This window comes from Cryptomeria japonica, chromosome 9 (genome assembly GCF_030272615.1).
Source record: "Cryptomeria japonica chromosome 9, Sugi_1.0, whole genome shotgun sequence".
Lineage (NCBI taxonomy): Eukaryota > Viridiplantae > Streptophyta > Pinopsida > Cupressales > Cupressaceae > Cryptomeria > Cryptomeria japonica.
In genome coordinates, this window is record NC_081413.1 from 219,257,191 (window position 1) to 219,329,279 (window position 72,089).

The following is a 72,089-nucleotide window of genomic DNA, read 5'->3' on the forward strand; positions in this document are numbered from 1 at the left end:
AGAAATTAGAATGTCTCTAGCCTTTTCTGCATACAAGGGTTATAAAGTGTATATCAAATGGATGTAAAATCTTCCTTCCTAAATGGAAATTTGGAAGAATAAGTGTACATGGACCAACCAGAAGGGGTTTTGCTACATGATGATGAAACCTTTGTGTGCTAGTTGAAGAAAACTCTGTATGGTTTAAAGTAAGCTCCTAGAGCATGGTATTCAAGGATAGATTAGTACCTGAAGGAGCAAGGATTCAAAAAGGGGACTGCTGAAAGAAATTTATACATAAAGAAATATGGAAATCACATGATCATTGTGGTTGTGTATGTTGATGTCATTATTTTTGGAGGAAATAAGGACACCCTTTGCAAAGAATTTACTGATCAGATGTAGTCAGAATTTCAGATGTCAATGCTTGGAGAGTTGACATACTTCCTTGGTTTACAGATATCACAGCAAGATAAGGGAATATTTATCTCACAAACCAAGTATGCAAAGGATATGTTGAATAAATTTCAAATGGAGGACTACAAACCAGTAAGTACCCCCATGGTGATTGGAAGCAAATTAAGAAAGAATGATGAATCACCGATGGTGGATCAGACATTGTATAGATCCATGATAGGCAGTCTATTGTATCTTACTGCTTCTAGACTAGATATAGTGTAGGCAGTGTGCATGGTGGCTAGATTTCAAGCTGCACCTAAGCAGTCACATATGAATTTCATAAGAAGAATTTTCAAGTACCTACAAGAAACACTCAATTATGGTTTGTGTTACCCTAAACAAGGGAAATTCATCTTGGAAGCATACACTGATGTTTATTGAGCAGGTTGCATTGATGACCAAAAGAGCACAAGTGGTGGGGCATTATTCCTAGGTGACTGGTTGGTCTCATGGCATAGCAAGAAGTAGGACTCAATCTCCCTATCAACTACTGAAGCATAATATATTGTTGTTACTACATGCTGCTCTCGGGTTCTTTGGATGAAGCAAACCATCAAGGACATATAGGTGGACATCATTGATCCTATTCTCATCTAGTGTGATAATTCAAGTGCCAACAACATATCAAAGAATCTGGTGATGCATTCCAAGACAAAGCATATAGCCATCAAGTATCATTTCCTCCAAGAGAAGGTTGAAGGAAAGGAATTAAAGATGGACTATGTCCCTACAGGAGAACAAGTGGCAGACTTTTTCACCAAACCATTGTCAGTAAGTACTTTTGACTACTTAAGACACAAGTTGGGAGTTGTGTCACCTACCTTATGCACTTAAATTAGTAAGGAGTTATCTGGCTCAGGGGGAGTTCATAGCAACATCTATAACTCTTGAACCACATCTTGGTCATAGGGAAATTTCATGGTTGTATGTTTTAGGACCAGCTGTAATCACTAGTATCATCCTAAGGAGGAGATAGGTATGAATCAAAGGGGGAGTATATAGTACCCTTTGTCATTGTGTCAAAGGGGGAGAAATCTATCAGTATGAAGTCTTGCAATAAGTTGACATCAATGCCAAAGGGGGAGATTGTTGGCATTAAGTTGTCATTGATGTCAAACGGTTTGGCAAGGTCATTGATGAGTAAGAAGTGGTGACCGGTATAAGAAAAGTAAGACATGATTTCACTCCACATGTGAGTAAGTAGATAGAAGGAAGGTTACCGGTACACATGAATTGTGTCATCTGCTAGTAAGACAAACTTACAGGTAAGGCATAAATTGGTATGAAGGTTGGTTGTTTGTTTGTGATGAAGATGCAGAATGTTATTTGAATCACAAAAACACCTGGTGAGCATAACAGAAAGAATGGCATGAAGACATACCAAAAGGCAAGATGAATTATTAGGTGGATGTACTGCAAGTAAAGAGGATGTTTGTTGGTTATATGGATAAGGTGAATTGAACTCGTAGTCAATCTTGGTTAATGAAGAATGTCAAATCGACATAGAAAAACAAGAAGAGGTGGATGTCAACAAACATGATAGCTAGAAGCCAGGTGGTGATATTGCATAGGTTGGTGAAGTGTGCTTCAACGCAACAAGTCAGCAAGCAGGTCAACTTTTATGGAGAACCCACAAGTCACAAAGGATGCCAGAGGATTGCGGCTCGAGGAAACCAAGCTGGCAAGCAACTGAACTAATCTTGCAAGAAGAATTGATATTCATACCCATTTGCTAAAGGAAACAACCAAACCATTAATGGCGTATGATAGAGAAAAGTAGAAAAGCATGGTGCAGACCTCCAGATTTAGAAAACGCACATTGGAATGTAAAGCTTTGGTGGTGCTGATCAATGACTTGAACATCATATCCCTGGAAAAGTAGATTGAATCAAATCAGATATGGATCGAGTTGGTGAAGGCAAAACCTAACACGACATTATTTGAATGTGGTTTTTGGCGAGAACCTTAGATTATAAATATGTGAGCTCAAGATAGAAATCGAGGATGCTTGATGTGAATAAGAAGAGTGAAGAGAGCTTGAGTAAAGAGAAAGATCATCTTCCTTAGAATTTCTTTTAAGAAATTTGTAGAGTGAGTTATTAAGCTAACCGGTAAGAGGGTTTGACCGACAAAGATAGAATACGGGTAAACTATTGCAAATCTAACAATTAAAGCTAACCGGTTAAGTGTATTTGATCAAGAAGGCATCCAAGTGTGACACGGTGTGTTGTGAGGATGAGAGAGAAAGAAGAGTGGCCAAGAATTAGAGAGAGTAATCTCATAACCAGTAGTGTGAGTTCCAATGAAGAAGAGAAGGCTATTAGCCGGTAGAAATCTATTTGATCAAGTGTTGCAGAACTCATTTGCAACTAGATGCTATAACTGTATCAAAATTGTATTTCACTATACATCACCAAGTTGGAGCTTGGTGCAGGGGTTGGTGCTCCCTGAGTTGGTGCCCTAAATCTTTGTAATTCAGGGTTTCACTTGTGAGGCTGGATTGGAGCAATAGTCTCCAGCAGCATTTCTCACTGAGGTTTTTCCCATATTGGGTTTTCCTCGTACATCTGGTGTTGTGGGTTGGATTTGTGTGTTTGCCGCTTTTGAAATCCATATTGGTCTTACCTGTTGATTGTTTAGTGCCTAGGGTGATAACCGGTATTCTAAGGTTATTTTAAAAAAGGAAAAGAATTTAGGAACCATTGATTCACCCCCCTCTCAATGGTATATTATGTTCAACATCATTCTCATGGGGTGATTACTTTTTCCCACTGTGAAAGGCCCGCTAAATATATTCAAATCTCAAAATAGAAGCGCTTCAAGGGTCAGGATTTTGGATTGTACACATGGAAAAGAGCATACTCTCCTACCTTTTAGAGAACTTCTCAAGCATAGAAAACAAGATTGTTCATTTACCATTTAGCAAATTAAGTGTGCCTAGAAAACTTAAAGAAGACCCAAAGTTTGGTTGAGTTTCCTTAGGCAAACTGCAAAACCAATATATTAGTAATCATGTTGTTTTGAGTAATTCATTCTTTGGCCCACATAATCATGGACAAACATTCTGCAGAAAACTAGTTAGGCTACTAGAAAACTCAGAATCAGACCAGGGTTAGCATTAGTAATAGCCAAATTTGAGCATAAAAACCTAAAATAAACTCTATTTAATGAAAGATAAAAACAAAAAATCGGACAAGTTTCCTCATATAGTAGTATGAGTATTCCCAAATACCCATACGAGTTCACAAAGAAACTCGTACAGTACTGAAAAAGGTATTCATACGAGATTTCAAAGACAGTGCAACCAAAGATCCATGAGATTGAAGATTTTAAGATGCAAGAGGCTAAGAAATTAGATTTTTGGCCCCACAGTGGGCGCCAAAATGTCATGAGAGTGAAGTAGGGCACCTGCAGCTACAACAAAAATACTCAATAGATCATTACAAGCATGGTTGGCAAATTGAAATCAAATGAAAGATAAACCATGACAAAGTGACCTATCACCTCCTAATAGATGTGAGTGTGGATTTTCTCTCAGATCTAGATGAGCAATCCCAGTGACTTGACTACACTAAGATGGAGGATTTAAAATGATATGATGTGCAAGCTAAATAAATGCATGATTAAACTAGATTGCTCTAAGAAGCTAATTGTGCTAATGAAATGCATGATTATGGTAAATGATAGATGCAATTAAGCTATATGTGAGATTGATTATGCTATATGATTAAGCAATTATATTAAAGATGATCAAATAAGCTAGATCTAAGATGCAATTTCCTATAATAGCAATGCTTAAATGATATACAAAATGGATATGCCTATAATAAAAATGCCTAATATGATATGAGATCAGATCCTTTGTGCTCCAAAATGGGGAATATTTATAGGATTTCCAAGGCCAGGGGTGAGGTGGCAGGAATCAATGGTCAATATTGTGTCTAAAGATATCAAGGGTCAAGATTGATGAAGTTGGAGAAGAGGCTGGAGGGAGGGACATTTGTCATCTCTGTGGTGACAAGTGTCAAGGAATCTTGCTCACAAGAGGGCAAGTGTCCAAGGGAGGAGACATGTGGCATAAGTGCCATGTGTCTCAAGGGGAGAATCTCCAACCCATAGGAAGTTATGTTAAGGAGGTTAGGATGGGGTTAGCTAAACTCAAGATTATGTGGAATGGGTTAGGTTAGAGGGTGGTTAGGTTAGGTGGTCATAAGCTAGGAGACATGTGGGAAATTTGAATTTAAAAATTCAAATAGTAGGAAAAGGTTAATTAACTTTCAACAACTCATTAATTGATTTATTTTAATTAATTATTGGATTAGAAGAATGAATCAAATGGGAGAGGATTAATTAATTCAGATTAATTAATCAAAGGGGTCAATTGAAATGAACTTATTAAATAAATTCTTAGATTTATTTATAAGAAGGTGAATGGGGAATTTAATCAAGTTGCTAATGAATTCAATTAAATTGGGAATTGGGATTAATTAAATAATTGCTTATTTAATTAATGTAGGGAACAACATCAGGTCTGCAATCTTCAAGAACTGGTGCATTCTAATCACATTCTTCATCTACTCTAACAAAATTTGTACTTTCAACTATCTTCTTGAGTCTTTTGTTAAAACATCTATAGGACTTTCTTCTTGTTGAGTAACCAAGAAGGATTCCTCCATCAACTCTTGAATCAAAATTTATAAAATCATCTTCATCTTTTCTGACATAACATTTTCTTACAAAGATTGTAAAATACTTGACTATAGGAATTCTTTTATACTAAATCTCATAAGAGCTCTTAGAATGATTAACTCTCACCTTCACTCTCTTAATAATATATACTATAGTATTCACAACTTCTTTCTAATAAGAATCTAGTAGATTAGGATTTGTTAATATTGTTCTAGCTATCTCTTGAATAGTCCTATTTTTGCTTTCACCATCCCATTCTATTGTGGTGTCCTAGGAGTATACAAATATCTCCTAATACCATTCCCTTCACAAAAACTTTCAAAATCATTTGATGTAAATTTTCCTCCTATATCAGACCTTAAGCATTTGATCATAGCATATATTTCATTTTCGACCATAGAATTAAAGACCTTAAATTTATCGAAAGCTTCTAATTTCTCTTTTAGAAAATTAACCCATGTCATTCAAGAATATTCATCAACAAGTATCATAAAGTAACTTTCACAATTAATAACCCTTGTCATGGTAGGTATACATAGATCAATATGTATTAGCTCCAAAGGTTTTAAAGTAGAAAACTCCTTGTTCTTGAATCTTGACATTATTTGTTTTCCTATCTAACATTCCTTACATAATGTGTTTGTAGGCTTGGTAATATTTGGTAGATCTCTAACTGCATGTGTATAACTAATCTTCGCCAACTTATCAAAGTTTATGTGTCTCATCCTCTTGTTCCAAATCCAACATTCACTACTCTAAGAAATGAAACAACTGCCATTTATAGCTCCTTTCAATTACTACATATTTCCATTAGTCCATGCTCCTTCTACAATAAGTCTTCAATAGTTACCTTTTCTAATCTCATTACCCTAATCATGAAATGTAAATCTATATGCTTTACTACACATCTTACTAACATTGAGAATACTGTGTCTCAAACCCTTAACATAGAAAACATCGTCTATATTGATCTTCCCATCAATAGATATTGTCCCTTTTCCATAGACCTAAGTAGATTCTAGAACATCAAACCTGACTAATCTACCTTTATTCTTTTCAAAATTGAATCTTTTTTTCTATCAACTATCATGTTGTTTGAGAAACCACTATAAATCACCCATGTATTTGGCTCCTCTTTTGCATGTAGAGTAGAACACATAATTAATGTTTTTTCATTATTCTCATTAGACCACCGGATATTGGTTTCCTCCTCATCATCAACTTTCATAGCCATAAACAATATTTCATGACTACAATTATGGCAGCCCTAATCTTTAGATGAATGGAAGCATTCTTTGGAGTGAAAAAATCTTTTAGACATATCTCCTTTGTCTCTATCATCTACTCTCTTGTTTCTATCATCTTTTCCTCTATCGATATCTTCTCTATAAGGAAATTTAGATGCAAAATGACCTATCCTTCCAAAATTGAAACATTTTGGAGGTAACATACCTTTGTATTTACTAGTGCCCTTATTTAGTCTTGTCACAAAGTTTGTTTTTACTTCATCAATATTATCGTCCAAGTTAGCATCATCATCTTCTTCCTTACTTTCTTTGAATGCATCTTCCTTCTTTATTTTATCCAGTTCAATATTTCTCATCTCAAAGGTAGAGAGGGCTCCATAGAATTGATCCATAGTATAAGTATTGAAATCTCTACTTTTTTCAATCATAGACACTGTAGCAACAAAATATTTAGGAAGAGTCCTATGTACCTTCCTCACAACTTCATCTTCTTTCAATTATCCACCAACACCTCCAATTATAGTAACTACTTCTATTACCTAGTGCACTTAGTTATCAATACTTGCATCTTCTAACACTCTTAAGTTCTCAAATCTTCATTTGTGATTCTACAACTTGACTTGATTTATCCTTTTATCTCCTTCATAAATTTTGTTAAGCTTCTCCCACACATCCTTGGCAGATTTGTATTCTATCACCTTCAAGAGTTCTGTATCAGACCGTCCACTTATAATTACATACCTTTCATTTCTATTGTTTATATGTGCCCCGATCTAATCTAAAGTAGTAAGCAAATTAGAGGCAGTGGTATAACCATCTACAACAAAAATCTAAATTGCATATTTCATAGAGTTCAAATATGATTCCATCCTCAGCTTCCTAGAGGAGTAGTTTGTGCCATAAATAAAAATGGGAATCTTATAATATCCATCTTGTGTCATCTTAGATCAGCCTCAGTTAGTTAAGCTTCTTATAGAAGAACCTTTCTCTAATACCAATTATTGAACACAACTTAAAACTGAGAGTGGGGGTCAATCAATCTAGATCATAAAACACTAAGCATCAAACATTATTTTCCCAAAATACTGTCAACTTATCTTTAATATTATTAGTAGCAATAAAAAGTAGAATAATGAATCACAATGCACAAGAGAACACCATATTTATGTAGAAAACCCAAATAGAGAAAAACCATAGTGAGATTCAACCCACAAAATATGAAATGATTACAAATCTAGTTTTAGGCTCACTACCAAGGAAGCACACTACCACCTAAAAGGACTTCAAGATTAAGATGAACTATCTCAAGAAAAGATACATAAGGATATGCAGACTAAAGCTCACGACTCTAGGGCAATATACATAAGGACTTGTAGAATGAAGCTCATTATTCTAGGGAAAGATACATAAGGAATTGCAGGGTGAATCTCACTGCTCTAGGGAAAGGTACATGAACATCTAAATAAAAAATTTAAAGTCTTATCCAAATATGAAGTTGTTTTTGAACCATTGTTAAAAGAAACCAATTCCAACAACAATCACCATCACACTTTCACTATCTTCACATTACAAAACTCTAAAAATGATATGATCATGAAAGCATACTTGCACATATTTTGAGTCACACACTCCCACCATACCCATACATTAGGAACACATAATTTTTACTAATTTTATCTTCTATATATACCAACTTTTACATCTCAAAACATCAATCAAGTCGACCAGATTAGGGGACAAGCATAATTCCAACTAATTTGGCCACCAAACACAATTATGGTGAATGTAATCCAATCAAGGAGATAGAGAGGACCTAAAACATTATATTATACTTCTTCTATGTTTCTCCAACCAATACATATGCTGGCACACAACATCTAAGGTCAATAACAAGGTAACAAGTACATAAACAATGTACTACATAACCAACTAACTCAAAAACATATCATCCAAATGAATGAACCTAATTTGGACCCTCACACATCAAATGTAGGACCCAAATACAACTTAACACAAAATCCAAAGTTGGCACATATTATTAATATCATAGGAAAAGTTGGAAAACTAAACTCTGTCATTCATACCATAGCAATTACCCAAAAAGGTGAATTAGTTCATCCAGCTGGCTAATCAGTGTGTGTCCACTCCTAAATTTTCAGTTCTGATCAATAGCTCTACATCTGGTTTCTTCTCTATGTCGAGGGGTATTATACAAGGGGGTCCTCTTTCCCCTTTCCTTTTTATTTGGATGAGCGAAGCATTCACCAAAATTATCCAAAGAGAAGTCAGAAAGAGCAACCTATTGGGTTTACGACCATCTTCCCAAGCTACAATTTTCTCCCAATAGCAATTTGTGGATGATTCCTTGTTGATGGGGCAAAGCTCAATTATAGAAGCAAAAACTCTTAAAGTTATATTAGATATATATGAGAAAGGAACTGGGCAAAAACTCAGCCTTTCTAAAAGCTCCATTTTTTTCATGAGTACCCCTGAGCATGGAAAAATGAAGATTGCCAATATTTTGGGTTGTAAGATGGCAGCCCTTCCTGATTCATATTTTGGCTTACCCTTGTGCATGAACCTACCCTGGATTACTTTTGGTCTAGTCTGATTGATATATTCCAAAGCAAGTTAGTTGGATGGAAAGGGGTTTTGTTAAGTCAAGCTAGTGAGCTTCAGTTGATCAAAGCTTCGCTTCAGAATCTTTCAGTCTATGCTATGAGTCTCTTTAAAATCCCTGTGAAATTTGTTGATAGAATGGAAAGAATATAGAAGCATTTTCTTTGGTCGAGCATTGAATCCAAGAATAGACTTCATTTAGTTGCATGGGACCAAGTCTGCTTACCCAGAAATAGGGGAGGTCTAGACATAAGGTATTTGAGAGACTTCAATAGGGCTCTAATGGCTAAACAATTTTGGAGATGTTTAAAGGAGAGTAATGAATGGATTGATATTTTCAATGGAAAATACCAAATTCATGGTTTCCAAAGGATGTTGAAAAATTATACCCTACTGACTTCGGCTTCTGATCTATGGAACAACTTCTTCGGTTCCAACCCCATTCTCAATTAGGGAAGCATCTAGATGGGTTTTGGGGAATGGGAGAAATATCAGGTTTGGGGATGATTTGTGGATGGGAGAGGGGTTGTTGTTTGATTTGTTGTGGGCTCCCCAATTCAAATAACAATGCATTAGATTAATTGATGCCTGGGTTGCAAATTATATCACAGATGGAGTTTGGGTGGACCTCACAAGGTTCGATGCTTCTTTAGCACCTTTGCAACCTTGGCTTAACCTGATCCATATCCCCTCCTCTTAGGTGGAGGACTTGGTCATTTGAAATGGATCTACTTTTGGACAATTCATGGTGGAAGATGCTTTCAGGATCATTACCAGGTGTTTTTCTCCTGCCCCCTTTTTGGAAGGAGTTTGGAATAACCTCTCAATTCCTAAAATTAACATTTTCTTCTAGTTGTTTATGCAGGATAAGATCTCTACCACTAATAATATATGTAAACATGGTCTCCCCATCACTAATAGATGTTTTTAAGTAAAGAAGAAGTTGAAAATGTTGGACATGTGCTCTTACATTGTTCCTTTGCTAGGGATATTTGGGTTTTATTCCTTAATCTGTGGAATACCAATTGGGTCTCTCCTGATTCTATATAGAAGTTTTGGTGCCAATGGAAGTGCCCCTTTGGTAACCATTCACTTGGTATTCTGTGGAACACCTCCCTACCCCATATTGCCTAGAGTATATGGAAGAAAATAAATAATAGGATTTTTAGAGATATGGAGTCCACGACTCAAGTGGTGGCAAATAGAATAAGGAATGTTATTAAGGAAAACTTTCTCAATTATTTCCCTAGTAGGAAAAATGACCCTCCACTTGATTCTAACCAGGAGGAATGGGACACTATCAAAACATGGCAAATTTGTTGGAATTTCTCTGTTCCAGTCTATAAAATAAAACATAATAGAGTGAATGTTTTATGGCATCTACCTCCTCCGGGGTGGATCAAAATCAATATCGATGGGGCAGCCAAGGGAAATCTTGGGACGACAGGTTGTGGGGGAGTGGCGAGGTATCACTTGGGTTTGGTGGTCTCAGTGGTGGCACTCCCATTGGGCACCCAGACTAACCATTATGCGGAGGCCAATGCTATCTACATAGGGCTACACATGGTGAGCAAGGAAGGCTTCAAATGGTTCTGGTTGGAAACTGACTCTCTCAACATTGTGAATTGCATCTGGGCTAGTACGGAGCTAAGCTGGACTATTTTGAACCTGATTAAGAATTGTCTTGAAATGATTGCTGGTCTGGAGGAGTTCAATATTTTGCATGTTTTTTTGGGAAGGAAATAAACTGGTGGATCATGTTGCCAACCTGGTTGTTGAAAATGTGGTGATTAGATGGTGGAGAGGAAGGGAAAGCTTCCCAAAAACTTTTTACGATCTAGCAAGAAATGATATCAATATCTTTGGCCTTACAAATAAATTTAATGATGAGAGATTAGTATGGGATGGGCACTATGTATGGTAAAAAGGGATAACAATAATAACAATATTGAAAGGCTAAATGAATCCAACCACTAAACCCTAGCCTAACAATCAACAAAGATCCACCATAACATATGAAGATTACCTAAGACAATGCAAATCACATGAAATCACAAAGATTATACCAGCACATGTCCAATAGGGTTTTGATCTCCATTCTTCCTATCTCCATTGATCTTGCTTGATATATTTGCTCTCAGATTTTATATGCACAAGAGCTCAACAAAGAACGGAATGTGGTTGCAAGTAGGATCGTAGTGTAGTCAATTGATCAAGTAGTTAGGCCTTGATAATGAAGAAAGCATCTTCTTAAATAGAAGACACAATATGAAATGGAGGGCTAAGATTGAGAGGTGTAAAAAGAGAGGTCGGCTAGGATTAGAGGGTAGGTAAAAGAAATACCAAAATAATGAAAGAGGTAGGTAGTGTAGGAATTAAGAGATGAATGACATGTGTCATGTGTAGAAAAAGCTAATGAATTAATTAAATAAATAAAGATTTATTTAATTAATAGAAGAAGTAGGATAATTAAATAAATAAAATATTTATTTAATTTAGGAAAAGGATAATTTAAATAAATAAATGTATTTATTTAAATGAGAAATAAGGCTAGAAGAGGATAAATGAATTAATTAAATAAATAAAGATTTATTTAATTAATAGAAGAATTAGGCTTAGATAATTAAATAAATAAAATATTTATTTAATTAGACTGGACAATTTTAGGTGTCTACATTTTGCCCCTCTTTGAGACAATGCGGCTTGTCGCGTTGTTTCAAAGAAGATAAGATGAACTGATACAGAGTTGCCCCAGGATGGGAATAATATGCCCCCTCGAGAGATTGGATGAAAATGTCTGAAAAGATTGCAGACAATCTCTCGATAAGAAAGAAAGGCTAGAATGGATAGACCAGATAAAGTGACAGAGTCACGGGATGAAGAAGACTGACTCAGAAAAATGAAGGCGAGGGCTAGGGTAGGCTATAAGATAGACCACGGGTAAAAGACATCCTCATTGTCATCTACACCTTCACGAGATCACAGTGCAGAGCGAGAAAAAGAGCAGTAGCAGTCAGCAGCGATGGCTTTTGTACATAGATTCGACCGCGTTCGTCGATTCCAGAGGCTTGCAGAGGTAGGAGAGCCGGTAAGTACCACCAAACCTCCTCGTACTTTGACGCATTTCAATTTTGTCATTAATGCATGGTAGTTTAGCAATAAATGCACTTAGGAATAGGGCACAAAAAAGTGCAAAAACGTGCAACCGCGTCTGTGTCGGTGCCAGGCGTGTCTGTGTCCGCTAGGCGCGTTTACGTCTGGAACCGCATTTGTGCTTGATGTGGGCACGTTTATGTCCTGTAGGGGCGTTTATGTTCCAAAGTCGCATCTATGAGTAATTTAGTCACGTTTATGTCAAACAGGCGCGTCTGCGTTGTTCAGGCGCGCTTGTGCAGTCAAGAGGCGTGTTTGTGAGTTAGAAACGCGTTTGTGTCAGAAAATGCAAGTTTTTAGTCTTCTAAGTCAAATCGGCAGTTCTGTGATGAACATACGTTGTCGATTGGATAAGCTGCTGAGAGGATACACTCAAGCAAGTCCTCTAGGAAGACTAGGATAGATCAAGGCACTTTGTAATGAATAGGGAGCACCAAGATAGAGTACTTTGTGATGAATAGGGAGTACCCAAAGTATGAGCAACACTATGTGATGAACAGGGAGTGCAAAATGTGAGTAACACTTTGTGATGAACAGGGAATGTCACACACGTAGTACTTTGTGATGAACAGGGAGCACTACTAGGATAGATAGCAACACTTTGTGATGAATAGTGAGTGTCACTAGAATAGATAACCATATGCATTTAGATAGCAAGTAGCATTTTGTGATGAACAGTGAATGCCACGATAACTGACATGATTGATTGTTTGACTGCAGGAGTATTTGCCTATGCTGGAGTCACGGGAGAGATTCCCGTCCACACAGAGGTTGCGACCAGAGTTGTCTTTTCAGGATAGAGCTGCCATTGAGGAGATGGGATTGAGACACGTATTATATGTGCCTGAGTTTTGGGCAAACATGGGTTTGCTGACTGCGCTGGCGAAGAGATGGCACTCTGAGACATGCACATTTCATTTGCCGATGGGGGAGATGATAGTGACCCTCGAGGATGTTTACAGGATATTGCGTATACCGATCGATGGAGAGCTGATCCCATACAATCGTGACGGAGATAGGGAGGCTTTGAGATGGGTGTTCCAGGCTCCCGGGCTAGAGATGAGAGCAGGGCATGTGGCATGGGATACCATGACTGCGATAGGGTGAGCTTTGCCAGCTGTGATTGGAGGAGTTATCAGTGGTTTCCTGTGTCTGGACAGGGCGACACGGGGATTGGCAGTGGGTTGGGGAGGAACACTGGAGATATTGGTGACTGAGCACACCAGGTATGCATGGGGTCCATGTGTCTTGGCACATCTGTATTATGAGCTTCACCAGTTCGTCTATCATGGATCAGTGGGACTGGGTTGTGGAGTGACACTGCTACAGGTGTGGGCATACGAGCATCTGCCTATCACACAGCCGATACATTTCAGAGGCAGGGGTCATGGACGGAGTTTTGTGCATCTTTATGATATGATTACTTCACAGCCTCGGATTGGCAGGTTAGAGCACTGGAGGCGTGTGATAGATGACATTGATGTAGTCATCTGGAGGTCGTACCGGGGGTACGAGGAGTGGGAGGATGACGCAGTGGAACTGCCTTATACCTTCAGGAGCAGATATTTGATTGGGCGGACGCCTTACATACTGGAGAGACAGCGGGTGGATAGGGTTGGCAGACAGTTTGGTAGGATCTAGAGGATGCCACGAGGCTTAGGTATGTATGCCTGCACAGTGAGGGATCAGGCACAGTTCGGGCCATTATTATCATATGATCAGGCAGTTACACAGCTGGCAGAGATGATACCCCTACCCTGGGATATGTGGCCAGAGATTGAGGATGGAGGTATGGATGCAGAGTATACAGCTTACTGGGCAGAGCATCCATTCCCACTGTTGACAGATCCAGGAGAGCTACTGGATGGAGATGGAGGAGGAGATGACGATGATGATGGTGGGGGTGATGGGGGTAGAGGCTGACGGCGGCGGAGGGGAGTAGTTGGGGAGAGGAAGGTGGCACCTCGGAGGGAGGGTGGACAGGAGGGACAGGCTCAGGTGGTGAGGGGTCGCGGTGGAGTGCCCCTACAGGTACCAGCAGCACAGGGTTCTAGGGCACAGGGACAGAGACAGGGACAGGTACAGGGACAGGTGCAGGTGCCTAGGCATGCATAGAGATAGGTACAGGGACCTAGACATGTACCGAGACAGGTACAGGGACAAGTACAGGAGCAGGCACCCACAGAGGGAGAGCCACAGGCAGAGGCAGAGGGTGGGGATCCAGAGGAGGATGAGCTGATTGAGCTCAGGGAGATCTGCCAAGGCCAGGAAGACAAGATCCAAGAGTTGGAGAGGGAGAGGGATCAGGCGATTCAGCACTACACTGAGGCTGAGACGGCGCTGAGGGCAGGGAGGCAAGCGGCGGAGGACACAGGAGCAGGCTACGCATATGTGCTGCGAGCCAGAGAGGAGATTGCCTACTGGAGGGACCTATATTATTGTGTCGTGCCAGTAGATCAGCGGGTGAGGAGCTTTCATAGACCATCGCGGACAGCGACGGCTACGGGAGGGAGCCGGAGGAGACAGGCATCGAGTGGTGGGGTCATGGGTCCTCCACCACCACCAGATAGGCAGGGTGATCCTGGAGTGGGTCCTTCTAGGGCTCAGATTTCGTCGAGGCCAGGCGACTCTGAGGGAGGGAGTTCATCATAGCCATAGAGGGCTCCCTTGTATCAGTATTTGTACCATTTTTTTGTATTGTAGACACCTGCGGGTGATTGTAGCCATATGATTCTTTTGAAATCATTGTATCGTGACACATTTTGATTATATATATGAGAGATGATTCATTTTTTTTGCGGTAGCTATATGCATGTGTACCTATGTGATGAGATGTTCTTAGAATGTATGCTTATGATATGGATGCAAATATGTATATGATGTAATGCAATTTTTTTTTCTTTTATGTTTTATATGCGTATGCATGATGCAAATGTGAATGTATGTAATGCAGATGAATATGATAATGCAAATGTAAATTATGCTAACAGGTGTTGTGTGTAGGATGTGATGCAATTGTGATATCTATATGTATGTATGAGATGCTTATATGTGGTAATGCAGGTGCAACTACATGAAATGCAAATGTTTTTGGTGTGTCATTATACTCAGTCATGTGATAGCGGGCTACACGGACTCGAGAAGGATGATGGAAGTCAATCAAGAAAGGGGGGATGAAAGACAGAAGATATGAAACTGAAAGAGCTTCTTGTGCGTTATCATCATTGAGCTTTATTATGGCAAGTAGGTTATGACAATCGAGGCATATGTTCGACCTAGAAAGTCATTGTACCTGTTTGCATGGAGATAAGACAGTCACAAACAAGGAATGCCCCAGTTCATACTAGACTCACAGTGTCCTCATATCCTTGGACAAGTCATAGCATTACTAAGAGACAATCCACAGACAGCAAATGCAAATAGGTGACGATACCCCATCCTCGCCTTTCTAGTCAAAGACATCCCAGAGATAGAATCTCTAGTCAAAGACATCCCAGAAAAGCTAAAAAACATGTCACTAAGAAGATAAAATCAAAAGAAAACCAAGACTCGACACCAACATCCACGGTAGTCCTCAAGTTTAGTGTCTCTTGTCACTTGTATAAGTCATGTTTGATTGTGGTCACAATGTTCACTTTCACAGAAAGGATAGATAGCACTGAACCATAATGTTGTCTGAGTCTGTTGAAAGATTTCATTTTGTTGAAGCCCATTGTTGCTGTTGTCTCATCTGAAACTGACTGAATCCATGAAACTGATACTTTATTGCGGAGAAGATGAAACTTTATTGCGGATCTGTGATGCAGATGTTGCTTTACTGCGGATTGTGCGCGAATAGACTGAAGAAAGCTGGAAGAAACTGTACTCCTCGAAACATGTGATGTTCTCAGTTCCACACCCATCACTAGACGTAGGATTTGCCTTAGCCACAGATAGGGTCTGATTTATTATGGATGGAAAGGGAGGTGAAAAGGGAGGTTTATTATGAATGGCTAACCAATCTTGGGTAGATCAATAACAAGCCATGATGGGAATGGGTAAGTTTATTATGAATGAATTGGTTGTGAGTGTGTGCAAAGTGAAGTGATGAAAGTGAATCCTGAAGGAGGGAGGAGCAATGTCTCTACGCATGGTGCTGGGAACCCAGTTTTCACCATGGTACTTGCCCAGGGCGCCACCGAAGTGGTTTTCACCGTTGGATGAAATTATTTCTCTTTACTTTTTTCAATTTTTCAATGTTTTTTGTGTCACAAGGCGCCTGTTTGCCAGGTTTTCACCAAGTAAAGACTTTTTTGTTTTTATAATTTTTTTTGTATTTTTGAATTTTTTTGATTTTTTTTTGTATTTTTGAATTAGGATATTCCGAAGAACTATGTGTAAAATCTGTGAAGATGCATGTTGTTGATAGGATCCTCCAAAGGTTCACCTTCTGTAGTAGAGAGCTGATATGCCCCAGATCCATATACCGCTGTGATTATGTAAGGACCAAGCCAGTTTGGTTCAAACTTGCCCTTCTTATCTCTGTCTTGCTGATTCTTGGGGTTTTCTCTGAGGACTAAGTCACCTACCTCAAATGTGCGAGGCTTGACCTTTTGATTGTAGTTGCGACTCATTCGTTGTTGGTAAGCCTTGAGATGATTAAAAGCAATTTGTCTCTGTTCATCCAACAGTTCTAGTTCTTGTAAGCGAGAGACCCTGTAGTCTTCATCAGTGATGATGTTGTGCAAAGAGACCCGTAAAGAGGGTAACTTGACCTCAATAGGCAAGATGGCTTCAGTGCCGTAGACAAGTGAATATGGTGTAGCTCCTGTAGGTGTGCGGAGACTTGTGCGGTAGGCCCAAAGTGCAGGATTGAGTTGAATATGCCAGTTACGGCCAGCGTCGTCGACTGTCTTTTTGAGGATTTTAAGAATTGTTTTATTAGATGCCTCAGCTTGGCCATTACCTTGGGGGTAATATGGTGTGGAGAAACGATGGGAAATATGGAAGCGGTCACAGAGTTCACGAACATCCTGATTTTTGAAGGGACGCCCGTTATCAGTAATAATGGACATAGGAATACCATATCGGCAAATGATATAGTTAAGGATGAAGGTAGCAATTTGTTTCCCAGTGACTTGTGTGAGAGGCACGGCTTCAATCCACTTTGTGAAATACTTTGTGGCTGTGATAATGAATTTATGACCATTGGACGAAGGAGGGTGAATCTTGCCTATGAGATCGAGTCCCCACTGACAAAAGGCCTAAGGAGATGCAAGTGGTTGTAGTTCTTGTGCTGGCGCATGTATGAGGTCTCCATGAATTTGACATTGCTTACATTTCTTGACAAACTGATATGAGTCTTTTTCCATATTGGGCCAGTAATATCCAGTCCTAATGAGTTTCTTGGCCAAGGTAGGACCACTAGCATGCGGACCACATATCCCTTCATGCACTTCACGTAACGCAATCTGAGCTTCGTCACTTTCTAAACATCTAAGAAGAGTGCCATCTAGACCTCGTCGGTATAGGATATCAGCTAAAATGACATATCGAGAGGATTGGCGAATGAAAGTGCGGTGTTGGTTGTTTGATAGATCAGGAGGTAGGGTATTGTCGCGAAGGTATGTGAAGATGGAGCCATATAACTGGGATTCAGGACCAACAACACATATCATTTCAGTAGGAGTGATCTCATATGAAGGAACCAACAGGTTGTCTACCAGAAACTCATAGCAGGTTTCATTTTGAGGCAGGTCAATTAGTGAAGCGATTGTAGCCATGGCATCTGCAGCACGATTCTGCTCTCTTGGTATCTGCTCAAAATCTATCTTTATGAAATGTTGTTTCAAATCATCTACCAGTTGCTTGTAAGGCATTAATTTTTCATCTTTTGTTTGGTAATCATCAGTTGCTTGACAGATGACAAGTTGAGAATCCCCGAAAACACAAAGTTCTTGGATCTTCCATTGAACTCCAATTCGTAATCCATTTGTTAATGCCTCATATTCCGCTATATTGTTGGTGCAAGGAAATGATAAGCGGTATGATTTTGGTATAGAATCGCCTTGCGGAGTTATAAAGATAATACTAGCTCCTGCCCCATGCTGTGTGTATGAGCCATCGAAGTACAGTTGCCATGGCTTTGCACGTGACATTGTTAAAATGAATTCATCTGGAAATTCTGAATTTAAAGGAACATCATCTATCATGGGAGCATCTGCTAATTGATCTGCGATGGCTTGTCCTTTTATTGCTTTTCTGTCCACATACTCGATGTCGAATTCACTCAATATCATTACCCATTTGGCCAGCCGCCCAGTAAGTGTAGCTTTATTGAGAAGATATTTTAATGGATCAATTCTTGCAATCAACTTAGTCTTGTGAGTGAGCATATAATGTCATAATTTCTATGAAGCAAAGACCACAGCGAGACATGCACGCTCGATTGGTGTGTAGTTTAGCTCATATCCCACCAATGTGCGACTGATATAGTATACTGCTTTTTCCTTGCCATCAGCAATTTGTTGCGCTAAGAGTGCCCCCAGTGCTGTTGGAGTAGCTGAAATGTATAGTAACAGTGGTTGATCTGGAACTAGTGGCATCAGAACTGGTGGATTTAGGAGATAGTCTTTGAGCGTCTAGAAAGCCTGTTGACAATTATCATCCCATTTGAATTTGATGTTTTTATGTAGCAAGTGTTGAAAAGGGTTGCACTTATCCGCCAGTTGTGCTATGAATCTTCGTATAAACTGGAGTCTCCCTTGTAAGGATCGAAGTTGACTGATATTTCTGGGTGGCGGCATGTCCAAGATAGCCTTGACTTTTGCTAGATCGGCTTCGATTCCTCTTTTGGACACAATGAATCCTAGGAGCTTCCCGGAGGTTAGTCCAAAGACACATTTCTTAGGGTTTAATCTTACTTTGTACTTTTCCAACCGATCAAAGGCAACTGAAAGTATGTCCAAATGTGTATTTCTGTCTATTGATTTGACCAAGAGATCGTCAACATAATCTTCCACAGTTACATGCATGAGATCATGAAAAATAGTAGTCATTGCTCTTTGATATGTAGCTCCTGTATTTTTCAGCCCAAAGGGCATGACATTCCAACAGAAAGTTCCCCACGGACAAGTGAATGATGTTTTATGTTGATCCTCAGGTGCAATTCTTATCTGATTATAGCCAGAGAATCCATCCATTAATGATAGCATTTCATGACCTGCTGTGAGATCAACAATCAAGTCAATGTTTGGTAATGGGAAGTCATCCTTTGGACAAGCTTTGTTGATGTCTTTGAAATCTGTACATATTCTGATGCTGCGGTCTGGTTTACTAACAGGTACTAAATTGGAGATCCATTCGGGATAATCAATTGGGCGTATGAATCCGACATCCAATAATTTCTCAAGCTCTGCTTTGACTAGTAATGCCACTTGTGGATGCATTTTCCTTAATTTCTGTTTCACTGGTTTTGCCCCCGGTTTGACTGTCAAATGATGCATTACCAAATCCGGATCCAGTCCAGGCATATCAGCGTATGACCATGCAAAGTTGATTTGTCGTTCTTTGAAGAAGCTTATGAATTTTGATCTTTCGGACTCTGTTAATGATTGAGCCAGGAATATGTTATGTGGAACCTCTTCTGTACCAATGTTTGTTTTGATAGTCTCCTCTACCAACATGGATGATATTTCCTCATATGATGCTGGGAGAATGTCGAGTCTTCCATCTTCGGGTGCCTCAGAGAGGTTTTCACCCTCAGATACGTCCTTTCTTTTTACTTTTTTGGGGTCAGATAGCGCCACAGTGTGGTTTTCGCCATAAGACCCTTGATTTGTTCTTATTTTCACATTTTTGCGACTGGAAGGTCCGACACCCTCACCAAAATATGCTATGTTGTTGAGTTCTATGATGTATCCTGCTTTGTGGTCTCCAGGGGGAAGATCATCTCGTATGCCAAGATAGTCAATAATAGCTTCGTCATTCTGAAATGTGTCAAATTGTGCTGGTCCTTCATAATCCCAGTCAATGAGTTGGTGGTGAACAAGGGGAAGGCCTTTAATGTTTTCAGAGTTTGCAGGGCTAAGAGTGAAGATATGGTTATATTCGGGTATATCGAGGCAATCATCGAGGTCATCGATGGCACTCTCCTCGTCAGTTTCGATCATGAACGAGTCCAAATTATCATTACTAGTAGCGCATTCCGGAACAGGTGTTCTCATCCTATGTGATTTCAACCTAGAACCTCGAGACAAGGACTATGTAGACTCCTTATGGGTTGCTTCTTGACCAACTCTGAATTTGTTATAAAACTCCTCCTCTTCTGTGGGTTCACCTGGCTCTCTGAATGTCTCGGTGAGCTCGTAGTCACTGGAGGATTTGTCTGAACCCCATTCCCATTCGTTGGAATCTGTGGAATAGCAATCTTCTTGTTGAATTTTGGCAATTTTGATTCGTGATGCCTCTTCTATCCTTTTAGTGTGGATCTTGGAAGTCAGAAAACCAAGTCCCTTTGAGCGTTCTCTTTTTACAGTCAATTCAGGTTGTAGGGGTTCCATGACACCTTCTTTGCGTAACCCAAGAGGGCTTTTTCCATCATACCCGAATTTTTGTAGAATCTTGAAGCCTTTGCCATATTTCTCACAAGGTATATTGATCTGATCATGTGTGTCATCTTCAATGTCTTTATAGAGCATTTTGTATAAATCTTCCTCTTCCAGTTCGCCCCATCTTTGAAAGGTAGTAGGATCCCATTTGAGCATCATGATGAAGGTTTGCTTGTTAGGATGTGGCCTTCCAAATTCTTTTGGAGAGCTCATGACTTGTCGTAAATACATGGTTTGATTTAAAGTGTATTCTCCCATGCCTTTGTCCTGAAATTTGCCTTTAAGTTCACCTTGTTTTGATGTCGAAGGTTTTAATGACTCAGGGTCAATGTATGCCGAAGAAGGAACAGCTTCACGATTACTGGGAATGATGATCTCCATATGTGATCTCAAGTTATTGCAATATATGAACGGATTTGGATCACCGTTGACTGTTACCTCGACTCCATTATGAGGAAACTTAATGCATTGATGATATGTTGATGGGACTACCCTCATTTCATGAATCCAAGGACATCCTAGCAATATGTTGTATGTGAGATCTAGATCTAGGACTTGACAAACCACATCCTTTGTGACTGGCCGAATTCTTAGAGGTAAGGTGACTATGCCTTTGGACGAGCGCTCTTCATCATCATAGGCCTTGATGGTGATTTGATTTGTAGAATTCACAGCTTTATCGGAATATCCCAATTGTTTAATGGTGCTCAATGTACAAATGTTTAGACCTGCTCCTCCATCTATCAGGACTCGCTTTATTCAACGTTTGTGTATAAAGGCTTCAACGTGTAAAGGTGCATTATGTGGCTGACTTACGGAGGCGTCATCGGCTTCTGTGAACGTAAGGGAATGTGGAATGGAAAGGTATCCCACCATGGCTTGAAACTGGTCCACGTTCAGATCAGTAGGGATGGCAATGTCTCTCAAGATTTTGTCAAGAATAGCCTTATGAGCAGGGGATATGCGTAAGAGCTCAAGGATGGAGATGAGCGCGGGTGTCTTCCCTAACTGTTCTACAAGGTCATACTTAGGTTTGGTTGATGAAGAAGCAGTTTTTTTAGTGGACGCACCTGGCAACGTAATCTTACCTCGACGAGTTGTAACATGACATTCAGAGGTAGGTTCGGAAGAAGATCCAACACCTCTTAGAACAATCTTGGGTCTCTGAGGAGGATTCTTAGGATTTTTGTTCTTGATGGTAATAGTAGAGATATGATTATCCATTGAGATGTGATTGATAGTTGAGTCATAGTTGTAAGGTGCTCTAGTATAGTTGGCCTAATCATCTGTGACTTGGGCTTTTCCTTTGTCATGCTTTGGGAATGGTTCCTTAAACATCTCATGTTCTTGATTAGACGAATGTCCCTCAATCTCAATGTCACCTCTATCAATGAGATCTTGCACGATATTCTTCAGTCGATGGCAATTTCCTGTCTTATGACCCTTGCTCTTATGAAACTCACAATACTCATATCATTCCACCAATTTGGTTTGACCTTTGGTTCATATGGAGGAAAATCTGGAACTGTGATCACTTTGTTTGCCACTAGCTTTTTGAAGACTGATTCAAGTGGTTCTCCCAATGGAGTGTACTTCCTTCGTGATCTGGAAGTTGTTTGAGTATTCACTTGATTGTTTGTAGAACTTGATCCTGAAAAGATGAACTTGGGTCTCACTGTATTGGCATCAACAACACCATCATTGACTGTGTTCTTGTTTTTATTCCAAAATCTTGGCTTGTCTTTTCCTTTAAAGTCATCTTTGTTTTCCTTGAATAGCTTGATGACTCCTTGTTCAATTGGGACCTTTTCTGTTGCTAAGCCCTTTTCAATAACATCCTTGAAGGTGGACAAACAAGCTTTCCTTAGATCATAGCCAATATCCTTGTTAACGTTTTGAGTGAACATTTCTACCATTTGTTTTTGGGGAATTTCACAAGAGCATCTGCTAGCTAGATTTCTCCATCTTTGTAAAAATGACGCAAAAGATTCTCCTTCCTTTTGCTTAGTATTGCATAGAGTAGTGACTGAGATATCTGTTTCTTTGTTGTAGGAGAAATGTTGAATAAATGCCTCTGCTAAGTCACCCCATGACTTAATACCGGGAGGTAATTGAGAAAACCATTCCATAGCTTGATCGCCTAAGCTCTGCGGGAACAACCTCATCAAATATGTTTCTTCTGCCGCTACCTCTATGCAAGCTGTGAAAAATTGTCGTATGTGTGCCTTGGGGTCTCCTTTTCCTCTATACTTGTCAAATTTTGGTGTCACAAAGTGTGCCAGAAATGGAGGCATTGGAATGCTCTTATCAAATGGATAAGGACATATGTCTCTCATAGTGTATGTTGGTTTTGGTGTACTCATGTCCTCCATTTTCTTTTGTAAATCTCTGATTTGTTGCTCCAAATTATTCTTAGGTGGCGATCGATTTCTTGTAGCATACCCCATGTTTGGGACACCAATTTGAGGAGGAGCTTGTTGCATGTATGGATGATATTGATCATAGACATGTTCATATGGAGGAGGTCTATATTGATGCGGCATATATGGAGCACTTGGTATAGCTTCATGTTGAGGAACCCCATATCTATTTTGTGCATATATACCATATTCAATAGGCATTTCATTTTCCATTGTGTTGCCCCCAAATTTGACATGAGGTTTCCTTATGTCCAAATTTTGAGGATGCCTTTGAGTATCCACTTGTTTTGATTGATCCATAGCTGGAGCATGTGATTGAGCATATCTATCTACATAAGGCTTCCATAATGGTCTTCGAAGGTAAGTATCATATGTTTGACCATGTGTATGTGGGACCTCTGGTTTTTGAAGCAAAGCTAATGGTGATTCAGGTACCATATGCGGTCCTCTATTTCCTCCACTATTGGGTCTCCTTTGATCCATATTGGAGTGAGTTTGTTGCGAGCGTCGGTTTTCCATAAGTTGAGACATGTCAAAGTCATGAGGTATTTTAGCTCCACTTTGTGCCATCATGTGTAAGAAGTATTGTCTATCCCTCTTCATTATCTCTTCAACCAATCTATTGAAATGAGGATTCATTATGGATTCTTCTACATCTGCTGATTGTATTGAAAAGTTGTCCACATTGTCATTGTGTGTAGCCTTGTTGTTTGTAGTGTCTACGTTTTCCACATTTGGAATGTGTCTATAAACATCCATGTTAGGCAGTGTAGTGTGCTCAGGATTGAAAAATAAATCATTGTCATACTCATAAGAACTCATGTTGGTGGACTCTTGAGCTTCTTTAGCTTTTCTCCTAGATTTTTGAAGACGGGTTTCAACCATGAACTAGGTGTTTGACCAAGATGTGAGAGACTAGATGAAAAATGGAAAGAGTATGGAAGACCAAGAGTTGTATGGAGCGTAAATGAATCTGAAGTTTACTTGCAATGTCCAAAGTGTAAGACCAAGTATGTAAGTAGTAGAGTAGGTGTGACTTCCAAAGAGAGGATAGTTTCTCTTGATGAGGTAAGTTGACCTTGACTCTAAGTAAAACCAAATGAGACCCAAAGGTAAGAAACCTTGATGAGGGACCACTTAGCAAAGTGTTGTTGTATGTAGTGTGTTGACAAAGTATGATGAGGACAAGCAAGTGACCTTTTGACTCAAGTTTAGACAAGTATGAATGTAAAATGAGATGTGAAGCAATGATGGACTGTATGAGACCCAAGGACAGGTTGAATGCTAGATGAAACCTGAAGAAACAACCTAGGAAGCTCAAGTATTCCGAAACTGATTTCTCTTGTTTGTTGGACTCTGAAATTTTTTTGCAATTTTAAACACAGACGCGACTGTATCCTTCACAGACGCGGTTTCCTGACACAGACGCTACTCTGTTAAACACAGACGCGATTCTGAGATTTTCCTGTTTATGTTTGCTGGACTATAAAGATTTTTGCAATTCTGGACATAGACACGACTGTATACTTCACAGACACGATTCACAGACACAGACGTGTCTCTGTTTGACACAGACGCTGCTAAAAACACAGATGCTATTCTGCCCTTCACAGACGCGGTTAAAACAGACACAGACGCGTTTCTGTAAACTTTGTGCAATTTTTCCAATATGTGAAGTCATTTTTGTTGTGACCAAATCTGACTGTTTGACTACTTTTCATGACAAGAGGACACAATGTTGATGAGGACTTAATGTTTACAAGTGTTTAGACTCCAAAATGACTCCAAGAAAAGTGTGTTGTATGATATAAAATGTTTTGCATACACTTGAAAACACAAAAGACACAATGTTTTGCTATTTGGTCTTGAATGTTTTGAATGTTTAACATAAGTCAAGCACAATTCTTATGGCTGGCCAAGACAATAGTTGTTGATCCCACATGGGGTTTTACCCCCGAGGCTACGCTATTCAGAGCAGATACTTAGATGCTTGACCTCACTGGCTCCACCCTCGGCACTCACTTCTCGGGTCAGCCAAGCATCAGTCCCCATGAAAACTCCCCATGGCAAACTTTGTATCTCTACTAAGAACCGTATGTGTGTGGGCCACTACCAGAGGTCCGACCTCCTGCCCCAACAACTAGAAGGATTTGGGCCTCTAAAACAAAAAAGTGCTAGTAAGGGCATCCGCTCGTGTGGCCATACATGCGGCACTTTCAGCTCTGTAAATACAGAAGGCTCCCAGCCGGTAGGGGTTACGCCCTACAAATGATCAAATAAATTTGATCAAACGGGTTTATGGGGAGACATAGTGTCGGTATGAACTAATCAGCACACGTTATTCATAGTTTTCACCATGAATACATTTGATTATAGTGGTTCGGATGAGGTGGGTTTTCCTCGCTACCACTTGGGTCGTCCTCTTCTCACTAGTAGTCCTAATGACCACACGGGAAGACAGGCCCTCTAAAGATTAAACAAAAAGAGCCTATTGCTCAAGACACAAAAGACAATGATTCAATTTTAGTGCACCAATGGAAGTGTTTGCTAATCTATGAAAACAAGGCACATAACAAAATTTCAAAACCCTAGCCAAGGACCTGCAACAAAATTTGTTAGTAGTTTGGGTTGTTTCAAATGATCACCCCTTCCTGCAAGCACACAAGTTAGGTGAATTTTAAAAAAACCCAAAAGACTTTGTGAAAGAGGGGCCTTCAACAAAAATGTTTTTGCTTCCAAAACATGCTGCACAAACTTGGTTAGCTAGATCTGCAAGGGTTAGTCCAAAAATAAATCAGATCTGAAACCCTAAATATGAAATCCGAAAACCGAATCAATGAAAATTTGAAAATTTCGAAACAGTAAAAACACAGACGCTGCTTTACCAGACACAGACGCGTCTGTATTACACAGACGCGGTTCTGTGATGCACAGACGCGCTCAGAACACACAGACACCCTTCCAGGACACAGACACGGAAAGAAATAACGCAGACGCGCTTATGGAACACAGACGCCCCTATCTGAAACCTGCAAAATAAAACTTGTCGAAAACACAGACACGCTTCTCGATTTCACAGATGCTCCTGAAAATCAGAGACACAATCCGAAAGTTCGCAGACGCGAAAAAAACCTAAAATGTCGTCGAAAAAAATGTCCGATCTGCAACTTCAAAAATGCAAAATCTGCAACAGAAAGGTTAAATGCAAAGGGACAAGAGTCCCACCGGGCATGCCAAAATGTGTATGGTGAAAATGGATAACAATAATAACAATATTGAAAGTCTAAATGAATCCAACCACTAAACCCTAGCCTAACAATCAACAAAGATCCACCATAACATATGAAGATTACCTAAGACAATGCAAATCACATGAAATCACAAAGATTATACCATCACATGTCCAATAGGGTTTTGATCTCCATTCTTCCTATCTCCATTGATCTTGCTTGATATATTTGCTCTCAGATTTTATATGCACAAGAGCTCAACAAAGAACGGAATGTGGTTACAAGTAGGATCGTAGTGTAGTCAATTGATCAAATAGGTAGGCCTTGATAATGAAGAAAGCATCTTCTTAAATAGAAGACACAATATGAAATGGAGGGCTAAGATTGAGAGGTGTAAAAAGAGAGGTCGGCTAGGATTAGAGGGTAGGTAAAAGAAATACCAAAATAATGAAAGAGGTAGGTAGTGTAGGAATTAAGAGATGAATGACATGTGTCATGTGTAGAAAAAGCTAATGAATTAATTAAATAAATAAAGATTTATTTAATTAATAGAAGAAGTAGGATAATTAAATAAATAAAATATTTATTTAATTTAGGAAAAGGATAATTTAAATAAATAAATGTATTTATTTAAATGAGAAATAAGGCTAGAAGAGGATAAATGAATTAATTAAATAAATAAAGATTTATTTAATTAATAGAAGAATTAGGCTTAGATAATTAAATAAATAAAATATTTATTTAATTAGACTGGACAATTTTAGGTATCTACAGGCACCGTTGGGAAGGTTTTTCAAATTACTACCACTTTGAGAAGCTCTAGAAACTTCAGCTCACCTTGTTTCTGGTTTAATTTTTATTTGGTTTGCAGTTGTCTAGATTGCCTGTGTAACAGAATGGGTGGTGACAATATATAGGCATGAACCCATGACCTATGATAAGTGGCAGAAGAATAAGGAGGTCTGGGAGGAAATCTCTGACGGTGGTATGGTTCCTTATCTAGAGAGATTACATGGTAACTCTCCCCTAGTTACTAAAAGCTTTGTCGAATGGTGGAAGAAGGGTGTGTTAGCTATTTATGGGGTGGAATTCTGTGTTGACAAAACCTTGGTTGCCACTGTTACTGTTCTTGCCACTAAGGGCAAGAAATTTTATAGAGAGGTAGTCTACTGAGGAAGTCATCGTTGCTATTTTTGACAAGGAAAAGGAACAACGAAGGGTGACTAAAATGGTGGATGGTGGCCACAACAGGAAATACCTGATTCTCTCTAGGCTGACATGGCGGAACTCATCATGAGGTATATCACTCTTGATGGAAGATTTGCTAGTATTTTCTCATATCATTTTACAATTTTACACCATTTTAGGCATGGTAAAATTATCTCCATCCCATTCTACTTGGTTTCATCCTTGGAAAATAATTTAGCCAAACATGCTGAGAACTAGGATAATCTAGTGCTTCATGAGGGGCTTATCATGTTAATCATGGAGTATTGCAAATATAATGAAGTGAAACCTTCCCCAATGGATAAAACCCACATTTATTCCTCTAACCATGAGGTCCAGTTTGTTTCTAAATGGAGATGGATGAGGAGGATAGTGGCAATGCCCTTGATTGGCGTGATATTAAGGATTCGATGGACCCCAAGTATAGACCGAAGAAAGAAGGGGAGCCTATGGTGACCCCTGGAACCAACAATAGTAGGAAAATCAATCCTCCAATGAGGGCAACAAGCAAGTTTAACTCCAACAGAATGAAAATGCAAGACCTGGAGCCACCCATCAGGAATAAAAACAAAATTGACCAAGTTGAGTGGGTCCAAAGACAATTGCCATGAGATTATGTTAGACATCCCCATCAATGTGGATAACGAGGAACAAGGGACCATGAATAAAGAAAATGAAGGTGGTCAAAAGGGGGAGAAGGTGCTGGAAAACCTGATTTTGGAGGTCACTAGGGGCGAGGAGAGATGTTGGAGGTGGGTTGGTAAGGAAATTGGAACCTTGAAAGATGGGATTAAGGATTTTATTGATACTTTCATGGATTCCCCTGGGCCTAGTAAAACTGAGAAGCTCATGAGATTGACTTAGAATTTGTCTCATGAAGTCGACACTATGAAGATCAACCACGAGAATAGAATTGATAAGCTGGAAGAGTATGTGGTTGACATCAAAGACAACCTGAATATATGGTGGAAATTAGTAGGGAGACGATGAGTAACAGCACTAAGGGTTTGAAAAAAATCAATGACATGATTGCAGACTATATAACCAAACCCATAGCCAGTGATCCTCCCTTGGGAGAAAAACAAAAAAGAATTCTTTGGAGGGTGGCGAGAGTGTTGTTGGAGGGAAGACTATCTTGGGTCCCTGTACTAGGACCAGGAGCCGGATCCAAGACTAGGGTATCTCCAGATTCATCATGGAGGATCTGAAGAAAATCAACAAGATGATTATTCAGAAGAATTCTGAACTGGTGTACTCTCTCAATTGAGTGCTTTTTCTTGTTTTATGGGGATTTTTGTGTCTTTTTTTGCTTTGGGTCTATCTGGGGTTTGTCCCCTGTTTCACTTTTGTTTAATGTTTGTTTGGCTGCTGGCCTTAGTGTGTAAAAATTTGGGTTTCGGGTCCCTGTAAACCCTATTTATCTTTATCAAAAACAAAGGAAAGTATTGGTCACTACATGGCACTTGTTTCCCGTTTTATGGTTCTTTTCAAAATTGTGGTGTTTACATCACATGATAAAGTACCCTGTAGTGGAAAAGTTTGGAGTATTATAAAAGTGAACTGATATAACATTTCATATGGGGGATTTTTATTAAGCATCTAGTTTAGATTTCCTTCATCTAATAAAGGTTTTTTAATAAGAAATCTTAGTATATAATAATTGCAAATTGATTTGAGCTTTGTAACCATTTTTCTGACTACCAGTCGAAAGAGCTCATGTGCTTTTGGTTATTTGGCATCATGTTAATTGGAAAGTATCTACGTGATTATTTCATTTAAGTAACATCTTTATCATAATCATCATCTTTTCTACAAATGATCAACTTCTTTATTCAGGATTGGATGATTATTGATTAAACCCACTCTAATTGACCAAAGTATATTAAATATCAAATTACAATTTTGAGTATTTGAAAGTGTCATGTTGGTGTTTGAAGGTGGCATGATGGTACTTGTTCAGTGGTTTCTATGAGATCTTGATCTTTATCCTATCATAGTGTAGATTCTTCTATAGTTCTTCATCGACAATATTCAATCAGAACTAGTGTAGGAAAAACATTGTACAATATTCAATCATTTTTCTCATTTATTTTTAATTTTATCTATAGAGCATGGAGATTGCAATGTATTGGACTAAATCAGAGCATGGGATGACATAGGATGAATATGACAACTATAAATGAACTTGTTGGGATTAATATTTCCTACATCCTTCTCTTTTCTCTATTGTGGTGATCTATGGACTTTTTGAATTGTTATGATTATCTACAATAATTTTTTGAACTACATCTCAATTTCGTTAGTGTTGATATAAATTAATCTCTTGCAATCTCAATCTTTCAACCTTCTCAACCTTACTCTCATATTGCTTTGAAGGGTGGATAGAGGTATTTTATTAGTTTAAGAATTTGTACAAGTATACAAAGAAATAAATGAATAAACAAATGAAGGACATTATTATAATTATTTTTTCAAATATATTATCATTATATCTATCTAATTGTCTAATTCCAATTGGATAAGGTTGTGAGGCACCCAAATTCAACATTATAGTTGCTACTTCAATTTCTTAGGGAAAATTATTCAATTTCAATTCAATTCAAGCTATTTTTAAAATAATATAGCTCAAAATATGTTTTATCTTCATAAAAAATATAATTTATTTTTATGTTAGATTAGTTCATAACAGACACTTAGAAATAAATTACCTAAATTCTTAATTCTTCAACATTCTAGTTGTAATTAAGAAAAATGAATTAGTTTTTTTTAATATTCTCATACCTTGGTTAAGGTTGTGTTTACATGATAGAAAATGAGGTTGAATTATTTTTAGCCAACAATAGTAACCACTAGAAGTAATCCAAGCATATATATAGGAGTGATATGACAATCTACCTAGGGACAAGTTTGAGGAATGAATCACAACCATGCATTTTGAAGGTAATATTGCTATTTATTTGAGTATTAAAATCCCCAAGCATATGATCAAAATTTGGGAGGACTATAAATAGAGTAAAAAGTACTTACTGTGATGTAGATGATGGTAATAAAGGGGGATATATATATACTAACAATGGTAACTATCTAGAGATATTTTTATAAGAATATATGTACGTAAAATGAAAGTATAATATGAGTAGGAAAATTTTTAAAATGTTATTTGGAGAAGAGTGTTTTAATTTACAATATAATATAATCTTAGTGATGGTTCAAAAGATTATATACTTTTTTGTCAACATAATTACTGAATAATATAATTATATTTATGTTTTTCTTTGTGTTATTTAGTGATGTAGATGGATAAGTATTTAAAAAAAAAAAATTGTGGAATCTATGACAATTATGTTTTCTTATAAAATTTGCCTCTACTTCTATAGATGTGGATGATGAATAAGCCTAGATTCCTTATGGGGGCTATTTTTATAGTCTCTATATACTTGACCCTATTTTAGACATTCTATAATGAAGGATTTGTAAAATTATTGATGTTTCTAAGATAATGACAAGAACAAAATTAGTTGACCAAAGAATCTATTCATAGTGGTATAATAAAACTTATATAATAATTCTTAGAAAATACAATAACAAACAAGAATTTCTTGTGCTCTTTCAAAAGATCTACTTTTATGTTAAGACAATTTATTTTTCAAATGAAAATTATAAATGTAATTAAATTGCTCTCAAACATAGCACATATTGATTTGACAAGGTAAGCATGCTAATAAAATTTTAATATATAAATGACATCCACAAAAATTAAACATTACATATTATATGATATTTAATTTATATATTATTAAAAAAAAATTAATTGAAAACTAGAGAAATAATATAATTTTCAAATTTTAAAACTATATGTATAATTTAAATAAGAATAATCATTATGAAATAAAAAAATTATAAATAAATAAACCTATTAATCGTATATTTTTAAATTATGTATATTTCATATCACTTTCTATGTAGTTAAATAGTAGATTCTAAAAAATTTATTATGAATTGAATTGCTAGTTTCACATACTTCACATCAAAATCGTTTTAGGTTACGTTATACCACCGGCAAGCTGCTCTCCACCTCTCTCCAGGTCAACTAAATTAATTAAAAACAAGGATCACAAACAGTCAGATCCGGGTTTATAGTAGTGAGGGAGGATTACACCTGTACTACAAATGTTAATCAACCTCTCTAAATATTTTTGCTATTGCTTAGCAAACTAGAATTCCCTGAAGTCATGGCTGCAACAAGGGCGATCACTTGTCTTGTTATTTTCCTTGTGGGCTCACTAAATCCTCCGCTTGAAGCCCATGGAGGAGGCACTGGATCAGCCAATGATCACACCAACCCCAACTTAAGATCAAAATCCTTAATTGTAGTGAAAATCTGCTGTCTCATCATAGTTTTCACTGCCACATTCGCCGGAGGGATATCTCCGTATTTTTTCAGATGGAATGAAGTGTTTGTTTCTCTGGGTACTCAATTCGCAGGTGGGGTATTCTTGGGGACCGCTTTAATGCATTTTTTGAGAGATTCCGCAAAAACATTCACAGATTTGACGGATAATGAGTATCCCTTAGCCTTCATGCTTAGTACTGCCGGATATTTGCTTACTATGCTGGGAGACCTGGTTGTCACTTGGGTCAACGCCAAACAAGAAAAGAGGAAAGAAATTATCCCTGTGCAGAAAAAAATAGGTAAACTGTTCAGAAAAAAATCTCATCATCTATCTATCAAAATCTACTGTTCATTTTGTAATCGTTGCTGCCCTGAGAATACATATAATATGATTCCATGTTGTAATTACCAGATGGTCATTCATCCCCTGCGCAAAATAGAGACACGACATCCATCTCTCTGGTCAGTGGAACATGAAATGCCAATGATAAATTTAGGTTTTCAATGAACATGTTAATCGTTGCAGTTTTCTTTTGTTTTCATTCGTTTTTATTGTCAAATTGTCTCTGGCATATTGTGAAATTGAATGGTTGTCAATGAGTTCAGCGCAAGACACTTCATCCCCAAAATAAAAATAAGGCTAGATCATGTCTAGGATAACTTTGATGCCGAGAACTTTTGAGGTGATCGACCCTTTAGAAAACACTAAATGTATTGCGAATGTTTTGCTCACAATATAGTATTTTTAGCTGTCTAATTATTTGAAGTAGAACAATTCATACATGGCAGGAGGCGAATACGAAGAAAACATCGTTGGATAGTTCAGCTTCTGTGCGTGACAGTTTATTGCTGATATTGGCACTTTGCTTTCATTCTTTCTTCGAAGGAATCGCCATTGGAGTTGCAGGCAAATTCTTTTCTCCATTTGTATTTTTTTCTAGATACTAGCAAAAGAAAAAACATTTTGTTTTTAATTTCTCCTGCCCTTTTCTGTCTATCATCTAAGAAGCGATTCGCTGCACAGAAACGAAGGCGGAAGCATGGAAAACGTTGTGGACAGTGTCTTTGCACAAGATATTCGCAGCAATTGCAATGGGCGTAGCGCTGTTGCAGATAATTCCAAATAGGCCACTTTTATCAACTGCAACGTATGCCTTTGCGTTCGCCATATCCACCCCAATTGGCGTTGTAGTGGGCATTCTAATCGATGCCACAACGGAGGGACGCTTGGCCGATTGGTTTTATGCAATTTCAATGGGATTAGCCTGTGGAATCTTCATTTATGTGGCCATAAACCATCTCCTGAAGCGAGGGACGACACATCATAATTCTCAAGACAATGAGATTCCATTGGATAAGCCATTTTACAGTTTTATGGCTGTTGTTCTTGGTTCTGGATTGATTTCAGTGGTAATGATTTGGGATTAGAGATGATTTAAATGATAGTCTTGTGTTTCTTCGTTCTGGTGTAATATATGTGTGCCATTCTGTTGAATATGTGTAAATGTGTTCAATGCCATAGAGCTGATAAAATGTTCATTAGGGAGCCCCTTAGTACGCTTGGAGTCTTCAATGGCTTACCAATTCTCCTTTTAAAGGCAAAAGAATGTAAACTATGTAATTACCTTCAAAAATTTCCCAAGTTCTACTCCCAGCTGCTATAATTCTACAGACGATTGTTTAAATGACTTTTTGGATTCAATCCTACAATTTCATCTCTATTTACTATGGGAACTACATATTTGCCTGCGGTTTCACCAACTTTTACTTCGTGTAACAAAATGTTTAGTCTTTTTATATTTTAAGCAATTTTTAAAAAACTATAGCATTAGTATTTAACATATTTCCTGTAACGCACGTAAAAATCAAACTAAATTAAATTCATTGAGCCTATTTAATGTCAAGATGTACCCTACAATTGCAGTAAGGGGCATTATCAAACTCTGTATCTTTTATCTTAAATTTGACTCTTGTTTATGTGTCAAATTTCAAATATAAAAAATTAAATGCAAATAAATAATTTTTAAAATTAAAATTATAAAAATAATTATTGGTAATTTTTTAAAAAAATTTATTAAATATCACATACCAAAAGGTAATAATGATATAGTGTATCGGTAAAAATCATGGTGTTGTGGTTTTGGCCACCTTGATTTAAACTCTTACAAGAATATTGTTGCTAAAAAAAATTCATACAAAATATTTATATAATCTTTCTTCTATAAGAAATAAATAAAATAGTTTCCTCTTGATATCTCTCTTGCATTTTCTTAGAGGCGTGATTTAAGATATTTATACCAGTTAAATTGAAAATAAATTTTAAAAAAAGTCAATAATGCTATTTTAAATGAAAACTAAATCAAATTGAATTAAAAGATGTATTTATTTCTTAAATGATTTAAAATAACTTAAAAAGTACTTATTCCTAATTAATTTAACAATTGTATCTTACTTAGAATCAATTTAAATTAAACTCAACATGGTTATTGAAAAATAATCCAAATTAACTTTGCAAAACATATGTTTTAGAACTCATTTGACATAGAATGATTTTCTTTTAAATTTTATTTATTCATTACAATTAAAAACATAATTTTTTTAAGGTTTTTTTTAGTTGTCTATAAAGAGTTTATTAAATAATAAGATTGTTTTATTTGATATTATAAGACATGATATTTACATTGTATAAAAGATTAAATCAAAATTGTGTACATATAATAAAATAAATAAATTGCACTCTTAATCATAGAATATATAAAATTAAAATTAAAATTATAAATATGAAAACAACATAATTATTGACTAAAAATATAATTTAAAAATTCATTTATACTGTTTGTAATCATCCTTACTATCTCTCATATTTTAAATAAAAAAATTAAAAATAGTATATCTATCTTAAGATAGGGAGGAATATAAGTAAATTAATCATATTAATTCAATATTACACTTGAAAGGTTATTATATTATTATGTTGTAATTAATATCAAATTATTATTATATCATGATATTGTAATTAATATTAAATTTTGAAAATATGATTATATTATTATGTTTTAATATATTATTATTTTTATACTACCAAATTATTATTATTATTATATTTTTATTTGATATTCCTTCTTATCTTTATTCTTGAGAAATATAAGTGGACTTTATGTAGGGACACATTCAATCCCTCATTATTAATAATATTCCATTGAGATAATTGCTAAGTTAAATAATTGAATCATGGTGATAGACAAATCGATTGTTCAATTAAACTCAAAGTTCTATTTAAGACATAAAAGTGAAGATATAATTAGCATTAAATAACTAAAAACTAGTTAATTGGGTGTATGGGAGGAAAAAAAAATTAAAATTAAATTACAAAAATAATAAATAATTTTTTCTTTTTTTTTTCATGTATTTTAAGTGTCACAAAAATGTCAAATTAAATGTGTATTGATGAATGCTTTGGGATCCATAAGTGAATATAATAGACATTCAAGGTAACAAAAAATAATATATACCTTATCCAAACATTAGATATAATAATAATCCTTCTACCCAACTATACATAAAAAATTATTTCTCTTTAATAAATTTTCTATTTTAAAAAAATCAATTAAATAAAAAATTATTTTAAACCTCAATAATTATTAGTCTATATATAAAACACTATAAACATATTTGTATACTATACTTAACTTATTAAATATATTTAGAGCAACTCATCTCTAAGATGAAAATAAATTCAAATGCACCTTGATGGTTTATGTTGATCAATAAATTCAAATGCACCTTAAAATAACATAAAATATTCTCATAAATTAATTGTACTAAATAACTTTAAATAATTTATGATTTTAATATGATATTTTCTAATTATATATTATATATTTCTAAGTATTTATACTATATTCTTAAGTTTAATAAAGATAAACACTTGTGACATTCTTAATCTTAATAGAAATATTATTTAATACACCAACCCTTCTTAACTAGAATGAGGATATGCCCCTAAATAGTTAGGCTTATAAATAAGGAAGAGAACACTTTCATATCATCATATCATATCTAATTAGTTCTATCATAGAATTATAGGAATATGCTATATGTAACTCGTTATTAAAAATAATCTTTTCAACCAATCACATCTTTAAAAAAATCATAATAAATCTTTTTTTTCACCAAAGTTCTAATTAGATTAAACTAGGAGAGGCCCAAACCATTACATAAATATTGAAGAAAAGAAACCCAAGGTTTCACAAGGAGTGAGAACCCTAAAGTAGAGTGATAGCTACCAAAACATAACAAAACCAAGTAGACACCCACAACCAAACATAATAAAAGTGGAAGACAAGACTAGACTAGACTAGAGTAGACTAGAATAAACAAAATATAAAAAAATCAACAAACACAACCCCACAAAAGGCATGAACTGATGGCCTACCTAGTGGGGGGGCTTCTCAATTTACCAATCCTTGCCCATCACTTTCACTTTGTCATACAAGGAGAGCCTCTTATTTGAAACTTTACCTGAGGAAATAGGAGGGGACTCTAGGGTAGCTTTCACCCTAGACACTAACAAATCCAAATTAGTAGTAGGGGTAGAATCCAAATGACATTTATGTCTTGCCTACCACCTGTTGATTTCTTCCTAAATGTCATGTAGAGATGCAAAATTATTCTTGGAATTTTCATTTTCTTGTGTCATCATTTCCTCCATTTTCCTCCTTAGGGATCCTAGTTGTCCAATAGAACCTTAATTTCCTATATTGTGTCCTTTTCATCCTCCTTCCAATCCACCTTATCACATAACCCCTTAAATTCTTCTTCCATTCCTTCCCACTTTTTAAGATTTTCTACTAAATAGTTTGCCGCCACCCAAACCCTTTGATCCTTATCATTTGTTACCCAACTTGATGCTCCTAAATCCACTTCAATGAGGGCCTCAATCCTATTAATTTCTATTTTTGCATATTTAGTTGCCCAAGAAGCCAATGGATTAAAGTTTCCTTTTTGTTGTATCCATAACAAATCTCATTAAACTTATTAGTTAAGGCAGGTAAGTCCCATTTCATTAGAGAGTTTGTAGGTGAGATGAGAGGGGAGTCAAATGAGGGGGTATAAAGGGTGGCAACATTAATAACAGGGTTGTTTGGGGTCCACTCAAACCTACTGGACCATGAAGAAGTATAGTCCTCAAAAAAATTATCCTCTACCTCTAGCTCTTTGACAATGCATTCAATAATGGAGTTATCCAAGGGTTCTTGGTTTTAGCTGACCTACTAGGGTTAGCCAAGGTTGGAGTCCCTTTGGTTTAAGAGTTGATATGGCATATTTACTACCTAGGTTATCTGATAGCTTATAAAACAAAGTGGGAATAGAGAAATTGCTAACCAGCCCACAAGTGGAGGTCAAATTCAGGTGGAAATTATATAGACATAGAATAAGCCCCTAATGCAGGGGAAGGACATTTTTAGTTTTAGCAACAACCATAGGGTGGGAGATAGATGAAAAAATACAATAGGGGGAATTCATTTTCACACCATACGTCAAATGGTTGAACATGAGGAAAAGATAATAATGGAACCATTCAAATATTTCACCCAAAGTGATGAACTTCATAATGAGTGTCACAACCTGCAAACCCTAGGCAATCATGAAAGGAAACTTTCAGTCATACATATGACAATTTTCACATAACCTAATTGATATTTTAATCAAATAAACACATAGAATCCACATGCAAAGACTAGACAAAATACCCATCAAAGATGACACAAGATATACCCTAGGAAAACTATCATGTGGGAATCAAAAGCATCTATTACTTTGTATCATTAACATTGAACCATTACAAATACAATCATAAAATATTTTGAAACCCTAGCCATGAACAAGAAATCTATGTGAAAAGGAATGTAATGACACATCTCATGCCATTCTTCCAACCTCTGCAAATGCTAAACCTAGCTACCCTAAACAACTACCCTTTTAGTTGCTTTTATAGACATAAGCTCCCAATTAATCAACAAGTGATATTACATTAAAATCATGTGCTATGAAAGAATGTGCTAATACCATGGGCTAACTACCCCATTGAAACCACATCTAATATTGCGTACTTTATAAAATTACTTTCACCAATATTTAATTAAAATAATATAATATATCTTGATCTTACAATACAACTCATCAAATGGCCCTGGGAATATTCCAATGAAATCTCTGCACTTTTCATGTCCATGTGCATCTCACATAATAAAATAAGATATTATCATTATAACCATTATTATGTAAGGTGTACAACACATATTTTCCCAACTTTCTCCCACTTGTTGTATACATTGCATAAGGCTAAATAAGTAACCACAACATGAACAAGAAAACAATCCTCTTAGCCACATATACCATCACATAATCCAAGTGCTCCATGTGCTCCATCAAGATACCTGCAACAAGAAACAAAGTGACCACCATCTCATACATGAATGCTCTCACCCTCCACCATGCCACTACCACTAGACATAGAAAAGGTCATTCTAAGAGAAAGACACACAATATATCACAACAAATGATAAATCCCACCTCAACTAATATCCAAACACAAACACTAAATTCAAAGGTAGCTATCAAGACCCAATTTTCATAACTAAAATAGCACCTATAGCTAGTGTTAACACATCCAACTATCCATAAATCCAAGGTATACAAAACATATCAAGTTAATCTCATATCATCAACATATACAACCTATAACATGCAACCATAAGCCCCAAGTGTAATACCTATCGCATACACACCTAGAAACTCCCAATGCATAGATAATAACAAATCTCAAATGAATCCACTAACAAAATCACATATAAAGTGTAGCCATAACCATGTAGTATCAAGGAACATCCAAAATAATATGTATAACCTATAAGCCAATAACCCACAAGTATAAATTTCACCATAAGTCTTTGTAACTCTATCATGTTCTCCATAGCCAACAAAATAATGAGATAAAGGAACCTCCATGTCATCTCCAACATGACAACACATGAACACAAACTAATAAACACATAGCAGCGAACAACCTTAAGTAAAATATAATGTGAAACCAAATATCTAGGAAAATAACCAAGACCGAAGAGAGAAACACTACAAATGAAAACTTGTAGCATGTCCTTCTACATACACCTCTAAATGCAAACTGTATCAAGTATTATCTCCTCTATAAAACCACAAATGAATAATCTATAACAACTTCCAAACCTACTCAATCCATTATAACAAAAAAATGTATATATCATGTAATCAACATGGATGCAATCCTCTCATAACCAAGAAGATCAAACCAATATCATTACCAATCCCAAAGGAATATGCCCAATAAACCATCTCCAAAACTCAATATCAATGAATTCTATCATAATATCAACTCAAATGCACAAGCAGATAACCAATGCCAAACATCTCTAAAAAATTGAATGCTCTAGAACTAACCATCTATCCATTGCCCATGATCCATATCTATGAAAGACAAACATATAAACATAGTATACTTGAAAGGAACAACGAGCAATACATATCAAGTACTAAATTATCAAGTAGACAAAGAGTGAGGAATGAGAATGCTCATCAAGCTATCCAAGTCATCATGACTCATCTTAAAACAATCTCCTCTCAAGTCTATATCAGGTGAGTGTTCCTCGGTCTTCTTGTTGAAACTATCAACCATTTCAATACATTTCTCTAATGAAAAGTTAATACCAACATTACCTATATCTCCATGTATCCATGAGTACTTATAACCAATCAATCCATGCCAAACTCTAAATACAATATAGCACCATCATAAAGTAATCAAGAAATTGATCATGTACCCAATACAAAGAGAAATACCAAGATCAATGTCAAAGCTTCAACCACGGAATTGGGAAAATAAACATGAAAACATGATCTAACCATCCTCTCCGAGGAGATAGTTCATGCTCCATATGAACATATCAAATAGCCATATCATACCAAAAATCTAAGCATGCAATCAAGAGTGTACCATGATATAATATCAACCATCTTATTCAAAAAGTATAAAATGTCAAATGAAAGCATAAACCATACCTCAACCAAGGAAATCCATAAGTCCTCCAAGATGTCCACATTATTAAATATCATGAAGATCACCATCTCCTATTAGTGAACCTACAAATGTGAAATACCCTTCTACAACAACAATATCTAAGGAATCTTCCAACATCTATACACTAAGAAGATCATCCACCATCCAATAGTGAATACACATCACTGCCACAAGCTCCTAGTGAATCATGATACAGAGTTCTCCATAGCATCATGATAACCATATCCTAAATGAAGATAATATAGGTCTAGACACATACAACTAAAACTATCAATAACATCAAGTTTAACCATGAACTCCAAGCCAAGAAGATAAAAAACCACCAACAAACAATCCAAAACCAATCCTACACTACCATATCATCACTGTCAAATAATCCTACTAAAGTGTAACCAAACCATCCAATAACATCATGATAAAACTATCCTCTACATAAGAATGAACCAAAGCCATCTAATAATCAAAGAGCTCAAAGTGCACATCATAAGCTTCTAGAAGATAAAGTAACCATGATCCTCAACCAAGTAAGCATCACATAGTCAACAAAATAGATCATCCATCATCATTGTACCTAAAGAAAACCACCAATCTAAATATGCATTAAAAATGAAAGGTGTATGGGAATAGACAACCCATATCCAAGCCATAAATATAACTCTTATAAGTATAGACCACCTACAATACTGCACAACTTGTAGACCCAACAATGCAACATGCATACCCAGACCAAAACTAATAATCGTATCAACATGAGAGAAATATAAGATACATACTAAGTGTACAATGGCATAAACTCCAATTATCCAACACTAAACATGTCGTAAACTCATAATGTCGCCATAGTCTAAATAATTGATAAATAGCTCATATCAAAATATTAGCAAATATATCATGGAAAACCTACTCCAAATCTGAACCAATGTGTAGTCCTCTCCAAGAACTTTCCATTGACTATTTGAAGTCCAAAATCTAACTCTATATGCTCAAGTCAAAGTCAAAGGGGAACTCACCACTTCTAGCTAACATTTCACCACCCAAATAGAAAAATTTGAAAAATTGATCATATCAATGTGTAGTACCTTGAGTCACCTTTCTAACAACTATAAGAAGTCAAAAATTTGACACTCTTGGCCCAAGTTATGCTCTATATATAGAAAAAATAGCCTATTAGAATAAAAATGCAAGCATGGACTCCAAAATTTTCTCCAATACGCCCCATAATAATTTTTCCATTTTCTAATAAACTGAAAAATTAAATTCAACACATAAAATTTCATTGGGCGGAAAATATTTACTATTACAAACTTTTTATTAAAAAACTCTATAAAAATGAATATTACACACTTTATTAAAAACATGGAGTGGATTAATTTTTTTAATTTTTTAAATAGCGTGAGGTGGAAATAATTTTTTTGTTTTATTTAAATTTGGGACCCCGTGGGGGGGCTAGGCCTGCACCCCATGGGGGTGGCCATGTGGTACCCCATGTTGGGACCTTCAAAATTTGAAAGGCCCATAATGAGGAAATTGATAGCTACATTGAGAAACACACTTGTAAATTCTTCCCAAGTAGCCTAGTCTGGGGATGAATAACCTAACACCCTTTGATCATCATGAGAAATCACTTTGGGATCATGTTCATCGATTCTTGGAGAGTTTCCATGACAATTTGAAACTTCTCAGAATCAAATTTGATGAGTTTTTGAAGTACCTAATTTGGAGGCTCTCAAAAGGTTTGTTGTTTGCCCACTATTAAACTTGTCAAAGTAGCCATTTTCGGAGAGTGATATTTTTTTACTAGTTGATTGTCATGAAAAAGGGATTATTTTTCATAATTATCCACATCTTAATGTACCCCCATGTAAATATTTACAACCCCGAAACTTTGTTTGATATTTCTCCCAAGTCAAAGTAAATGTAGTTTACTGAGAATCGTTGTCAAAATGTTGTCAAATCTGCCAAAATGACCCTGCATCTTGATTTATATTGCATAACTCAATGACTTGGATGTCAAATGGATTTATTCCTATGATTATTTGTATATTCATATGATCCCTCACCTTGTTTCAGCACCTCAACACTCAATTTGATATTTTTTCAAGGCCAAAAGCAAACTGACTTTGTAGAGATTTGACACCAACATTTCTAGATAATTTCAAAGAGCTTGGGCAACTTTGGCCATTAATATTTTGCACATCTAGTGAAATTAGGACAAGCCTCTTATGATTCAGGCAAGTTCTGCATCTGTAATTTTATAAAATGCTCAAGTACACACAACTTTGAGCGTTAATATTTTTCACCTATTACACTCAGGGAGAGTGTTTGGAGGCCACTTAGCTTGTTTTGAGTACAAAGCAAGATTGCTAGGAATTAAATTTTATTGGCTGCCCACTTAGTTCCATATCTTAATGTGATTTCAGGTATCCACAAATGAATTTTTTTAACGAAAGCCCACAAAGAGACCCAACTTACATTATGACATCTCATGGTCCTAACTTTCGACTCAAATACCTTATTATTTAAATTGTTCAATAATTTAAATAATAATGTGATTAATTGTTTATGAATGTGAGTAATTGGCTTCATATTCGTTCTCAAAAAGTGTGAAATTAATATAAATCATTGGGCAAAGATCATTCAATATAAATACCCCTCTTAAGGATATTATTATAAAGAGCATTGAAAATAATGGTGGAACCCATGGGAAAACAGTGAGGGCGGAAATAAAATGAATATATCCTATGTTTTATTTACCCTGCATACCAGCGATGGAAATAGGGCCAGTTAAAAAACACTACAGGGCTGCGGGGTAACTCCCCGTGCCCACGAGAGAATAAGGGCATCTCAAAGTTCACCGTGGGAGCGCGGGGTAAGCCCCAAATTTTTGCCATCTGAAAAAATTATAGGGTTTTGCAAAGAGGCAACAATACGTTGGTGATTTTGGGATGCTAATTGCTCATTTTGAAGTTGTTTGAAGACCTCATGTCTATGATGTGATAAAATTTGTAATTAATTTTGACATAGAGGATTGTTGTCTTTGCAAATATTGTTTTGCTGCTACGTAATGAGGTGATGTATGGCCAGGATCGAGCTAATTTCTTTCAGTCGATTTAGACTACAAATGTGGATATATTTGTCCATAACATACCTTTTTCTGCTGATTCAAATCAACTGTACTGGCCACTTTACAAATGTGATGTGGAGGAGAGATTGTCGTGACAAAACGTGCAAGATCCCAAAAGGCTATTGTAGAAGGCAGACTTGGATATATTTAAATAGTAAAAGCTTAGAAGATTGCAGAGACAATAGAATTAAATGAGGGAGCGAGACCATAAACATGTGTTGACAAGGTGCTAGAAATTTTTGGCAGTAATAATTATGAAACAATTCCAAAGCATTATTCATCCAAACTCATGACTTTAAGGGTGGTATGCATCTATGAGCGGTCAAATGAATGGATGGTTTTGATTACAAAGCTCGCAATGATATGGATTAGTGGATTGTTGCAAGTTATAAATAGGCCGTGAAAAATGGATTTAGTGCGCAAGGATTTGGGTATTCAGTATTCGCACAAAGTCCATTGTGATGGACTTCTTAAGTAGATGGGACAAACTTGAAAGACACTCAAACACAGAGTGCATGGGCAAATGAGCAAGGGCACGGGTACATTGATGAATAGTGCATGCGGCCTATTTGTATATTCTTTGTATCAATTTAAATAAATCTTATATTGTTGCCTATGCCTCAGTCAAACATTCGAGTGGGTGGATATTGATGAAGTAATTTGTGCCTCTGACCATGATGGGTGGTCTGTGCAAAACATAGTTAAATATGTTGAAAGGCTTGTAAGCCGTACTAATGAAAAAGTTGCAGGCTCCCATATGTTTTGGAAGCATTATTCATTATATGCGGTGAAAATTTTTTAGATCTCATCTTTTACATCCTTGTTGGTTGATCAGTGCAAATGAAGAGACACACAACAAAGGAATCATAGAGCACTGGTGGTGCAGTAATGTTTTGCAGAGGCTCAGTCATTTTTAAGGTTTGTGCCAGCTATTTCAGAATTGTATAAATTTATGAATCCAACTATACAGAGTGCTGAAAAGCGCATGAGGAATGTTGTTTATCTTCCTTTGCTGGCTGGATACATGTTGCTACTACAATGCATTTGATGATCTGATGCAGGAGCACCAGTGTAGTTCTTACCGGTTAGTGGAATTGCTTGGAGATCGTGGCATTTCTTCATGTTTGAGAGTTTACTGTTGTGGATTTGGATTTATTCCCTTGAGTTCGTTGTCTTTATCGTGTTCGAGTTTCATGGCATTTGGATTTAATCCCGGTGAGTTATCGATTCTAGTATTGGCCCGGTTGATATGTTCTTACTGATTAGTCTGGCAGTGTGTTGAGCGAAGATGATTTCGGGTTGCGGTTGATTCCCATGACTTGCGGATTGTTGATTTATGTTTCTTGAGTCTTTTTCTATTTTACCGAAGAACTATGTGATTTTTTGTGCATTGGAAGTTGTTCTTAATGATTTGAGCCAACTTGTTATTGTTTACAAGTTTCATGAACCAGTTGGTCTTTGGGCCAACTTGACCAAGTTATTATTATTTGCGGACGTTATAAATAGAAGTTTGTGAATCATTTGAGAAGACAGAACGGAGAAGAGAGAAGATAGAAGATTAAAGACTGAAGTTCGAGATCGAGTGAAGATGTAGAACCGACAAGATTCTAGTTCGGGGGACTGAAGTCGGGATGGATAAAGTCCGGATTAGTGCAGAATAGTGCAAGTTGTTATCGAGGATAGAAGACTAAAGTTAGAGATCAAGCAAGATGTAGTTTCCGGCAAGATTCTGGTCCAGGGAGACTAAAGTCAGGATGGCTGAAGTCCGAATCAATGCAGACTGTTATCGGAGACCTATTCGTCGAGGAGAAGATCTATGAATCTTAGATTTGTATATTGATTCAGATGAGATTCTGGTCCAGGGAGACTAAAGTCAAGATGGCTAAGGTCCAGATTAGTGCATAATAGTGGAAGTTATTACCAGATGATGATTTGTTGATAAGATAATCTACGGATCATAGATTTAAGTTGTAAGAGTTGTTTTGTAATCCTGGGTTGCAATCCAACATGTGGCATATGTAATTCTCCAAGTTGTTATAAGATTTGTTCATACTGTGTACCGGTTATGTATTTTGTGATGTTACTAGTTGTTCTTTCTACTTTATCTGGTGTTGTGTTACTAGTTACCGGTCTATTTTGCATGGTGTTTGTGTAGGCTACAAGGATGGGTTGTCCTTCATCAGATCTCCCTGCCTTGATTGCATCAAGTGTTGGAAATTGACACTCATTCAATTTCTAATGTTGTCATTGATGGCAACATTGGCAATATGTTTTGGTTCACTGACATCAAGGATTACAAAGGTAACCGGCAAACCAAGTACCGGTATGGGAAGCCAACATCAATTGTAGATAAGATCTGACATGCGAAGTTTATTTATGCGAGATCATTTGTATGCGAAAGCAATATTCTGTAATAATTTGTAGATATTTCTAAGGTACTCATAAGGTGTATGTTATTCCGGCAAAGGATTTAGGGTTTAAGAACTGAAATAGTTAGAGCCTTAACCGAAACTCAACCAGGCATAGCAGATGCATTATATGAGTTCAGTTTTGTTGTTTTATATGATAAAGTGATTGTAGTCAATGAGACTCTTTGTGATGAGTAGTGTGATCTAGGCAGTGTCTTATTGCATATGCAGGCCCCTATTATATGTAATATCTCTTCATATGGCCAATGAACTGATATTGTAGGTCACAAATCCCACCATGGTTTTTCCTCATTGAGATTTTCCACATATAAACTCTGTGTTATGGTGTTCATTTATGTGCTTGCATTATTTATTTTAGTTATATGTATTAATACTTACTGGTTGATGAATGAATGTTTTGATAAGGCTAAAATTTTATATACCGCTAGAACATTGATTCACCCCCCCTCTTAGTGTTTTTGGATTCCAACAATTAGTATTAGAGTATTGTGCCTCAGATGAAGGCTAACAGCTTGAGGGAGGTCCTAAATCTTGAATCCATGGAGATGTGATTGAGACAACAACTTGAAGTTGCTCTTGAAGATTTTGAAGTTGAAAAAGTTAAGAACATAAAGCTGGAAGATGAACTTAGATCTGCAAAAGAATTCATTATCACTCTACAAGAAAAGCTATCTAGTGCTCAAGCCAAAAGGAAGGAACTGTGGGAACAATTGCAAGATCAAGATGATGAAGAAAAGGACACTCTGAAGAACCTATGTTAGAAGATGAGCCAAGAAAATGAAGTTATGAAGAATGAAACACAAGCCCTAACTCTGAAGATGACAAAAGAAATTGAAGGCAAAAAGAAAAAGTAAGAAGACCTTGCTAGATCATTGAAGGATAGATCTGAAGAATGCATTTGGTTAGCTCATGAAAATGATGTGTTAAGAATAGAATTAGTGCAATTCAAAAATAATGAACAAGAACTTGAAAGATAGATGACAATCCTAAGAGATTATCTGACTATTGCAAATGAGTATAAGGACAAATTCAAGGTTAGTTCAACACAGCTTAATGAATTATTGGAGAGTCAAAGGCAAAATAAAGACTCCAAGGGACTTGGATTTGAACAAGGTCAGGGCTCTAGTACTGCAAATGAAGATCAGACATCTAGTAAAGAGAATGATCAAAACAACCAAAACCAGAAGATATCGGTAACAGCTGAGATCAAGTCAATATACATATTTGAACTATTGAACGACTCTGAATCATAAACCTGAATTCAAGCATATTGCAGACCTAGGGTTAACCGGAATGTTGGATATTCCTAAGTTTGAAGATGAAATAATCTGGTACGTGCTGAGTAGAGTTCATGGTAAATTTATTTATTTGAATAGACCCCATAAGAAAGGAAAAAATTAGGGCCATCATTGGCTTACCTGAGATAGGTCAAAAACCATAGAAGAAGATATCAAATTATCAGATCAACAAGCTCATAGGTGCAACCTTTGATAATCGTTCAATGAGAATCAGTGCCATTACTGATAAAGATGTCAAATTCATTAGTATGATTATAGGTTAAAAGGTAACCCAATCTAGCTGACTTAACTCTATTTCTAGCTCTTGCATTTTTGCTGCATATCAAATGTTGAAGAAGGATGAAAAGTATGATCTATGTGAATGGATGAAAGAAGAGTTGATTATGAACCTAGGCAAGATTGAGGGTGAAAAGAAAGGAGTTTTCTGGTATGGAAATCTGTTAGTGTGCTTAATGCTTTTCTTCTTGAATGAGATACCAGGTTTGAGCAAAAGGCAATGGGCCTTTGATCTACCGGTAGGCAGGTAGATTAAGGGTGTTATCACCAGTTTGGGAACTTTAAGAGATGACAAAGTTTGGGGATACTTCAAATCATTTCAAAAAACCATGAAGTCAAAGGAAAGAATTCCAAAGCACATAGTTGAGAAATACTCAACTAAAATTTGTTTGATGGTGAAAAGGGATGAAACTCTTATGGAAGTTGTAATACCCCAGAAGATATGGATTGAGAGAATGGGTTATGAGGTAGATGCAAGCATCTTGGATGCATATGCTAGGATGCTTAATGATGCACCAGCAGATGAATTTGAAAAATCATTTTGGACTACAAAGCAAAAGGAACATGAAGTTAAAACTGAATTCAATCAGAAGAAGAGATAGAGGCAGCAAAAGAAAGTTAGTCAATTTGTTGAAAAGGTATCAAAAGATATTCAAACTATAATTGATGCCTCATCAGCCAAAGAAGTCAAGAAGAGGAAACAACCTAAAGCTCTCCTTGCACCAATCACTTCAGATACTGAGACTTAGGGTGAAATTCCTCTATGTTTCAAGAGGGTGCAGAGAAAGAAGGTAGAAGATTCAAAGGAGAAAGCTGAGAAGACAAGGAAGCAACTGACAAGGAAGGTAACCATTAAGATACCGGCAAGTCAGCTAGCTGAAAGGAAGCCCACTCAAAAGAAAAGACCAGTGAAAGAAACTTTTGTATGATCCAGCAAGAAGAAGAAGAAGGAAGACATAGATGAATCTATTGAAACCAGTAATATAACTATCATTCCACCTATGTCTTGTGTTGAGCTAATAGATGAGATAACAAAGGATGGTATGTTAAAGAACATTTAGCATTATTATGAACATTTGGATGATAATGAACAAAAATAAATTGAGGAAGCTATTCTGTTATACTTGAGCATATATAAAAAAGGCTTTATTAGCGATTGCAAAGCAAATACCGGCACAATTATATAACAATTTAAATGCTATATGATTATCTGCTATGAAGGAAGACCGACACATAAAGATTCAAACATTATTTACTAATTGTGGTTCAATTACCCCGGAGGAGATGGATAGGTGCCTTGAGATTGCTAATAGAATAATTTTTAGAAGCAAGCACAGGATAGTTAGCCTTATGGCTAGTAGATTCAAAGAAATAATCAGTGAAACCAATGAGGCATGGGTTAAATTCTTTATTGACAACCCTAATTTATTTACATCACCAGAAGCTAATCCTAAGTCTGACACTTCAGACATCTCGATTGATGGGAAATACAAGAGTATAGTCGATAGTGTTGGCATTGTGTTGCCATTGATGTCAACTGATATACGATGGCTACCGATATAAGAGATGTATGTCCATGTGATGTCTTTGATGTCACCTAACTTTGTAGCTGACCAGTAAGGGAGAGAATGTCATTCAGTACAATGACCATTGGAGTCATCGGTACACAAGTTAGTGGTTGACTTGTGTTGAAGATATGGATAAGAGACCAGTATGATATAACAACTAGTAAATGATGACATTTGTAAGAGAGAAAGATGTTGGTCATTGATTGTGATGAAGAGGGGGAATTTTATCTAAATCACATCAACACTAGAGGACATGGATATACAGGTCACTGGTATGCTATGTGGATGTCAATCAACTGAACTCCCACCAGATGTAGAGAAGACTGACAGTAAGAGTACCCAAACCAGATCATATGTGCCTATTTGAACATATGTAGCTCACATAGGGAGGCCACATGGGTGTAATGGAGGATGTAGATGACAAGGATCTACTCCCATTGGTATGTGGAGCTTATCTTCTACTATGCATGAAATGCATCATAGTTATTGGAGATAAGACAACAGAGTTAAAGGCAAATGATTGGAGGCTCACATTGGATCTACTGGTGAAACAAAATAATGGCTCAGGTGCATGAAATCTGAGATGTGCATCAGATCAAAAAGAATTGGCATGTTGTGCTATCGGGACAAAATAAGAAGAGTAAAGAAGTGATGGGTTTGTCACCTTCTAAAACTAGTTGAGATGATGTTCGGGTCGATGATGAAGAAGGAAAGGTTGAGCAATTTCAGATAGAGAGTGCAGCTGGTATGCAGATGCCTTAGATAGAAACATTTGAAGGTTGATGACATGGTGTCATCAAAGGTGCCTACCGAGGAACCGGTAAGAGAGAAAAGAGGCTAAACTGGTAAGAGAGAAAAGAGGCTAAGTGTTGTGCTCCTTCCTGATGAAGATGAACATATGATGGATTTCTATGGATAGGCATGTTTGGTGACTGGTTAAGGTGTTCCACCGGCAGAGAAACAAAGTGTAGACATGATGGTTAACTGGTAAAGTGTGGTATAACCGACAGGGCTAGTAAGTCAGTAGATAAAAAACTAGTATTGTGTGTTGGTAGGTGATCAACATGGTGACCAATCTAAGGTGCACGCCGACAATGATGATAAGTAGGACACAGGTGTCATGCATGTAGTGGTCTGTGAAGTTTGGGTCAGTGAAGTAGTTGCCGACTGAGTCTGCATTTATGGTCAATGCCAAAAATCATGGAAGTATTGCAAGGGTTTGTGGCTCGAGGTTAGACGGAGAACAGAGATCCATCATAGGTTGTTTAACCAAACTGAGGCAGGTGAAGGGAACCATGAAACCATTCTTGGTGATTGACCAAGAAATTAACTAACAGGTTAAAAGTAGATTGCCATATATAGAAGGCGTGTTTTGGAAGGCCCAACAATAGCAGGATTGATTGATATGTTGCATTTCATCAATCAGGGTGATCAGATCTCATGAGATCTGATTGGATTTGGTTTTCCTCAAGGTTGATGGGGAAACCCTAATCACTTGAAGTTTGAATTGGTTTTTTGGTGGGAAAACCAGTTTATAGATATGCAAGCCAAAATCAATGTAGGATGTCGCTGAATGAGAGAGTGCTACTACATGTGAGAGGAGAAATCATTCAAGTGTGAAAAAGATAATCTAAGAAGAGACTGAGTGTGAGAAAGAGACAATTGGGTTGAAGGGTTCAATCGACATCAGTGAGGTTACCGATAGTCAACCATTGAGTCTGACAGAGGAGTAAATTAGTGGTGACCACATCGGTAGAGAAGAGTTGCAAAAGACTGCAAAGAAGGTAGGCATAGAACCGACAGAGTGTAGTATCTATGGAGAGAAGCAATGTAGATGATAGAAGAGAGAACTAGTAGAGAGCAGAACCGATAGAGAGCTGAACCGGAAAAGAACAAGGGGATATTGAACCAGTGAAGGTGCAATAGAGATTAAGGTTGCAAAAGGAGATAAGGTTTTAGCAGTGAGAGGGTGAGTAGAGAACTGATGGAATATTGGAGAGTGGAGAACCGGGAGAGATATTTAAAGAAGAATTACAAAATTCATTTGTAACAAGACTATTACTTTTATAATTGAATATGTTCATTGAATATCATCGAGTTGGAGCTTGGTGCAGGTGTTGTAGCTCCTTGGGTTGTTTCCCTAAATTAGGGGTTGGTGCTCCTTGGGTTGTTGCCCTAAAATATTGTAATCATAACTTCATTGTGAGGTTGGATTGGAGTAGTAGACTCAAGAAGCATCTCTCACTGAAGTTTTTCCCATCTTGGGTTTTACTCGTATATGTTGGTGTTATGTGATGTGACTTTGTGTGTGATTTCATTGTGTAATCTCTCTTTATCCTATTGATAGGTTAACTTAGCTCTAGTGGGTTAACCGATATTCATTCTTAGTGTCAAAAGGGTAGAAATTGTAAACCATTGATTCACCCCCCATCTTAGTGGCACATTGTGTCTAACAATTGGTATTAGAGCCTAAGTTCCCAGTTGATAAGCTTTCTCTGCTTGGGTAGATTCTAGCTTAAGGACATAATGGTTTGTTTACTGTCAATCCCTAATCCAATATTTGATGGTTCAAACTATTCTATTTTGAGTTGTAGAATGGAAGTTTTTCTTGTACTCTCTAGGGTTTGATGTGTGGATATTAGTTGTAAATGGTTTCCCTAGTAAAGTCAGTCCCCCCACTGATTCAGATGCAAAATGAAGAAACTAGGGTAATGTTGTTGCAATGAAGGTTATACTCTGTGGGTTATTAAATGATTTCTCCTCATAGGTGGACAGATGCAGATCGGTAAAAAGTTTATGGGACAGATTGAAGAAGCTCTATGGAAATGAGCCTACTACTACAGAAATGGTTTGTGAAGAAAAGATGGGAAATGTAGCTCATGCATTTGTAGATGATGAAGGTAGATATGTTAGCATTTGCAACAATGGTGAAGATAGAACTCACCTTTTCATTGGCTCAAGAATCAGAAGATGAGAGGCACAAATCTGAGAATGATCATGCAGATCACTCCTATTGGAAAGATGTGTTTGACAGTGATAGTGAAGGTGAAGAAGAAGAGGAAGCAAAATTTGATCTTGAAGGAGAACTTGTAAATGCACTTGAAAAACTTAGTAAAGTGAGAAATTAATACAAGTTATTCAAGAATGTTGCAGTTGTGGAGAAGAACCAGTTGATCAAATGCCTTGAAGAATCTGATAAATGCATCTCGGAGTTGAAGACTCAACAAGATGACACCAAGGAGTGCTAGTGTAAAGTTGTAGCATCTGAGCTAGAAGTAAAAGATAAAGAATATCAACAATTGGTAGGAGAAATGGAGATTCTCCTAAATGACCTTGAGAAGTGTCACAATGAGCTCAAGGTAAGAATTCGGTTTGATGGCAAAAGTGATGCCATGGACAAAATGTTGAAAAATAAAAAGCATGCCAAGGATACTAGAGGATTAGGAAGTGGTGTCGGTGAATGCTCCACCAGCAAGAATATCCCAAACAATGACATTATGTTTGTCTCCTCAAATGGAGAGAACCAGGGACAGACCTTCACTATCCAAAATGCTCCCTAGAAGATGGTTGATCTAACCACAACTGGTGAAGACATGCAGATGATGATGAAGATCGGTTGTGCAAGAAGGAGGAACAATGCAGATCCCAAAGGAAAAGGGAAGATGGGCGAAGACAGCTTCATTAGAAGAAAGAACATGAGAAGACAACAAAGAAGACCTCCTACTGGCAGAGGACAAGGAAATGTCACCGCCCACAAGACAAAGCAAGTGTGGGAAAAGAAGATATCAAATGAAAGAATTGCAGAGCATGGACCATCTAGGATCCATCCCCAGAGAAGTAGAAATGGAGATGCCAAACCGGTAAGATCTCCCCATGCATGGCAGAATAAGTTTGTAAGTTATAATCTTTCCTTCTCTGGTTATTTCTTTTCATGTAATGATCATGGCGATAGGGGAGAATAATGTTGAAAGGGATCTAGAAGGAACAATCTAGGATCTCATAGATATTATGCATATGAGAAAAATGTATCAAGGAATAGAAACGTGCATACTTCCTCTCCTGATTATGCAAATAGTGTTTGTTATAACTACAATGCATCTGGCCATAGAAGTTATGAATGCAGGATAAAGAACTCCCAGTTCTATGGCAACCAGTGGAACACTCATGCTCAATATAGTAGTAGTTATAGAAGATATGAGCAGCAAAGACATGCATGGAACAAGAAGAGAAGTGCACTTGCACATGCAAGGAATCCATGGAGATCAGTAGCTGACTACAATGGCATGATCAAAAAAGGAAGATCAAACCAGTATGTTAGTAGGTTCCCCAATCATGAGATTGGGTGGATGTTGTATGCTACTATAGTACTACTTCCAGTTATGTGAAAATTTCCAAAAATGAAAGGACCCATCAACAAAAGAAAGTAAGACCTACTCCCAAAACTAAAATTGGGAAGAAGAATGAGATCAATCAGGAATGGAGGAAGAAGCAAGAAGATGCAATCATGGTCTGGCATTGTGCATTCAATGCACAGGTGATATCTCCAAAGAATTAAAGGAGATGCAGGACCTTAGGGAGAGTAGTAAATTGACCTTATCTTTCACCCCCTCAGTGAAGAAGGACATATGGAAGAACAAGTTGTTGTCAGTATGAAGGATGGAAATGAGAAGATAAGTGTGTTTAGTGGCTTCCTTGGCTACACACCTACAGATGAAAGATGGATCACTACTGCATGTGTCAATGGATGGATATTTGTAATTGGGATCAGATGCAAACTGATAAAAGATGTCAGGAGTTACAGGAAGGTAATCTGGTAGTGATGACAGACCAGTACAAGATACCGGTATGAGAAGTATGTTACCGGTATGCATGCTAATAGGTACTTGTAGGTTATTTAAGACAATGAGGCTAGAGATCCTTGCATTAGCCCCGGTAGCATGGAATGAAGAGTTTATGTCTCAGGTGGTGTTTATGAAGACCAAAATTACATATGTTGGCCCGATTGTTGATCATGTAGGCATGCATATTTTTAAGCTAACCATTTTGATTTGTGGCATACCAATGATATTGTGTGGCATTGTGTATTATTAGGATCATGTCATAAGTTGTAATGAAAATTGTGGAAATGAGAGATCATCAGATTGATCGCATATGCACAGCTCAATCGGCATATAGTGAAGATTGGAGCCCCAGTTTTGGACCTAATAGACAATGAGGACCTGAGATGTATGACTCGGTGGGAGTTCAAGTGCTCATGATGTTGAACTGACATGCTTGAACTTATAGGTATACTAGCTGCATCAATTACAAAAAATGGAAATTGTTGTAGGAATACCTAAGAGAATTTCTTGATTAAGGGTATCAGAAGAGTGATGATGCAATTTGACCGACAGGTATGTTGTATTCACTAACACATGAGTCTTAAATTGGTTTCACTATTGTATATGCACATGTTTCTGGTTTGCATATACAGTTGGTTGTTGAGAAATTGGTGTCAGTTGGTGGTTGAGGCCTCCATCTCAAATGATGTGATTTGAGAGGATGCAAAATATGAAGCATGAAGGAGAAGATGCATCTAGTATAGGAAAAGGGGAGAAAAATTTATGTCAGTGCCTGGCAGACACAAAGAGGAGTGAAACTGTGACAATGCCCTTTGCCATTGTTGTCAAAGGGGAGAGAGATTTTGTAGTATGCCACATACTATATGTGTGAGAATCCATCAATCACACAAAGAGGGAGAGAGAATATGTAGTATGTCAGATACTACATGTGTTGACATCAATGCTAAAGGGGGAGATTGTTGGCATTATGTTGTCATTGATGTCAATCGGTATAGGATGGCTACTGGTATAAGAGATGTATTTGTAGGTGATGTCTTTGATGTCACCTAACTTTGCAGGTCATCAGTAAGGGAGAGAATGTCATTCAGTACAATGACCATTGGAGTCACCGGTACACAAGTTAGTGGTTGACTTGTGTAAAAGATATGGAAAAGAGACTGGTATGATATAACAACCAGTAAATGATGACATTTGTAAGAGAGAAAGATGTCGATTGGTTGATTGTGATGAAGAGGGGGAATGTTATCTAAATCACATCAACACTGAAGAAGGATGTACAAGTCATCGGTATGCTATGTGGATGTCAATCGGCACGACTACCACTAGATGAAGGGAAGACTGACAGTAAGAGTACCCAAACTGGATCACATGTGCTTGTTTGAAGATATGTTGCTCAAATAGGATAGCCACATGGGTGTAATGCAAGATGCAGATGAAAAGGATCCACTCCACCGATAAGTGGAGCTTATCTCCTATTATGCATGAAATGCATCGTAGTTCTTGGAGATAAGACAAAAGAGTTAAAGGTAGATGATTGAAGGCTAACACCAGATTTACCGATGAAACAAAAGAATACCTCAGGTGCATGAAATCCAAGATGTGCATCAGATCAGAAAGAGTTGGCATGTTGTACTACCGAGATAGAAAAAGAAGAGTAAAGAAGTGATGGGTTTGTTGCCTTGACAAACCAGTTTAGATGATGTTTGGGTTGATGATGAAGAAGGCAAGGTTGAGCAGTTACAGTTAGAGAGTGCAACTGATATGCAGATGCCTTATATGAAAAGATTCGAAGGTTGATGACATGGTGTCATCAAAGGTGCCTACCGGTAAGTTTGAGAACCTGTAAGAGAGTAAAGAGGCTAAGTGCTATGCTCCTTCTTGATGAAGATGAGCATATGATGGATTTCTATGAATAAGAATGTCTAGTGATCGGTTAAGGTGTTCCACCAACAGAGCAGCAAAGTGTGATATAACCGATAGGGTTAGTAAGTCGATAGATGAAGCACCAGTTTTGTGTGTTGGCTGGTGACCAACATGGTAACCAAGCAAAGGTTCATGCTAACAATGATGTAGCATAGGACACAAGTCTCATGCATGCGGTGGTCAATAAAGTGTGGGTCAATGAGGTAATTGTCAAGTGAGTCTGCATTTATGGTCAACCCCAAAAATCATGGAAGTATTGCAAGGGTTTGTGGCTCGAGATCAGATGGATAATAGAGATCTAGCATAGCTTGTTTGACTAGATCGACACAGGTGAATGGAACCACGAAACTATTCTTGGTGATCGACGAAGAAATCAGCTGACAGGTTAAAAGTAGATTGCCAAATATAGAAGGCGTGTTCTCGAAGGAACGACAATAGCGAGATTGATTGATATCTTGCAATTCATCAATCAAGGTGATCAGATCTTGTGAGATCTGATTGGATTTGGTTTTCCTTGAGGTCGATGAGGAAACCCTAACCTCTTGAAGTTTTAATTGGTTTTTGGCTGGAAAACAAGTTTATAAATATGCAAACCAAAATCGATGAAGGTTTTCGCTGAATGAGATAGTGTTGCTCCATGTGAAAGGAAAAATAAATTAAGTGCAAAAAAGACAATCTAAGAAGAGACTGAGGGTGAGAAACAGAGAATTGGATTGAAGGGTTCAACTGACATCAGTGAGGTTACTGGTAGTCAGCCATTGTGTCTGACAAAGGAGTAAACTAGTGATGACCATACTGGCAGAGAAGAGTTGTAGAAGACAACAGAGAAGGTAGGCATAGAATCGGCAGAGTGTAGTACCTGTGGAGAGCAGAAGTTTAGCATAGAGAAGAGAGAACCAGTAGAGAGAAAAACCGATAGAGAGCTCAATCAAAAAAGAACAAGGGGATACTAAATTGGTGAAGGTGCAACAGAGAATAAGGTTGCAGCAGGAGATAAGGTTGCAGCACTGAGAGGGTGAGTAGAGACCTGGTAGAATATTGGAGAGAGGAGATCTAGTAGAGAGATTTATAGACGAGTTAAAAAATTTATTTATAACAAGACTATTAATTTTTTAATTGAATATGTTCATTGAAGATCACTAAATTGGAGCTTGGTGCAGGGGTTGTAGCTCCTTGGGTTGGTTCCCTAAATCAAGGGTTGGTGCCCTAAAACATTGTAATCATAATTTCATTGTGAGGTTGGATTAGAGTAGTAGACTCCAGCAACATTTGTCATCGAGGTTTTTCCCATCTTCATTTTCCTCATATATGTTGGTGTTATGTGATGTGCCCTTGTGTGGGATTGCATTGTGTAATATCCCTTTATCCTACCGGCAGGTTAACTTAGCTCTAGTGTGTTAACCAATATTCATTCTTAGTATCAAAAAGGTAGAAATTGTAAACCACTGATTCACCCCCCATCTTAGTGGTACATTGTGTCTAACAGATAGCCTATCCACAATTTTGAAAGATGCTAAGGATTTGAATGGAAAATTTGCAGCAAAAGCAAATGTCTAGAATAAAGAAGAGATACATGCAAAGAAGGCTAGTGTACATATTGAACAGACTATATATGTTGAGGACAATAGTCCTCCAGATCAGAATGAATAGGTTATGGATATAGCAAATGTGGAACCAGAAGAGAAAGATGAGAATAATTAGGAAGGAGAGAAGGAAAAGGAAGTTAAAATTGAGATAAGTGTTTCTATGCAATCATCAAAGAAAAAGGGAGAGGAATCCGACAAAGAACCAAAAGCGAGGACTACATTATTGGTAATTACCATTGCAAATGTTGAGTAGAAGAGCATAACAGAGATGAGTTCAACCGAACTCATGATGATTGCAACTCAGAAAATGATCAAGGAAGGAACTGAGGAAAAGTAAATAATTGATCATTCCATTTCAACCTTGTACCAGTTAGTCCCGAAATGCCAAATTGATTAAGGGAGTAAACCCATCTGGCAAGCTCAGGATGGTGACTGAGCATATCTCAAAGGAATTTCAATCACTGCAGTAGATCTCTAATCTGCATGCTCTGGACCGGTTTGCTCAGGCCAAGAAGGCCATGTTTAATCAGTTGATTGAATTGGATAAGGTACAAATAGTTGATAGATGATGCTTTGAGGCAATGTACAAATATTTACTATGTATGTTGCAATTCAAGTTAACTCACAATAGGTATAGACAAAAGCATTAAAGATGTTCAAAATACAATTGTAGGCATTGTAAATAACTTTGATGGAGTAAATTCTTTAACCACATTTGTAGATAGTCAAATTTTGTTATTAGAAGTCCAAATTTCAGCTCTTGAAAGAGATAGAGATTAAATCATACAGAGAGCTAAGGATCTCAAAGGATTAGTGAGTCCTCGGTTGGGCACACTATATGTAAATAAGAAGGAGTGTATAGATATGATGGAAAAGCACACACTGAAAAAACTCAAGGAGAAAGAATCTCATGCATATGCCCTAAATGGACTTATGTCAATATCAAGGACATTCAATTCTAGTTGGGATACATAGTTGGAGTTTTTGAAGAATGCTTACTCAGAGATCTTCAAGCTCACCCAACTCTAGTAAGTATTTTTGGGAGACATTCCCCTGTATAGAATTTCATTGATTTATTGATTCTTTGTATCAATTTTTGGCATTGATGCCAAAGGGGGAGTGGTGTATGTGAAAAATAGAAGGAGAAATATGTATGGATCAGATTTTAGATGGCATATATAGCTCGGGGAGAGTAGTATCACATTCCAGGATAGGCAGGGCTAATAGAAACCATTTTTCACATGAGTGTTGCCATCAATGCCAAAGAGGGAGATTTTTGGCAATTTACACTCATTCGGTTTCTTATGTTGTCATTGATGGTACCATATTTTGGTTCACCAGCACCGGTAGACACTTCACCAACATAAAGGATTTCAAAGGTAACCAACAAACTAGGTAATGATATGGGATTCTGACATCAATTGGAGATAACATTTGACATGCGAATTTTATGTATGCAAGATTATTTGTATGTGAAATCAATATTTTATAATAATTTGTAGATGATTTCTAAGGTACTCATAAGGTGTATGTTATTCCGGCAAGGGTTTAGGGTTTAAGAATCGGAATAGTCAGAGTCTTAACTAGAACTCAATCAAGCATAGCATATGCATTATATGAGTTTAGTTTTGTTGTTTTGTATCACAAAGTGGTCGTAGTTAGTGAGAATCTTTGTGATGAGAAGTGTGCTCTAAGCAGTGGGACTTCCTGCATGTGCAGGACCCTATTATATGTAATATCACTTCATATGGCCAGTGAACTGATATTGTGGGTCACAAATCCCACCGTGGTTTTTCCTCATTGAATTTTTCCACGTATAAACTCTCTTTGTTATGGTGTTCATTTATGTGCTTGCATTATTTATTTCAATTACATGTATTTATGTTTACTAGTTGATTAATGAATGTTCTGATAAGCCTAAAATCTTATATTCTAGTAGAACACTGATTCACCCCCCCCTCTCAGTGTTCTTGGATTCCAACATCAAGTGGTATTAGAGATGGTTTGTGAGCTTGTTGTTGTAGGAAGACCCAGTTATGCACCGGTTGGTTGCAGAGGAAGTTGAGGTGACTTGTTCAGATCGCCGAACTAGATCAAGTGATGGGACTCACTTTTCAATTAACCTTGAAAGTCTAATGCAGTAGCACTAGTGTAGTTCTTACCAGTTGAGTAGTTAGCAATGGAATTGTGTGGCTCGATCATGGCATTTCTTCATGTTTGAGATTTTAGCGTTGTGGATTTGGATTTATTCCCTTGAGTTCATTATCTTTATTGTGTTCAATTTTCATGGTATGTTCTTACCTATTAGTCTGGTTGTGTGTTTAGTGAAGATGATTTCAGGTTGCGGTTGATTCCTGTGACTTGCAAATCATTGATTTATGTTTCTTGAGTATTTTTTGATTTTCTCAAAGAACCATGTGATGTTTTGTGCATTGCAAGTCATTCTTAATGATTTGAGTTGACTTCTCATTGTTTACATGTTTCATGAACCAGTTGGTCTTTGGGCTGACTTGAACAAGTTATTATTATTTGTGGATGGTATAAATAGAAGTTTGTGAATCATTTGAGAAGACAGAACGGAGAAGAGAGAAGATAGAAGATTGAAGAGTGAAGTTCGATATTGAGCAAAGATGTAGAACCGATGAGATTCTGGTTTGGGTAGACTGAAGTTCGGATGGTTGAAGTCTGGATTAGTGTAGACTAGTGCAGACTAGTATCGGAGATAGAAGACTGAATTTATAGATCGAGCAAGATGTACTTTTTGGAGAGATTCTGGTCTGCGAACACTGAATTTGGGATGGTTGAACTCTGGATCAATGTAAAACAGTGCAGACTATTACCAGAGACCTATTCATCAATAAGAAGTTTTACGGATCTTAGATTTATAGATTGATTCTGCCAAGATTTTTGTCTAGGGAGACTGAAGTCGGGATGGCTGAGGTTCGGATTAGTGCACAATAGTGGAAATTGTTACTGGATGATGACTTGTTGAGAGGATGATTTGCAAATCATATATCTAAGTTGTAAGAGTTGTTTTGTAATCCCAGGCTGAGGTCCAACATGTGGCTTATGTAATTCTCCAAGTTATTATAAGATTTGTTCATACCATTTATCGGTTATGTATTATGTGATGTTACTGGTTGTTTTTTCTACTTTGTTTGGTATTGTGTTACTGGTTATCGATATATTTTGTATGGTGTTTGTGTTAGGCTACATGGATGGGCTATCCTTCATTGGATCTCCCTACCTTAACTGCATCAAGTGGTATCAGAGTTGGTTTGTGATCCTATTGTTGGAGGAAGACCCAATTATACACCGGTTGGTTGCAGAGGAAGTTGAGGCAACTTGTGAACTTGTTCAGATCATCAAACTGGATCAAGTGATGGGACTCACTTTTCAATTAACCTGAAGAGTCTGATGCAGGAGCACCGGTGTAGTTCTTACTTGTTGAGCAATTAGTAGTGGAATTGCTTGGATATTGTGGTATTTCTTCATGTTTGAGAGTTTAGTGTTGTGGATGTGCATTTTTTCCCTTCAATTCATTGTCTTTATCATGTTCGAGTTTCATGGAATTTGAATTTAATCTCGGTGAGTTATCAATTTCGGTATTGGCCCAGTTGATATGTTCTTACCGGTTAGTCTAGCAGTATGTTGACTGAAGATGATTTCGGTTGTGGTTGATTCCTGTGACTTGCAAATCATTGATTTATGTTTCTTGAGTCTTTTCTGATTTTCCCAGAGAACTACGTGATGTTTTGTGCATTGGAAGTTGTTCTTAATGATTTGAGCTGACTTGTTATTATTTAAACATTTCATGAACCGGTTGGTCTTTCAGTTGACTTGATCAAGTCATTATTATTTGCGAATAGTATAAATAGAAGTGTGTGAATCATTTGAGAAGACAAAATAGAGAAGAGAGAAGATAGAAGATTAAAGACTAAAATTTGATATCGAGTAAAGATGTAGAACCAATGAGATTCTGGTCTGGGGAGACTGAAGTCAGGATGGGTGAAGTCCAAATCAGTGTAGAATAGTGCAGACCATTACTAGAGATAGAAGACTGAAGTCAGGATGGTTGAAGTCCGGATCAGTGCGAAAAACTATAGACTGTTACCGGACACCTATTCATCAAGGAGAAGATTTGCAAATCTTAGATTTTTATATTGATTCTGGCAAGATTTTGGTCTGTGGAGACTGAAGATGAGATGGCTGAGGACTGAATCAATGCAAAATAGTGGAAGTTGTTACCAGATGATGATTTGTTGAGAGAATGATCTAAGGATCATAGAGCTAAGTTATAAGATTTGTTTTGTAATCCTGGGCTGTGGTCCAGCATGTGGCATATTTAATTCTCCAAGTTATTATAAAATTTGTTCATACTGTTTGCCGGTTATGTATTATGTGATGTTACCGGTTGTACTTTCTACTTTATATGGTGTTTTGTTACTAGTTACCGGTATATTTTGCATGGTGTTTGTGTTAGGCTCCAAGGATGGGCTATCCTTCATTGGATCTCCCTACCTTAACTGCATCAAGTGGTATCAGAGTTGGTTTGTGAGCCTATTGTTGGAGGAAGACCTAGTTATACATCAATTGGTTGTAGAGGAAGTTGAGGCAACTTCTGGACTTGTTTAGATCATCAAACCAGATCAAGTGATGGGACTCACTTTTCAATTAACCTTGAGAGTCTTATGTGGGAGCACCAGTGTAGTTCTTACCAGTTGAGCAGTTAGTAGTGGAATTGCTTGGAGATCATGGCATTTCTTCATGTTTGAGAGTTTAGCATTGTGGATGTGGATTTATTCTCTTGAGTTCATTGTCTTTATCATGTTCAAGTTTCATGGCATTCGGATTTAATCTCAGTGAGTTATCGATTCTGATATTGGCCCAGTTGATATGTTCTTACCTATTAGTCTGGCAGTGTGTTGAGCGAAGATGATTTTGGGTTGTGGTTGATTCCCGTGACTTTTGAATCACTGATTTATGTTTCTTGAGTATTTTCTGATGTTCCCAAAGAACCCCATGATGTTTTGTGCATTATAAGTTGTTCTTAATGATTTGAGCCGACTTGTTATTGTTTATACGTTTCATGAACCGGTTGGTCTTTGGGCCGACTTGATCAAGTTATTATTATTTGTAGATGGTATAAATAGAAGTTTGTGAATCATTTGAGAAGATAGAATGGAGAAGAGAGAAGATAGAATATTGAAGAATGAAGTTTGAGATTGAGCAAAGATGTAGAACTAGTGAGATTCTAGTCTAGGTAGATTGAAGTCAGGATGACTAAAGTCTGGATCAGTGTAGAATAGTGCATTGTTACCGAAGATAGAAGACTAAAGTTAGAGATCGAGAAAGATGTATTTTCTGGTGAGATTCTGGTCTGGATAGACTAAAGCTAGGATGGATTAAGTCTGGATCAGTGCAGAATAGTGCAGACTATTACTGGAGACCTTTTTGTCGAGCAGAAGATCTGTGAATCTTAGATTTTAATATTGATTCCAGTGATATTTTGGTCTAGGGAGACTGAAGTAGGGATGGCTTGGGTCCGGATCGGTGCAAGTTTTTACCAGATGATGATTTGTTGAGAGGATGATCTGTAGATCATACATCTAAGTTATAAGAGTTGTTTTATAATCCTGGGTTGTGGTCCAACATGTGGCATATGTAATTCTCCAAGTTGTTATAAGATTTGTTCATACTGTTTACCAATAATGTATTATGTGATGTTACTGGTTGTTCTTTCTGCTTTATCTGGTGTTGTGTTACCGATTATCAGTATATTTTGTATGGTGTTTGTGTTAGGCTACAAGGATGGGATTTCCTTCATTGGATCTCCCTACCTTGACTGTATCATGATCTATCATAAAGAATAGTGTGGAACTCTAAAGTTCAATTTTTCAATATATAATAGCACAAAGGAACAGATGACCAATATTTTCCTAAACCCAAAAAAAGAAGAGTTATAAATGAAGACCAAAATAACAAAATGTACATGAATGAATATATCTTCATTAAGAGCAAAATAATGATGTAGATACAAAACATATTCTTGTCAAGAATGTGAAATATTTGCACGAATGAAAGCAACTTAACCATTCTTTTTGCTCAGGTAAGAATTTCCTAGACACAGAAGGAAAGAAAAATGTATGGAAATAATCCTTGTGAGTTATATTTTAATGGGAAAGAAAATGGCATTGATTTTTGGCGGTTTAAATGTGTAGTGTAACTATGAGAAAGTAATACATGCAGCTACATATTATTATTTTACTCAAGGGCAAAATATTTTCTAGTAGTGGAAATTTGTTTTTCTATGTGCCATAGTGTATTTATGTCACATAATGGTGAAATTATTTCACATAAGCATTGGGGGATTATTCATTTTATTAGTGAAAATGAAATGAGAGGTGGATTATTTTCACAAATATGTTAAGGGGTAATTGAAGGAATGTATTTTTTCACACATGGAGATATTTGTTTTGCAATGAGAAAATTTTTTTCACCCAAGTGAAAAAATATTCACAAAAGAGAAAGTAAGAGGTTCTGTAATAAATATTTCCTTTACTCAAAAGGTAAATACTCATGGGAAGTTGTGTCCTCCAAAATGGGGATCATTTTATTTGGTAAATATGAAATACCATTTCAACATAAATTTTCACTAGGGCAATACACATTCATGAGAAGGGAAACAACTAGGTATGTAATTACCCACCAAGAAACCCTAAAGGATTAAACTCAAAACACTCGAAAAGAGTGCAAAACATTTTTATTTTTTTAAACATTACTAAACTAAAAGATGTATGTTAAGATAAACATCGCATTTGAATTTGCACCAGCGGAAGTCTTAACTTAAACTCCTAAAGGATTCCCAACAAAGATTACTCAATTAAACTAATCAAGAATAAGGTTGATTGATCTAACTCAAGGTAGAATAAATACAACACCAACAGAGCATTTAACATTTCACTGGGAGATTAAAATAAGCATGATTGAATACATAAAACTATATTTTTTTACATTATATTTTGAAAGCTACATTCATCAAAGTTAATTACATTGCATTTAATCCATAATTCCATTCATACAAATAAAAGATCTATCACCTAGGTTACATCATAATTGCATTGCATTTATAACACCAAGTCTCATAAGAGTACATATTGATTACATCAAAATTACATCTTTCCATGAAGGAATACATAAACAAATGATACATCTAACCACATAAGGTCCAAGAATTACAAAAATGCTCCAAGAAGAACAAAGAGGATCCAACTGGTACATTAGATGATCAAATCCACAAGTACAACCAAAACACCTGCAAAGCCAACCCTCATAAGAAAGGAACAAACACCTGATGGAAAGTGGCACTACCACATGACCATGTGGCCCATAAAGGAACCACCCCACCGTGCTAGGAGATAGTAATAAGACCCTCTAGCAAACCACAAAGAATGCACACATAGTCTAAACACTACATCAGGTAACCACATAAAACATACACACACAAATATGTCTTTACAATAATACTCTAGGTGAGATCAATAAGACAACACATCAGTGAACATAAGGCAAGAGTGTCATCGCATAGCTTGGAATGGTTATCTTGGCAGGCCTCCATAAGCCCTAACCCCAATCCTGGGTTATCCAGGTAGCCTCTCCCATACCTCTGACCCCATCCAAGTCTCATGCAAACCCAAAAAACCTTTCGTGAGGACAAGGTAGTTGGTCTTTCCATTCGAGGCCTTCCCACTACATCTTGAGTTTGTACAAGAACTCAACCATGAGTGGGGTATAATAATCTTAATTAGTATTTAAGCTACCCAAACCCCCTAACATATTATTAGGTTATCACTTAATTATCCAACTTTCGAGGGGTTTATCCCATCAACCACTTTGGGCGTGACCCCCACTCGAAGGCCACTCTTCCTTATGACACTACACAATCCCAAAAGGACTCCAAGGAAAAAACATAAAAGTCAACCATACTCAGGGAGTTCAAAACACAACTGAAGTATACACTTGGTGACACAAACCCTTCCATCTAGGTTTAACCAATTGGAGGTTAAAAAAAAAAATTTGGTCAACTCACATGACAAGACCACAAAGGGAAAAAGCACGAAACACTCAAAATCAACACTTAACTTGCATGAATAACTTGCATTCAACAACATTCCAATATAAACTTGAGAATTACTCTTTAGAAATTAAATACCAAAATCCTCCAACATAGGAAATATCCTAAAAGGTTTTACTTGTGCACTAAAACATATAACCATTTTAAAGAATTATAAAGACAATTAAAGACTATTATTATCCAATTGTAACTTTTTAATTAATTAAATCCTCCAAGATAAGAAAATTCCATCAAGATAAAATAACATATTATATTCACTAATCTAGTATAACAATTCTCAAAACCCATGAATACATTGAATCAGAATCTCTAGTTGGGCCCACGAAAGGGCAAGGGAGGGTGTGGGTTTGTGGGGCCCACACTATGGGAATTCCCATAGTTGTGGGTATGCCCACAGTTGTGGGTTTCCCCATCCTAGGCTTCCCATAGGGCAAAAATCAAATGCCCAAAACAACATTTAAATATAAGAAACACAAAGAAATTCAAAAAAAACAATAGCCCCTTCTCTAATTTGGTAAATAAATTGAACGTTAATGCATTCAATAATCTACAACAATGTTTAAGAGACAAAATCTCTGATAAGACATTGTAAATAAGTTTCTTTTCAACTCATTTATTTTTCACAAATAATTTTCCCCTATTCCAATCACACAAATAGAAAAAACAATGAAATGATCATATGCTCATACAATTTAACTTGAAATCCCTGAATACCCATCTAATAAAAGAAATTTCTCAAACAACCATTTCTTTCAAGAAAACAAGGAAAATGAAAGAAGAAAACAATAAGAGATATTTTCACGGTCACACATTCACAGAAGATAAAAAATGAACAAAACAAGAGTTTTAAAATCTAACCTTAAATTCTTTCCTAGAAGAAAAATTTGAAGATGAATCCAATGGATGCACACACAACAAACCACACCAATCCTTCCAAATCTTTTCTCCAAAACTAAACCCCTTCAAAATTTCATCCACAACTCTAGGCAAAAATCCCCCAATCAAAAGTAGAGAGGAAATTTTCCAAAATGCAAGAACTGCATATTCTGGAAAAAATCCCCAATATAAAGGATTTTTTTACCTAAAATCTTTTAGGGAAAAAATATTTTCCCAAAAATTAAAATTGAATTTATTTCCTCCAAAATAAACTTGAATTTTTAATTTAAAATTACATTTCCTCACACATAAAAGGCCATTTAGATATTTTATTTTATTTTAAGTAAAAATAACTTTTTACAAATACACAAGACACAATAATAAATCCACTATATGATATATTTTAAACAATTAATTTAATAATCAAACTAGTATGATTGATTTCTTTGTTTAAACATAAAAAGGTGCCCATATTAATTTGTCCTTTATTTAATTTATAAATGACAATACACATTAATTATTAATAACCATAAGGTATTAATAATTAATTTCACATAAAATAACACTAGAAGAAATTAATAAAGTCACAAAACACATAACACGCAAACTCATCTAAACAAAAAGACTTGCCTTCCATACCAACATAGGAAAGGTTGACTAATAAGGCTCACTATCAGGCAAGGCTAGGGATGATATTTAGGGCCTTAAGACTATCACCTTTACTTCTATCAAGTTAATTAGGTATGCTCAGACATGTGGAGCTAGATGGAGTCAATACCTTGTACTTGCAATTCTTGCATCATCAAAATACACACCCACACACACACACACACACACACACACACACACACACACACACACACACACATATATATACAAACATGGTAAACACACCAGTGAAGGAGAATCGTGACTTTCTATGTCTCACTGAAGTGAGTGACGGAAAATCATCTCCTTACACCTCATACAAACTCCACACAAACATGAAGATGAATACATAATACAACTCATACATAAGGTAAATGTGTTAGTACATGGTCAATAACACATAAATAAAGTTAACATCTAATCATTCATAAGGAAATAATGCATAATCAACATTCACTAAATCTCACATCAAAGCAAAGTCCATAATAGCATAATATCTTAATAAAAGAATCACCACATATTGTATCCACAAAAACCACTGAAAAGTCAACTGTGGTCAAAAAGAGTATCAAAACAATCTGATCAAGGGAGGAGTACTACAGGGTACAAAAAAAACAAATCTATTCAAAGGCATTTATTTTAATCAGAAGATTTAAAGTGCAACTAGGCAAATATTTTCATTAAGAGAAGATATTTCATGGGAAGAGGCAATGCACAACTAAATAAGGAAAAAATGTGTTGTTGCAAACACAATGTAAAGGAAGGAAAATGCATATCAAAGCCAAGATAAAGAAAGAGGAGGGAATTTATTTTTCTCAGAAATCAAATTTGAGAAGAAAGGATAGTTGTCAACTGCAAGAAAAATATGTAAGCTTCTCTTTTCTCTTTATATTCTCTTTCCCTCTCATTTGTATAGGTTTTGAATTTTTTATTTCAAAGTAAGTAGAATAGAAATTTGTATAGTTTAGTGTGTGGATGCTTTCATAGTGAGAAAATATACAGATTCTCTTATTAGTATTAATTAACTCATGAGAAATCAATAAAAATGTTGCAAAAGTTGTCTTCCAGTGTATTTTTTGATTTCATACAAATTATAAGATCAAGGGTATTCTAATTTGTCTTTACAGTTTTCTTGTAATTGTGTGACTTTGTGTATGAGTTTCCTTCAAGGAAGAAATTAAAGTTATAAGTGTAGGTTACAGTGAATTAGAAAATATGACATGGATCTATAAGAATGATTATTTAACAATAGAAGGGGTTGCATTAATGTCAAAAGGCCCACTAATATAAAGTGATTTGTTATTTCATTTTGCATTCATGATTCAGGATTTGACTCCTCACCCTAGGAGTACACACGGATCTATGATACTTCCAAATTTGGTTAGAAACAATTCATTATTCGAAATCTCATTTAAATTTATGTTTTTAAGAGTTAGGTTTAGGGTAGGAATTTGTTCTCAATTGTAGTCTAAATGTAAAATAACCAACATAGAGCCATTTTAAGGTTGATAACATTTGCTATGGTTAAATTCCACTAAGAATAATTTTTTATTTTGCAATACATGCTAGAATTTGTTGGAGATCATAAAGTATTATCAAGGGAAACCCCCTAGGTTTAGTGAAGCTTGAAGTGGGGAAGATTCTAACCTTTTGGCTAAATCATGCTCATTGCCCAATAACCTAGCATTCTATGGATTAAGATTGGTTATCTTAGAGGAAACTCTAGATAATCAGCTGGGAATACCAACACCCCAATACCGTGGTACTAGGAGGTACCAATGGGACTAGTGGTCTCGTTGGTACCAACGGTATAATGGTACCACTAGGTATCACAATGCTACAAGCGTTGGGTGATGAGGATCTGTGGACCCACTAAACCCCAAAAATTTATTTTTATTTTTTAATTAATATCTCAAAAAAATTTGGCAATGACTACAGACATTCGACATTTTTTTTTACTTTAACAAAAAGCCTAAAGGATTTTTCATTGCAGAATATTAATTTATTTGTTTCATAACCTCTTGCAGTATGGTCGTACCACCTAAAAAAAATTGTATCTAAGGCCTTTGTCTCAAAAATATGTCAAATTTAAATCAAAACTCATCTCCCAACCTCTGTGAACACAATTGTGGGGTTCGTATTGTCTGATGCGGTCAATTATGAAACCTTACCCCCAAAACCCCAATAATGCAAGTTTGTGGAAACCCAATTGAAAATAATATTTTATAAAAAAAAATCTACAAAAAATAACAACAAATCTACATCCCCACAACATACAACAAACCCCTATATCTTGCCTTGTCTTATATTCTTAGTCCAATTCATTATAGAAATGCTCTAAGTTTACACCTCATTTTGTCAGACTGTTTGAGGTTTTGGAGAGAAACAGTCTTGTAGCTTATCATTGTAATACCCTAAAAATGGTCACCTAAACCATGGGCCCCTAATCTCGACAACATCACCGAGGTCCTAACCAAAGTCAATTAAATCAATCTTGAGCACACAATTAATTTCTTAAATCATTAATGTCACATGGAAAATTAATCACTCAATATTAATTACATATTATTTAATTAATTAAATCATTCCAAGTAAATCATTTTGATCAATTATCCTATATATTTAATTAAATATCCTAGCATATTTAATTAATTAATAAATTTGCCATTTAATCACAAAAGAAAGGAATTAATTTACAAAAAAGAGATTTATCACAAAAAGAGGAATTAATTTAATAAATAAATAAAAATTGACATAAATCTTCAAAAAATGAAACAAATCAAGAAAGAGGAATTGGAAATTATGAGCACAAATCTTCAAAAAGGAAAACAAATAAAAAAAGGAATTAATTGGAAAAAAAGAATTAAAATTTGAGAAAATAAATCAAATCAAGATAATCTTGAAAATCAAATTAAAAATTGAAAAAAAAATCTCAAGAAAGCAATTAAAACAATTAAATCTCAAAATTGAATAAAATAGAGAATAAATCAGTTTTTTCTAATTTTATCTTAATTTTAGTTCAATTTCCTTTAAAATTAAGAAAAGCAGTCAATCACATCAATTCACCTAGATTGTGCTTCTTCTTGGAAAATCTTGACCACTCATCATCATTTGACCTCGGTCGTTGGTTTCTTTCTGAATTTTCTATAAATTCAGACTCTCATCTCCTAATTAAGGATCCTGGAGAATATATTGTTATTATGTTTTTTTTGCTCTAGGTTCATTAAAAAAAAATTATTGAAAATATTTGCATATTAGTTATTGCATATTTGTTAAATCATCTAGTTTAATATTGCTTAAATCATTAGCTTAATCTTGCATCCATTTAGCTCAATTTCATGCTCATATAGATTAAATCCTTCGTTTAGGTGTTGTCTAGTCATTGGTATTGCATATTAAAATCTGAGAGCAAGACTAAACTCGCATCTACTAGAAGGCAATAGGTCTCTTTGAAATGGTTTATTATTCATTGTTGATTACCGATTCACTAACCATGCATCTAATGACTCATTGAAGTGTTGTGTATTCCAGATATGATCCACTTTTCACACATACATTTTTGGCACCCACTGTGGGGCTCGAACCCAGGAATACAATATTTCTAATTTTCTTGAACAAATTTAATGTTTTGTTTTTATAACTAATAAACATGTGTTAAATTTGCAAATAAAAATCTTTCTTTTTTCTTGTTCTTCTGTGACAGTCAAAAATGGTCTCTCTTTGGAGGGCATAACGTTTTATGGAACCTTTGGATCTAAATTAATTTTTGATATGTTGTTGAAAACCAAGTTTTCTACATTTTCACTGAAGAGATTTTCCTAGTGATGTCTGGCTTGAAAGTTATGAATGATAGAGTACAGTGCTATCATTTTACTTATTCTTCAGTGACAGTCAAAAATGGTCTTTGTTTGGAGGGCATAAAGTTTTATTGAACCATTGTATCTAAACAAAAAATTCCTATGTTGTTTCTAACCAAGTTTTCCACATGTCCACCAAAGAGATTTGCCTAATTATGTTTGGTTGGAAAGTTATAAATGACAGAATACAGTACTATCAAAACTATCATAACTAGGATAGTCATAAAAAATGGAAATTCTTGTTAGATTAGTTTAATTTATAGTTTGCATGCTAGAATTTCTTTTGATAAATTTTTATGTTATTTTGGTAACTAATTTTGGACTTTTAATGTTTGTAGAACGCTTGTCAAATAATTTATCAATCAAACATATGACTTTCAAGGAATCAAAAGAAAAATGACTACTAATGTGTTATTCTTGTAGGTTGCCTAAGGAGAATCACTTAAACATTGTGTATTCATTTAGTATTTTCTTAGGCACTTAAATTGCTATTTGGTTAATGAAAAAATCAGTCTTTTGTGTTTTCATAAAAATCTAAGAGGTAGGAGAGTATGCTCTTGTCTTTCACAGACAATAAAAAATCTAGACCCTCAAGGCTTTTTCTAAGTTTTGAGATTTGTGTACCTTTAGCGGGCCTGTCACAGTGGGAAAAAGTAATCACCCTATGAGAATGACCCAAGTGAGTACAGTTGGACCTGAGCATTCCAACTCACTATAATAAATAGGCCTCTGGTGATTAAAGTCCCAGAGAACGGGATTATTTGAGTTTTCTCTTTGAGATCTCTCATATTGGGCATTTTGTAGGGCCTCATGGTCTCAATCATGTTTACATAACTACAATTTGTTTTGGTACCTTGTTGGGTTATAGGCCTCAATCATGCTTGCATGACTTCAAGGGGTAATTTTGAACGGAATTCTTGACTAAGATTATAAGATAGAAGCTACCCGATTCACCTCCAAAAGGGTGATAATATTTGTGCAAGAGAAATAGTAACTGTCCCAAGACACTTGCCATATCGTGCCCCCATTAGCATTTAGAGTCGGCTAATATGGAATTGAGAATCCATTGCATGAGACTTAGCAGCCATATTCTAATTACCTATTGGGTGTGTACCTAAGTCTGCAAGCAAAGGTTTTCCTTCTTAGCCAACTTTTGTAGGGTTAGCGTGTTGTGCTTGAAAGTCATTATACATCTTCCATGTTTTCATCCTTGAAACTGAAATTGAAATACTGAATTTGGAGAAAACAAATCAACAAAATCAACAACTCAGTGATCAAAACTTTATCCGTATCCAAAAACTGGTCTCTGTCGGTCGTCAATAATATGTTTGCTAGAAACTCATCCTATGTCCATTCCTGAGTTGTATGAGTCATCATCATCCTTCATAGTTTTTCATCTAAGAAGTACT

The 72,089-nt window shown here is 36.4% G+C and overlaps 1 protein-coding gene across 1 annotated transcript; it reads left to right on the forward strand.

Annotated features, from left to right (window-relative positions):
• Positions 1–31,843: 31,843 nt before the first annotated feature.
• Positions 31,844–33,432, forward strand: LOC131044545 (zinc transporter 11-like). The gene is made up of 3 exons (XM_057977898.1): positions 31,844–32,287; positions 32,794–32,911; positions 33,029–33,432. Exons 1-3 carry the CDS (start codon positions 31,844–31,846, stop codon positions 33,430–33,432), a joined length of 966 nt encoding a protein of 321 aa, XP_057833881.1.
• Positions 33,433–72,089: the final 38,657 nt, after the last annotated feature.

What these genes read in the sequence shown, in the direction of transcription:
- LOC131044545 (XM_057977898.1), top strand. Translation starts at nt 31,844, where the DNA reads ATGGCTGCAACAAGGGCGATCACTTGTCTTGTTATTTTCCTTGTGGGC. An exon ending in AGAGGAAAGAAATTATCCCT is followed by an intron (nt 32,288 to 32,793) that starts GTGCAGAAAAAA and finishes CATACATGGCAG; the next exon opens with GAGGCGAATACGAAGAAAAC. An exon ending in AATCGCCATTGGAGTTGCAG is followed by an intron (nt 32,912 to 33,028) that starts GCAAATTCTTTT and finishes TTCGCTGCACAG; the next exon opens with AAACGAAGGCGGAAGCATGG.